The sequence below is a fragment of the Bubalus kerabau genome, chromosome X (assembly GCF_029407905.1).
Source record: "Bubalus kerabau isolate K-KA32 ecotype Philippines breed swamp buffalo chromosome X, PCC_UOA_SB_1v2, whole genome shotgun sequence".
NCBI classification, from domain to species: domain Eukaryota; kingdom Metazoa; phylum Chordata; class Mammalia; order Artiodactyla; family Bovidae; genus Bubalus; species Bubalus kerabau.
In genome coordinates this window covers 159,384,323-159,456,411 of record NC_073647.1, presented here as the reverse complement: position 1 = coordinate 159,456,411, position 72,089 = coordinate 159,384,323, and positions in this window count along the sequence as shown.

The window sequence follows — 72,089 nt, the reverse complement described above, 5'->3', positions numbered from 1 at the left end:
GCAAGGAAGTCGCTCGCCACACACGGGCAGAGTCCTTGGAGGATGTGGATCCAGGAGGCAGCATCCAGCCCAGACTCACAGAGCAGCACTTATCAACCGTGGTGCATACCAGGGTCACCTGGGGGCTCTGTTACCAGGCAGATCCCTGGGTCACCCCGAGATGCCCTAGCAGTGAGTGTGCAAAGAAGACCAAGCAGCTCTACTAACCCAGCATCAACAGAAAGTGAAAGTGAAGTCGTTCAGTTGTGTCTGACTCTTTGTGACCCCATGGACTGCATAGTCCATGGAATTCTCCAGGCCAGAACACTGGAGTGGGTAGCCTTTCCCTCCTCCAGGGGATCTTCCTGACCCAGGGATCGAACCCCAGTCTCCCGCATTGCAGGCAGATTCTTTACCAGCTGAGCCCCAAGGGAAGCATGAACTGAAGACACTTGTTAAGTCAGGACACATCTACAGAAGCTTCTCTTTGTCCCAACCAGCCTCCTTCATTTAAAAAAAAAAAAAAACTATTCATTTGGCTGTGTGGGCCTTCGCTGCATCATTTGGGATCTTTTCTGAGCTTAGCTGCCCCACAGCACGTGGGATCTTAGTTCTCCGGCCAGGGATCAAACCTGTTATTCTGCTGCATTGCAAAGAAGATTCTTAACTACCGGACCTCCAGAGAACTGCCCCACTTTAAAGTAGGCACTCCAGGCTCTGAACCACTTCCTCCTGATTCCAGTCTTTTTGCTATTGTGCGCCATGTGGAGTGAAAGGGGAATTCAGCGGGTGGGTGAAGTCAAGGGTAGGACAGGCAAAGAAAGGAGCCGGAGAAACTTACTTGTCTCTGGAGACACAGTTCTAGGCCTTGATGGCTGTCGGTTCGCCCCTTCCATGAGGCATCTCCCCGGGCATAGGCGACTTGATTCCAGGTGTGTTGAGCCCCCCATGTTCATGAACCTGGAGGCCCCCGGGTGTTGTCTATGTGTCTCTGAAGCACTACGCTGAAGAGACTTGACATTACTCTGCATTTGCAGAGAAAATATCTGCCAACCTCCAAGTAAACAGCACATGTGCCTATCACGTTTGGAGCAGGAGACTGAGGCCACCAGTGTGACCTGGAGGAAGCTGCAGGGGTAATGACTTCTCGGCAACAGCACACGTGTGTGTCTGTCAGTCACTCAGTCGTGTCTGACTCTGTGACCTCCTGTGGACTCTATCCCGCTAGGCTCCTCGGTCCATGGGATTCTCCAGGCAAGACTACTGCAGTGGGTTGCCAATTCCTCCTCCAGGGGCTCTTCCTGACCCATGGATCAAACCTGGGTTCTCCCACATTGCAGGCAGAGTCTTTACCTTCTGAGCCACCAGGGAAGCCCAGCATAGGTCCATTTTATGAGCAATGCTGCCTTTTAAACCAGCAACTACAGCAGAGATGGACACACCCACGACAGACAAGCTCAGAGCAAAATGGCACTTGGGCCAGGCTTGAATGTGGTAGCTCAGCGGAACATCTGAGGTCCATCTGAGCTCCAGACTTGCAGGGTTTATTATTCATACTCGCTTAGGTTGTCAAGGGGCATAATCTACCTAGGAGAACAACTGCATGACTGGGGTTTTCCTGGCTAACAGAACATGCCACACTTCTCAGCTCTATGTCAACTAGTCCATCCTCACAGACAGAATAGGAAAATTGGGTAAGTTAACATCTGCAGAGCAAAGAAGAGGTAAAACTCCAGCATAGACTGATCTGGAATGGGCTGGCACAGCCCTCACCTGGCCAGCCTGGTCACAGAGATTCACAGTGACACACGACAGGATTTAGAGAGTTAATATTGTAGCTATCCCTCCTTCAATGAGCTTATTATTGAAAAATCAACCATTTCTCCACGGTGCATCCTAAATGAGAGACGTGATGGCCCGTGGTTCCTTTAAGGAAGGTAGAACAGCCGACCCTTTCTAGGCGCTGAATGATTACTTGAGCTGCTCACTTCTAACAAAGGCCCTTTGTCCCTGGCTTGGGAGAGGAAAGCTTCTCAATCCCGGATGTGTAACCCACGATGCATCCTTTCTGGTAACTTGGGAGGCTGAAGACAACAGGGGAACGAATGCACGGAAGCACCATCTGAAGACCACCAACCACTGATCTGCTCAGCCGTGTGGACTCTCCATGGGGTGCTGGTTGTTTGTTCAGTCACTCAGTCGGGTCCAACTCTTTGCCACCCCATGGACCTCAGCGCGCCAGGCCTCCCTGTCCATCATCGACTCCCAGAGCTTGCTCAAACTCATGTCCATTGAGTCGGTGATGCCATCCAACCATCTCATCCTCTGTCGTCACACACAAATATCACAGACTGGAAGGGAGACCAGCGTTTTCAAAATACCAACTCCCAGTGACCTCCACATTAGGACCTCAAATACATTTAAAGTCTGTCACATGGTTCCCCTTTTATTGGACTAGTCTCCAGGAAAGCCACATTTGCCCTCATATGTCCCTTATATTATTAATGTTTCATCCCTGGCTGCCAAAATGCTGTCCAAATTTCAAACTCACCCCAAATCTTTCACCTTCAGTTCACTGTCCACTGATGCTTTGAACTGTGTAAGACACTCTCCCTCTCCTTTAAACCCATGTGGGGCTTCTCTCTGTCATGAGAAGTTCGCCTTACATTATGGTTGTTCAGTTCAGTTCAGTTGCTCAGTCGTGTCTGACTCTTTGTGACCCAATGGACTGCAGCATGCCAGGCCTCCCTGGCCATCACCAACTCCCAGAGCTTGCCCAAATGCATGTCCATCGAGTCGGAGATGCCATTCAACCATCTCATCCTCTGTCATCCCCTTCTCCTCCCGCCTTCAATCTTTCCCAGCATTAGGGTCTTTTCTAATGAGTCAGTTCTTTACATCAGATGGCCAAAGGATTGGAGCTTCAGCTTCAGCATCAGTCCTTCCAATGAATGTTCAAGACTGATTTCCTTTATGATGGACTGGTTGGATCTCCTTGCAGTCCAAGGAACTCTCAAGACTCTTCTCCAACACCACAGTTCAAAAGCATCAATTCTTCAGCACTCAGCTTTCTTTATAGTCCAACTCTCATACCCATACATGATTGCTGGAAAAACCATAGCCTTGACTAGACAGACCTTTGTTGGCAAAGCAATGTCTCTGCTCTTTAATATGCTGTCTAGGTCGGTCATAACTTTTCTTCCAAGGAGAAAGCCTCTTTTAATTTCAAGGCTACAGTCACCATCTGCATTTGGGAGGCCCCCAAAATAAAGTCTGTCACTGTTTCCACTGTTTCCTCATCTGTTTGCCATGAAATGATGGGACCAGATGCCATGATCCTAGTTTTCTGAATGTTGAGCTTTAAGCCAACTTTTCCCCTACGGTTGTTAGGAAGGTCATATTCCCCCTACTAAGCTACATCACAAGCTTAGGGACAGTTTCACATAAGTCTGTGCATCATGGACTGAAGGGACACTGTCTACACTGAATCAAATAAAACTGAAAGAAACGGACCTTTTTATCTTAAGACGGCTCTGCAAAATAGAAGAAAATATAAAGAAAAAGCCCAAGTTGCACAGTAGTTCGATTTGAGTAGTAACTAAGTGGTATTTCTGAGGAGTCCTGAGTGCTCTGGCTGTACCTTCCTGAAAGACAAGATTGCAGATCTTGTCTCTGCTCCACAGAGACACCTCAGCAGGTGATTCTGACCTGTGAGGGGTTTGGGTTGTTGCTGTTTTCTCAGAGTACAGGAACGGGTTCATAATTTGCATAACAGAGGTCGGCATCTTTCTGGACTGTGGGTAGAGGACACTAGTGTGTCTATGTTAGATGAGCCAATGTCTTTACTGAATCTCTCTGCGTATCCATAGAAAGTCCTTGGACAGCAAGCAGATCAAACCAGTCAGTCCTAAAGGAAATCAACCCTGAATATTCATTGGAAGGACTGATGCTGAAGCTCCAGTACTTTGGCCACTTGATGAGAAGCCCTGACTCGTCAGAAAAGATCCTGATGCTGGGAGGGATTGGGGGCAGGAGGAGAAGGGGATGACAGAGGATGAGATGGCTGGATGGCATCACTGACTCGATGGACCTGAGTTTGTGTAAGCTCTGGGAATTGGTGATGGACAGGGAGGCCTGGTGTGCTGCAGTCTGTGGGGTTGCAAAGAGTTGGAGACGACTGAGTGACTGAACAATAGTGTATCCATTATTATTTCCTAACTCCAAGGGCATTTCTGGGGCACTTGTCTCCCTGCACGGCTGCAGGTCACTACAGGGAATGGAATTCAGAACTCAAAAAGAGCTCTCTTTCAAGTGACTATAAAGTAATAGGAATTATATGAGATCATATAAAGAGCAGAGAAGGCAATGGCACCCCACTCCAGTACTCTTGCCTGGAAAATCCCATGGACGGAGGAGCCTGGTGGGCTACAGTCCATGGGGTCGCTAAAAGTCAGACATGACTGAGCGACTTCACTTTCACTTTTCACTTTCATGCATTGGAGAAGGAAATGGCAACCCACTCCAGTGTTCTTGCCTCGAGAATCCCAGGGACAGGGGAGCCTGGTGGGCTGCTGTCTATGGGGTTGCACAGAGTCGGACATGACTGAAGCGACTTAGCAGCATATAAAGAGCAACTCAGACACCATGAGTGACACCACTCTCGTCGATATGATTTCCCACAATGGTAAAACTCTCTTTTAAACTTATGAAGAAAACAATGTGCAAGTCTATCTTCAAATTACATAAGCATTCAGTCAGTTCAGTTCAGTCGCTCAGTCGTGTCCCACTCTTTGTGACCCCATGAATTGCAGCACGCCAGGCCTCCCTGTCCATCACCAACGCCCGGAGTTCACTCAAAACTCATGTCCATCGAGTCGGTGTTGCCATCCAGCCATCTCATCCTCTGTCGTCCCCTTCTCCTCCTGCCGTCAATCTTTCCAAGCCTCAGGGTCTTTTCCAATGAATCAGCTCTTCGCATCAGCTGGCCAAAGTATTGGAGTTTCAGCTTCAACATCAGTCCTTCCAATGAACACCCAGGACTGATCTCCTTTAGAATGGACTGGTTGGACCTCCTTGCAGTCCAAGGGACTCTCAAGAGTCTTCTCCAACAACACAGTTGAAAAGCATCAATTCTTCAGTGCTCAGCCTTCTTCACAGTCCAACTCTCACATCCATACATGACCACTGGAAAAACCATAGCCTTGACTAGACGGACCTTTGTTGGCAAAGCAATATCTCTGCTTTTTAATACGCTATCTAGGTTGGTCATAACTTTCCTTCCAAGGAGTAAGCATTATAATCTGGAAAAATCTAATATATACTAACATTGTTGGGGAAAATTTTCCTTTACATGTAAAACTGTGTAACTCTAGCTTTAGGCAATTCTTTCTTTTTTTACTTATTTGGATGTCAAAATGACATCTGGATGATCATGCTACATTGTTCAAGCTATTCGTCAGGCTCCCCCCTTCCCTACATGGGCTTAGCTGGTATAGAATCTGCCTGCAATGAAGGAGACCTCAGTCTGATTCCTGGGTTGGGAAGATCCCCTTGAGAAGGGATAGGGTATCCACTCCAGTATTCTTGGGCTTCGCTTGTGGCTCAGCTAGGAAATAATCTGCCTGAAATGCCAGAGACCTGGGTTCGATCCCTGGGTTGGGAAGATCCCCTAGAGAAGGGAAAGGCTACCCACTTCAGTATTCAGCCCTGGAGAATTCCATGGACTGTATAATCCGTGTGGTCGTCAAGAGTCAGACACAACTGAGCAACTTTCACTTGCCCCTTCCCCATCAAATGCAGTAAAACTCTCCAATCAATAAGCCTGTAAAAGACTCCTCTATAAAAATCCAGAAGTATCCTGGGGCAACCCACCAAGTGCAAAGACAGTTCTCTGCACTGCCACGTACTGTGTTAAATGTTTCAGTTTGTGTAAAAGCAGCCTCCCTGGGAGTCAGACACAAAGCATCTGACTGCAGTGCAGCAGATGGTTTGGGGAGAAAGGTGATCCCCGGTTCAGGAAGATCCCCTGGAGGAGGGCATGGCAACCCACTCCAGTACTCTTGCCTGGAGAATCCCATGGACAGAGGAGCCTGGTGGGCTACAGTCCATGGGGTCACAAAACGTCGAACACGACTGAACCCCTCTTGGCTGGAACAAACTCTTCAGTGAGCTGATCATGTATAAAGGTTAAATAGCAGGGACATGGTGATTATTTATTTCCAAAGTGTGAAATACACTGGGCTCTGATAAACATGCTCGACGTGTCACAGTCAATTAGAAAGCCTTCCAGAGTGAAGGCTTCTGACTTTGAGAAATGCCACTGGCATGAGATAAACAGAGAGCTGGACAATGTCCAGGACCTCCATCTTCCGTCAGATACCAAATGCAATTCCAACCGACTGCAAAGGCAAGCGTGCAAAGGAGCTGCTCATTCTTTGGGACTAAAAATATATTGTTTTTCTTCAGGCAGTGGGGTTTCTTGTGACTCCAGCACAACTTTGTGTAGCTCAAAGATAAAGAATGGGCATCATACATCACACGTTTCAACTGAGCTCTTTCTGTAAGGATGGGACAGTGGGTATATATGCATCAGGATGGACAGATGGGACTAAAAGTGTCTTCTTTACAGTGTGACCAAACCTTAGTCTGAGTCATGCCTAGGCAAAGGACCCCTTAGGGAAAGCACCCTGGTCATAAAGAGTCCGACTTGCTTTGTTGTTGTTCTCCCGCTAAGTTGTGTCCAACTCTTAGCTGCCCATGGGCTGCAGCACCCTAGTCCTCTTTCCTTCACTATCTCCTGGAGTTGCTCAAATGCACGTCCATTGAGCTACCGTGACGGAAAACTGGTATGTGTAAAGGGTTGATGCCAATTACATGCTGCAAAGTTATACAAAGGTCAACAAAGGTCCTTTTTGCCAACAGAGATCTGTCTAGTCAAGGCTATGGTTTTTCCAGTAATCATGTACAGACGTGTAAGTTGGACTACAAAGAAAGCTGAGCACCAAAGAATTGATGCTTTTGAACTGTGGTGTTGGAGAGTCCCTCGGACTGCAAGGAGATCCAACCAGTCCTTCCTAAAGGAGATCAGTCCTGAATGTTCATTGAAGGGACTGATGTTGAAGCTGAAACTCCAATCCTTTGGCCACCTGATGCAAGGAACAGACTAATTGGAAAAGACCCTGCTGCTGGGAAAGATGGAAGGCAGGAGGAGAAGGGGACGACAGAGGATGAGATGGTTGGATGGCATCACCGACTCGATGGACATGAGTTTGTGTAAGCTCTGGGAGTTGGTGATGGACAGGGAGGCCTGGTGTGCTGCAGTCCGTGGGGTCGCAGAGTCAGACACGACAACTAAGCGACTGAACTGAACTGAAAGTTATACAGTACAGAGTGAAGGAACCCAAGCTCTGTGCCTATTTCTAATGCTACAGCGCTGCTGTTGCTGCTGCTAAGTCGCTTCAGTCGTGTCCGACTCTGTGCGACCCCATAGACGGCAGCCCACCAGGCTCCCCCGTCCCTGGGATTCTCCAGGCAAGCACACTGGAGTGGGTTGCCATTTCCTTCTCCAATGCAGGAAAGTGAAAAGTGAAAGTGAAGTCGCTCAGTCGGGTCCGACTCTTAGCGACCCCATGGACTGCAGCCCACCAGGCTCCCCCGTCCATGGGATTTTTCCAGGCAAGAGTACTGGAGTGTGGTGCCATTGCCTTCCCCAATTGCTACAGCAGAGGACAGTAACTATGCAAATGAATGAGAAGGAAACAGCGTTTATCAAAGCGTTTGGTGAAATTTTAAAATTCAACTAAAACTGTTATTTGAAAAGATGGAGGCAAAAGTATGGATTGTTTTATCAGCAGTCTTAGGTCAGCATTAACAACACATATCTAGTGTTCTTGACTACTTCATACAATTGAAAGCTAGTAACATGTGTTATGTTACATCAGAGTATTGAAAACTGTGTCATATTCTACATGGTCCAGGAGCAGCCTATTACCTTTGAAGACTGCCTGAACATTCTACATTTTTCTCTATTAAGGTAAAATATTGAACAGCATTATTAACCAAACGGACTGAATTGACATTTATCAAAGACAAGTGCCAAAGACAACTGGATAATACATATTTCTTTCAAGAGCATTTCAAACATTCACCAGAATATGGCCACCCTGCACTGGGCCATAAAACAACTCGAAAGCAACTGGAATCACACAGGAGACGTTCTCAGACTACAATGCAGTTAAAACAGAGATCAATCACAAAAAAAGATAAATTCATCACTTTGTAGACAAAGGTCCATTTATTCAAAGCTGTGGTTTTTCCAGTAGTCATGTATGGATGTGAGAGTTGGACCATAAAGCTGACTGCTAAAGAATTGATGCTTTTGAACTGTGATGTTGGAGAAAACTCTTCAGAGTCCTGTGGACTGCAAGGAGATCCAACCAGTCCGTCCTAAAGGAAATCAATCTTGGGTGTTCATTGGAAGGACTGATGCTGAAGCTGAAGTTCCAATACTCTGGCCATCTGATGCGAAGAGCTGACTCATTGGAAAAGACCCTGATGCTGAGAAAGATTGAAGGCGGGAGAAGGGGCTGACAGAGGATGAGATGGTTGGATGGCATCACTGACTCAATGGACATGGGTTTGGATGAACTCCAGGAGTTGGTGATGGACAGGGAGGCCTGGCATGTTGCAGTCCATGGGGTTGCAAAGAGTCAGACACACCTGAGCAACTGAACTGAACTGAGCTTGAGCCTGAGAACCTGGGCCGTGTCACCTCTTACTCTGAGCTCTTACCCGCCTGCTTTCACAGTGTCTGGGGTCCTCCCCTGACTGCTATCATCGCTAAGCCCTTTTCCCCAACACCACCCCCAAGCCCTTCTTCTCCCTTCCTAAAGCACCACTAACCCAATCAACACACTTCACTTTGCCAAAGACTTGGGTAAAAGAAGGGAATAGTGGCAGAGGAAAAAAAATTACAAAATAATTGAGTGTCAGGTACCACATTAAAAGTCCATCAGCCATCTTATAGAGAAGTCCTTATTAAAAATTCCCATATTCCGGAGCCTGCCGTTCCTTACTCTAGAAAAAGATCTTCATTCATCCGGCAAGTACTTGTGAGAAGCTTCCTTATTTACCAGTCCTGCGGTATGCACCAGAGATTCGGCAATAAAGAAAACAAACTCGGCCATTGTGAAATTACATTCTCTGAATCCACCCACCCATTCTTTTCTTAGCCCTGGATTCCTGAAGTCCATGGATCAGAAAGAAACAACGGAAAATGCATTGTTAGCCCTCGTATGCGGAGCCGTTTTGCCTCCCATTGTTTTGATCTCCCCCTTTCAACCTAGGCAAGGGGCTTACATTTTAGAACCAAAAGAACAATCACACTGCTTTCCTAAGCTAATGAGCGGCATTCATCTTGATATGCATTCTGCCTCCTCTAGTCAATTTTTTAAATCAATGTTTCATTCTCTCTACATTTGCTGTTTCAAAATTCCCCTTAATTGAAGCTATTTCTCAGTTGTAATAGCACCAATATACAATGATAATAGTATAAAATGTACCTCTTTAGATGATGGGAACTGCATGCTAAGTCACTTCAGTCATGTCCGACTCTGTGCGACCCCGTGGACTGTAGCCCACCAGGCTCCTCTGTCCATGGGATTCTCCAAGAAAGAATACTGGAGTGGGTTCCCATGCCCTTCTCCAGATGAGAGCTAGTTGTCCCACCAAATATTTAAATGCAAGCTGTTAACAACCTGGATAGCATATTAAAAAGCAGAGATATTACTTTGCCAACAAAGGTCCGTCTAGTCAAGGCTATGGTTTTTCCTGTGGTCGTGTATGGATGTGAGAGTTGGACTGTGAAGAAGGCTGAGCACCGAAGAATTGATGCTTTTGAACTGTGTTGTTGGAGAAGATGCTTGAGAGTCCCTTGGACTGCAAGGAGATCCAACCAGTCCATTCTGAAGGAGATCAGTCCTGGGACTTCTTTGGAAGGAATGATGCCAAAGCTGAAACTCCAGTACTTTGGCCACCTCATGCGAAGAGTTGACTCATTGGAAAACACTCTGATGCTGGGAGGGACTGGGGACAGGAGGAGAAGGGGACGACAGAGGATGAGATGGCTGGATGGCATCACTGACTCGATGGACGTGAGTCTCAGTGAACTCCAGGAGTTGGTGATGGACAGGGAGGCCTGGCGTGCTGCGATTCACGGGGTTGCAAAGAGTAGGACACGACTGAGCGACTGAACTGAACTGAACTGAACAATATTTCTGGGAAACACCAGCTACATGCGTATGTGAATCTAGAAGATATAAATTCAGAAGTCTAACCTATGTGATTGAGGCAAGAATATGTTTAAATGGTGATCTCTGGCTTCCCTGGTGGTCCAGTGGTTAAGAACCCCATCTACCAATGCAGGTGACACAGGTTCAAACCCTGGTCCAGGAAGATTCCACATGCTGTGGAAAAACTAAGCCTGAGCGTCTCAACTACTGAGACTGTGGTCTGGGGCCTAAGAGCCGTAGCGACTGAGCCCACATACTGCAACCACGGAAGCCCCTACTCCTAGAGCCTCACAACAAGATGCTTCACAACAAGAGTCAAAGTCAAAGTGCTAGTTGCCCAGCTGTCTCTCACTCTTCGAAACCCCATGGACTGTAGCCCGCCAGGCTCCTCCGTCCATGGGATTCTCCAAGCAAAAATACTGGAGTGGGCCAATTGCCATTGCCTTCTCCAGGGGTCAAACCCAGGTCTCCTGCATGGCAGGCTGATTCTTTGCCATCTGAGCCACCAGGGAAGCCCACACACCACAGAGCCAAAATACAGAATTAAATAAATACATCTTTAAATAAAAGGCAATCTCACAGACATTATTCAGTAAAAACTGTTAAAATAAGCCAGCAAAGGGATCAGAAATAATGCATGTTTTACTCCAACACTCTCTTTGAGTCCTTGCTCTCTGTATGATAGTGTTACATGCTTCAGAACACAAAGACAGAAAAGTGTCCTAGACTCCTTTATGTCCATTCCCATTTCACTCCTCTTCAGAGACAAGCTTCTTGAAAGAGCAGTCACCATTAAGTTCATTTCTTCACCTCCCAGTTCTTCTTGATCTGTCTTCATCTGCTTTAACCTCAACCACACTCTTAGAAGTGGTTTTATCAAGACCTGACTTGCTTTTTGTTCCTCGTTTTACTTGACTCTTGGAGAAGGAAATGGCAACCCACTCCAGTATTCTTGCCTGGAAAATCCCCTGGACAGAGGAGCCTGGTTACAATCAACAGGCTACAGTCCATGGGGTCGCAAAGAGTCGGCCATGACTGAGCGACATCACTTTACTCGACTGTTCATAACTTCTGACGGTGTTGGCCGCCTCCATCTTTCTCAAGCTGTTTCCTCCCTTGGTTGTCAAGGCAACGCACATTTGAGCTCTAGTCTCTCTCTCGGGCTGACATTTAAAGGTTAGGTGCCATCCTCAACTCTCTTTTCTCTCATCCTTTCTGAGATGAGCAGGGCCTCATTCACACGTGTCCTTTCCGTTACCTCTAGAAAGTCTACCACTGCCAATGACATGTCTCTAGTCCATCTCTCTCTCTCAGCCTGCAGAATCGTATTTTTAACTCTCTGCTGGACTTTGTCCACCCAAATGCTGTAGTCAACCCCCACCGAAGTCCAAACTCGACACTTTATTTTTCCTTCCTCCCTGCTCTCATCACCCTCAAGATGCAATTCCCACTTATAGTACCTTTGTACCCTAACCATCCACAGCAAAAAGTTTCTGTCATCCATACCATCTTTCTTGTCCATCACCGTTTCAGTCACTGAAAGTGAAAGTGAAAGGCGCTCGGTCGTGTCCAACTCTTTGCCACCCAATGAGTCAGCTCTTTGTATCAGGTGGCCAAAGTATTGGAGTTTCAGCTTCAACACCAGTCCTTTCAATGAACACCCAGGACTGATCTCCTTTAGGATGGACTGGTTGACCTCCTTGCAGTCCAAGGGACTCCCAAGACTCTTCTCCAACACCACAGTTCAAAAGCATCAATTCTTCTTTGCTCAGCTTTCTTTATAGTCCAACTCTCACATCCATACATGACCACTGGAAAAACTGTAGCTTTGACTAGATGGACCTTTGTTGGTAATGTCTCTAGTTTTTAATATGCTGTCTAGGTTGGTCATAGCTTTTCTTCTTTTAATTTCATGGCTGCAGTCACCATCTGCAGTGATTTGGGAGCCCGAAAAACTAAAGTCTGTCACTGTTTCCATTGTTTCCCCATCTATTTGCCATGAAGTGATGGGACCGGGTCCCATGATCTTAGTTTCACCGTAGAACCCAACAATTCCATTTCTCGGAATACACTCATCAGATATGCTGAGGTAAGCTCACCAAGAAACATGCACGGTGTCTTCAGAGCAGCTGTATTCATTGTGACAAAGAGTAGAAACGATCCAAACGTCCATCAGTCCATGAATGGATGGGTAAGCTGTATTACATTTACACCATGGAATACTATCTGACCATGAGAATGAGCAACACGCCACGTGTAAAAGTGTGCATGACTCTCAAACCCAACGCCGAGTAAAAGACGTTGGTACAAAAGGGGGCATACTGTATGACACACCAAGTACCCAAAGGAGGACAGTCAGTCTCTGCGTTTTGAAACCAGGACGGCACTCAGGGACCGGAAAAGAGCGAAAGACGTGATTTGAGTGTATTAAGAGTCTCCAGCATTCATTTAGTTCCGAATTACTGGTTGTCTTCCATTTGTGAACGTTCAAGCTGCACACACAGGGTGTATGCGTTTTCTATCTCTCAAGCTGCAACAAAAGGTTTTTAAGTGTATACGGCTTAATGAACTTTTACTCAGTGAACATTCCCATATAACTAACATGCAGCCATGAAACAGCATATTGCCGGCAGCTCAGAAGCCCCTTCACACTCCAGCCCTTATCAATTCCCTCAAAACAATTTCTGTTTTGACTTTTAGCATGCTGGCAGAGATTCCCACCCATACTGCTCAGTGCTGTTTCCTCCATTTCAACAAAATACGTCGGCATGCTATAGGCTTTCTTATAGATACACGTCGAACTAATAAATCACGGGCAAAAATGGAGGAGTCAACAAAGATATCTGAAACCTTAAGTGTGGTTCAGTTCAGCTCAGTCGCGCAGTCGTGTCTGACTCTTTGTGACCCCATGAACCGCCAAGTCCATTAAATTAAAAGGATAAAGTGAGGGAAAGACGTTAAGAAGGAAAGTGTAGTTCCTTAGAGAATGTGTATATCTCGTAGAAAAAAGCAATAGTGAAGTGTAGTCTGAAAATCAAACCGTATTTTCACGTCGTAAATGCAATGTACTAGTTGCTTAGCAACCAACTGATAATAGTTCTGGTCTGTATGAATAGGGGCTTCCCTAGTGGCTCAGACAGTAAAGAGTCTGCCTGCAGTGTGGGAGACCCAGCTACAATCCCTGGGCCGGGAAGATCCCCTGAAGAAGGAAATGGCACCCCACTCCAGTATTCTTGCCTGGAAAATCCCATGGATGGAGGAACCTGGCGGGCTACAGTCTATGGGGTCACAGAGAATTGGACACGACTGAGCGACTTCACTTTCTTCCTTTCTTTGTATGACTGACCAACTATGGACCAGTCAAAAACACTTCACTTATGCATTCTTTTTGGTGACTTACAAGCATATTTGTACTCACAATACAAGGCTCTTAAACGTACGCCTTAGATCCGTGTTGTATACTTTTTAAAATCAACTTGAAAATAGAAAGAATTTCAGCTTCCAAACAACCTTTGGACCCGAGCAGTTAGTAATTGCACAAGGATCACCAAGTCCGAGGTTAAAAATTTACAGCATTTGAAAAGCCCACAAGCCACACAACTGATTTTTGCTCAACTTCTTGGTTCATTACCCCCGGTACTGGGCATTCATTGTATAGAATGGAAGAGGCTGGAGGACCCAGGGTGAGAGGTTAGCTTGCCCATTCATTCGGATCTGCACTAGCATAGTACCTCTCTTGTCTGAGCCCCAGGAGAGGAAGGGCGGATCTCCAGGCAGTGAACTGTAAATTATTATAAAATAAGAGCATACACATGGCAGTGGACTTTTGCCTGCCCTGAGTTTGTATGGTTGCGTATGTGGAGTCTCCCGAATCACAGCAGGCCCACATCCCACGTACAGCTCTTTCTTCCATTTACATTCTGTTCGAGTTTCACTCTGGGTTTGATCGCATTCCCTCCCTCTGGACTTGAATAGTGCCCAGGGTGCGAAATAAGCATTGAGATTCACTGGTGCGATTGACGCTCTGCTGCGTCATCTAAATTGGTCTGTCATCCCAGTTAAATTAAGTCCCTTGACTCGAGGTATAAAGACTCTGACATCCCATTTGGATCACAAAAAGATAGTATGGGGCAAAGAGAGAGGGGAAGACCTTGAAAAGGTGTTCGTTGTGGTTCTTTTTACATCTGGAAATATTGCAGAATCTCCCCAAACTGTTGGATTTCCGTGAATGATAACTGAACTTAAGAGTCATTTAGAGAAAATGATGGTTTAGGAAAAGATGCTTAGTAACTCATACAGATAGGTAATTTACACACCATCCGAGGACAGTGCTGACGTGACAAAGTGATTAGAAGGGGACGGCAGCTTCAGCTCATTAATCAGTAGAGACAGGGCAAGGAAGGCCCCACGCTTGGCAAAGCCCCAACACGCACAGCTCAATGCCAAGGACGCCGTATTAGCTTCCTCCTCTCGAGACAGAAAGACAATGTCAGGCCCCTCTCACAAGTCATGTGGCCAGAGATTCAGGCTTGCTCCTCAAGGGACTTATCATCTGGTATTTCCTTGGTGGTCTTTTATCACCTTTAACCAACTCATATTTATTTTTTAAAGTAGTGCAAGTTCATCAAAATCGAAAAATTTTCAAAATAGTAGAAAAACAGAGATCATAAACATTTACACTGTTTTTGCATGCACTTGATCTTTGCTATGGATATTTTTATGTAGGATGATGACATGGAATACACCAGGTGACATACACCTTATAAATCAGCAGGCACAATTTCATAAAGAATATTTATCAAAAATTTCATTTTAAAAAACTTGAAAAAAATGCTCCAAGTCAGTGCAGATTTTTCCTGCGTGTCTCTCGATCTGCTGACTCTTCCTGAATGCATCACAGTCAATCTTTTCGACGAAATCTCACAGAGAAGTCCGTCGGGACCCAGCGGAGAGTGCAGACTGTGGGCAGATGTTCTATTAAACCAAGCACAGAACATTCCAGTGGTGGAAAGACCTCCATCCTTGTTCCAAACAACTTTGACCTGGGTCTCACGACCACGTTATAACCAGGATGACCACTTGTGACCTTCTCAGCGGGGACTGTGGACACAGAAGTCCAGGGTCTGGCTTGCATCATGAGCTCAGCTCTGTTCAGAGGCTGGGTATCCTAGTCAATGAACCTGAACCCCAAACTCAGTTTTACACTGGGCAACATAGAGCTTCCAAATAAATGAGCTATGCCACCTAAAAATAAATGAAGAGCTGTGTGCATGCATGCTCTGCTGCTGCTAAGTCGCTTCAGTCGTGTCCGACTCTGTGTGACCCCATAGACGGCAGCCCACCAGGCTCCCCCATCCCTGGGATTCTCCAGGCAAGCACACTGGAGTGGGTTGCCATTTCCTTCTCCAATGCATGAAAGTGAAAAGTGAAAGTGAAGTCGCTTAGTCGAGTCCAACCCTTAGCGACCCCATGGACTGCAGCCTTCCAGGCTCCTCCGTCCATGGGATTTTCCAGGCAAGAGTACTGGAGTAGGGTGCCATTGCCTTCTCCAGCATGCGTGCTCAGTTATGTGCAATTCTTGGTACCCCATGCACTGCAGTCCAACAGGCTCCTCTGTTCATGGGATTCTCCAGGCAATAAGACTGGAATGGATTGCCATCTCCATTTCCAGGGGATATTCCAGGGATCGAACCCGAGTCTCCTGCATCGGCAGGCGGATTCTTTACCACGCGCCACCAGGGAAGGCCATATATAGATAGCTTCCAAAGAAAGAAAGAGCTATGTCATCTAAAAAAAGGAAGAAGAGATTCTGGAATTTCCAGGGGGAAATTCCACTGAATTTTTCATGCTTTGTAGACAAATCTTTTTCCTCTTTCTAGTGTGTACATTGTCAATACATTTTCTTAGGAGCACTCCTTAATAAACTAAAGCAATTTTTCCATTTGTCTCTTCTGCTTTCCGCCTCAAAGCCATCTCAACCGCCTTGAATGCCCATTTTAATTCTATCAGCACAGGCTTTATTTCCCTGCTTTCCTCTCCTATCTCAATTGTCTTGTTTCTTCATGTCATCCTTCGTGTTTTTTTTTTTTATCTCCACCCATCTACCCCTTAGGACTTCATTTTCTACCTTGTTGCCGTGCATGGTATTTTGAATCCCAAACAGTTTTCTAGGATTCCTTTCTCCTTCCTGCCTTGCTTAATATTATAGCAGAAATCCACTCTCCTGAGTTTTCAGGGCGGTATTGCTTTTAAGACTGCATCTTTTCCCACAGGCTCTGTGTGTTCTGGTTTGTCATTGTTTACTTGTCGCATGGAAAGGAGACTTCTCCGTCTGTGGCGTGTGTCTGAAGTCAGGCTGCATGTGACCCCATAGTCTATATGGGCTCCTCTGTCCATGGGACTCTCCAGGCAGGAATAATGGAGTGGGTTGCCATTTCCCAGAGAGGCGTGCCGCTATTAACATCCCAGTGGGAATGGAAATGAGCACCTCTGTCCTGAAGGGGGACCTGGGAGCACCTTACAGGGTCTTCTGCAAGGACAGAGTTTCCACAGCTTCGTACGTCAGACGACTGTCAGGCTATATAACAGATAACCCTGAAGTTCTAACCACTTCATAAAACGAGTTGCTGCTGACTCAAGCCCCTTGACCAACACAGAGTCAGCCCTACTCATCCACGTCACTTGAGGACCCTGGTTGGTTTACAAAGGCTCAAAAGCAGCGGGTATTCTCCTGATAACCTAGGTCGAAGGACAGAACCATCAGGAATCACGGCCTGCCTTAAAGAGACCCAGAAGCATGTCATGCTTCATCCAGTCAAATCTGTTGGCCAAACGCTGTCACATGGCCTAAAATCTACCCAGTGTCCAGACAAAAAAGAGAAGCAGAATATCCATGACTTGATAACCATCCCAGAGAAACAGCCTAGTCTGGGGTCTACAGATGTTAATTGGTGATCAAAACACTGACATACCTTTTGTTCATCTTTGCACATTTATTCTTTCATTACAACTGAAGGAGAAGCAGAAGAAAAAGGTACACTTGAGAAGCTGTAACTTCTAGATATTAAAAGTAAAAAAGCTGAATATTCCCATAAAGCCCTGCCACAAAGGAATCACAAGAAAACACAAAGAAAGCAAGCGTGGATGGCATTTAAGAAGAGACTGGAGGAATTCGCCCGCGGGCCAGTGGTTAGGACTCCATGCTTTCACTGCCAAGAGCACAGGTTTAAGCCCTGGTAGGGAAACCAAGATCCCACAAGCCATGTGGCACAACCCAAAAAGAGAGAGAGGCAGGAAACTCTGTACATTCTCTGATGCTTTTGTCCATCTTTTAAGTCCCTGAAGTTTTGAGCATAAAAATCCTCAGAACAAAAGTCTCTCTGTGTTTTGGACAGAGTGGCAAAGTGAAGAAATGAGACAGGGTTGACTTCTTCACTCCTTTACATAGTAAAGCTGAAGGAAGAAGAATCCTCAAACTTAAGGAATGATAGTATTAAAAAAAAAAAAAAAAAGAACGGGAACATGTGATCTTCTGAAAGGAAGAAAGAAAGTCTCAGTTCAGTTCAATCACTCAGTTGTGTTCAACTCTTTGCAACCCCATGGATTGCAACACATCAGGCCTCCCTGTCCATGTCCAAACTCCAACTCCTGGAGTTTGCTCAAACTCACGTCCATCAAGTCGATGATGCCATCCAACCATCTCCTAGTCTGTCATCCTCTTCTCCTCCTGCCTTCAATCTTTCCCAGCATCAGGGTCTTTTCAAATGAGTCCACTTTTCGAATCAGGTGGCCAAAGGATTGGAGTTTCAGCTTCAACATCAGTCCTTCCAATGAATATTCAGGACCCATTTCCTTTAGGATGGACTGGTTGGATCCCCTTGCAGTTCAAAAGACTCTCAAGAGTCTTCTCCAACACCATAGTTCCAAAGCATCCATTCTTCGGCGCTCAGCTTTCTTTATAGTCCAACTCTCATATCCATACACGACCACTGGAAAAACCATAACCTTGACTAGATGGACCTTTGTTGGCAAAGCAATGTCTCTGCTTTTGAATATGCTGTCTAGGTTGGTCATAGCTTTTCTTCCCAGGAGCGAGTGTCTTTTAATTTCGCTGCATCACCATCTGCAGTGATTTGAAGCACAGCACCTATAAGCACACATGATAGACGGCCCTGAGAGTGTGCATTGTGTTGTGTGTATGTGATGTGTCTTTGTGTGTTTGCGCATGCACACATGTGACCTGGGCTGCTCAACAAAGCACTCAGATTGCAACAGCAGAACACAATCAGTGCAGAGATGAGCTGAGCGTGTGGTGTTGTAACTCCCTCTACATAGCCACTTCGAAAACCTGAATTTCTTCAAGTAATAGTGCTGGAAAAGCCAGATATCTGCATGTAAATGAATGAAATCAGACCCCAATTTTATACCATTCAAAAAAAAATTAACTTTAAATGGATTAAGGCCTGACACTGTTAAACTCGTGGAAGGAAACGCAGGGTATAAGTTTCGTAGCATTGGTCCAGGTAATGGTTTCTTCGATAGGACACCAAAAAAAAAAACCTCACAAGCAACACAAGAAAAACACACAGAACTACATAAAACTAAAAGGCTTCTGCACAGCAAAGAAAAAACTCAACGAGTTAAAAAGGCAACTTAATGATTGGGAGAAAATATTTGTAAACCATGTGTCTGATAAGGGGCTAATATCTAAAACAGAAAAGAGAGCGCTACAACTTAATAGCAAAAAACAAACAACCTGATTTTAAAATGGGCAAAAAGCCTCAATAGACATTTTACCAAGAAGACATATAAATGGCCAAGAAGACACATGAAAAGATACTCAACGTCACCACTCATCAGGGAAATGCAAATCAAAATCACAAGGACACATCAACTCACATCTGCCAGAATTGCCATCCTCAAAAAGACAGGAAGTAAGTGTTGGCAAAGATGTAGAGGAAAGGGAACCTGTGCATCGTTGGTGAGCATTAAATTGGCACAGCCACAAGCGAAAAAAACACGGTGGAAGTTACTCAAAAAATTAAAAATAGAATTACCATATGAGGCAGCAATCCCACGTCTGGGTATCTACCCCAAAGAACTGCAAGCAGGATCTCAAACAGAGAGTTACACTCCCACGTTCATCCCAACATTATTCACAATAGCCAAGACATGGAAACAACGTAAGTGTCCACTGACCAACGAACAGAAAAACAAAACGTGATATACACGTACAATGCAACGTTCAGCCTTAAGAGCAAGAAACCCGGTCATTTGCAATAACACAGATGAATCGAAAAGACATTATGCTAAATGGAATAAACCAGTCACAAGATTCCAAACATTTCATGATTCCATTAAAAGGGGGAACCTAGAAGAACCAGACACGTAGAGCTAGAGTCAGATTTTATTTTGGAATGGAACTATCAAGAAATTATATGCTTCTCTAAGTAATAGGTCATCGGTTGTCTTTTCATTTTGTTTGTTTTTCTTTGTGGTACAAACATGTGCGGTGGTGGGGGTTTAGTCCCTAAGTCGTGTCCGACTCTTGTGACCACATGGACTGTACCTCACCAGGCTCCTCTGTCTGTGGGATTCTCCAGGCAAGAGTGCTGGAGTGGGTTGCCATTTCCTTCTCCAGGGGATTTTCCCGACCCAGGAATCAAACAATGCAGGTCTCTTGCATCGCAGGCCGATCCTTTACCGACTGAGCTATGAGGGAAGCCCATGTAAGTTTAATTAGATTCTACTTCTTATTATTATATTTTTGCTTTTATTTCTGTTGCTTTGGGAGACTGACCTGAGAAAAGGGTGCTACAATTTATGTCAGAGAATGTTTTGCCGATGTTTTCTTCTAGGAGTTTTATGATATTACATCTTATAAATTTAAGACATAATACGTAGAGAATTTTCTATTGTCAATAATCAAAACAAAATATGTATTTGAAAAACCCAAACAGAAACTGGAGCCTATTATACAGAGTGAAGCAAGTCAGAAAGAAAAACACCAATACAGTATACTAACGCATATATATGGAATTTAGAAAGATGGTAATGATAACCCTATATGCGAGATAGCAAAAGAGACACAGATGTACAGAACAGTCTTTTGGACTCTGTGGGAGAAGGCGAGGGTGGGATGATCTGAGAGAATAGCATTGAAACATATATACTATCATATGTGACACAGATCGCCAGTCCAGGTTTGATGCATGAGACAGGGTGCTCAGGGCTGATGCACTGGGATGACCCAGAGGGATGGGATGGGGAGGGAGGTGGGAGGAGGGTTAAGGATGGGGAACACATGTACACCCGTGGCAGATTCATGTCAAGTATGGCAAAAACCACTACAATATTGTAAAGTAGTTAGCCTCCAATTAAAATAAATAAATTAATTTAATAAAAAATAAAATAAATAAAATTTAAAAAAGAAATCCACTAATAAAAACCATTTCAGGGTTGCAAAGTCATGGACCGTGTACAATGGAACATGACAAATGATTCAGGTCTTACGGAGGCATGAACTGATGGAGCTCAAAGTCCGCGTGGGGCTTCATGCGTCTGCAGACCCTTACATGACTCTCTCTTCCCGGCGCACAGGCTCCGCAGAGACCCCCAGGTGCATCATCAGCTTCCATGTCTCCTTGGGCCTCTTATGACCGTCAGTTATTGGCTGGACTTCCTACTCATTGCTACGGGAGGGCCTCCAACATCCCCGAACCGTTTTCCCCATCTGGGATTCCTGGCCTTCTGTGATCCACTTCTGTTCTTCAGCACAGTTTACTTGCCTCGCGCTGATGAGGAGCACACACTTCCTGTAGGTCTGCTCCGCGCTATGCAAAAGAAACACTCCCTGTAGGTCACTTAGGGCAGCACATAATTGCTGACGGCCCCTTTCCAAAATAAAATAAACATGCAAATGAGTCTACGCAAACACCTTCCGGCAATTGCCTTTTTACCCAAAGCGTATCCTCTGATTCCTCAGTTTCTCCAGTAAAGGTGGAAAAGGGTGAAGAATAGATGTTTCTCTGCTGCTAAACTCCGTCACCAGTTTACTTTTTTTCTTGCTGTTTTACAGGAGAGACTAACTAGAATTACTGATCATCAACTTAACCTTTGCATCAAAGGAATGGTTTAAGGTAATAAGCAATAAAACCATAAATGAACGTTTTATTTCTAAGTCTCCCCCCTGCGTTTTCTAAATGGTGAAGTTCCAGAGTCAACTCTAGGCTGTGCTTCCCAGCCTCCAGCAATGAGAAATGGCAGATAGGAAAAAGACTAACAAATTATCAGACCACGCTGAGGACTTAAAGTTAATATTGCAGGTTTCCAGGCACTTTTAAGTTTAGCAGGTGAATCTCAGTTCCCTAGTTCTGTAATCTCAGAACAAGAAACCACTCACTCTGATTTTTTAAAAACACATTCCATCTCAAATATAGTTCCTTCAAAACTTGCTGTATTTAAATTGCCTTAACTCTGTCTGTGAATTGCGTTCACTTGAGGAGAGCACGTGAGGAGTTTAAAGGATAATGATTTTCTAAAAATACCAGTGATTTGCACATTCTTTCCATCTCAAAGCAACTGGATTTATTATGTATTTTTATCCACTTGTCAGGCATGGAGAAAGTGGTGAGCAAGAACTCTCAAGTCCTACTGTGCTTTTTAAAATTAAATGATCGGCCCAAAATCTAAATTTGTCGTGTGAATGACAATCCCTGTGTCCTCAGTGAGACAATGGCAGGCACTCTTCCTATAAACCAGAAGATCACTTTATATTCTCTAGGGTTATTCATGTGCTTGCATTTCAACTCTTTCAGCAAATGGGGTTGTGGCAAGCATCTTTGCCCAATTTCTTTAGAGAAGGGAATACATGCCACGGGTCTGAATATATGGATTACCTGTCCATCATTATTATAGCAGTTCCTCCCCTGGACATCTGATCAATACCACAAAGTCTTGCTCACTTATCTCCTCTCAAATCTTGTTAAATAGCTTCTAAATGTAACGACATGCAACAGAAGGGGCAAGAGAAATATACATATATTTCCCAGTAAATAGTCTGTGAGGTGCAGTCACGTAAAATTACAAAAACACCTTTGTCGTTAAAGGTTGGAGAAAGAGATTAAAGCTACATAAATTCTTTAGGCAATATGGCTCTCAAAAATGTCTAAGTTAATCACCATTGCTAACTGAATCTAAAAGGTGAATGTATACAGCTTAGCCATTTGTGAAAAGATAATGTTCCAGCTGAGTCTTTATCTATACATTTGGGGATTTCTTTAGATTCTATGAGAAGAGGGATAATAACAACTCTTTCGGCATGTGATATTAAAAATATTTCAGTACTAATATGATGTGCCTGGCAAATCCCATGGACGGAGGAGCCTGGTAGGCTGCAGTTCATGGGGTTGCTAGGAGTCGGACACGACTGGGCGACTTCACTTTCACTTTTCACTTTCATGCATTGGAGAAGGAAATGGCAACCCACTCCAGTGTTCTTGCCTGGAGAATACCAGGGATGGGGGAGCCTGGTGGGCTGCCGTCTATGGGGTCGCACAGAGTCGGACACGACTGAAGCGACTTAGCAGCAGCAGCAGCAGCAACAATATGACGTGGGCTCCAGCCAAAGAGAAGGGGCAGTGACAAGTCACACTGGCCATGGATTACCGTGAGCCATACCAAAAGGCACCAACCAGCCTGGCCTCACTCACAGGTGAGGGTATTAGAAGATAAGGGTCCTTAGCAGAGTCTGACACGTAGGATACACTTGGAAAATGTCACCATTCTCCAAAGCAGGTCTCCTGCCATGGTAGGTCTTTAATGCAACTGTATACACAGTTACAGGGGGCTTCCTGTAAATATTAAGTATGGACAGCAAGGAGATCACACCAGTCCATCTGAAAGGAAATCAGTCCTGAATATTGATTGGAAGAACTGATGCTGAAGCTGAAACTCCAATCCTTTGGCCACCTCATTGAAAGAACTGACTCATTGGAAAAGACCCTGATGCTGGGGGAGATTGAAGGCAGGAGGAGAAGGGGCTGACAGAGGATGAGATGGTTGGATGGCATCACCGACTCAATGGACATGAGTTTGGGTAGACTCCGGGAGTTGGTGATGGACAGGGAGGCCTGGCGTGCTGCAGTCCATGGGAGTCGCAAAGAGTCGGTCACGACTGAGCAACTGAACAGCAACAACACTAAGTATTAAAGAGTGACACCTAAGTATCTGACACATGGGTGTGAAAACCTCAGTAACTGACTCTGCATTTTTAATCCAAAGGTAGGAATGTATAGAAAGTTCAAGCCACAGTCAGAGAGGCAGGGAGAAGCATAAACTCTGGTAGACGTGAAGGCTTCTGGAGCCATGGGTCACTCACGACAAACAGGGAAAGGGCAGGGAGAACTAACTCCACAATTAAAAGGTGCTTCCTTAAACACTGAGGAGAACTGGATGAAATTTTCAGAGATGCATCTTGCTCACATTGAATGTGACTTCCGCTACAAAGAAATTCTTGGGAGAATAGAGGTAGCCAAATCATGAGATGATTCTTCGTTGAGCGCCTCCCCAATAGAAGGCCTCCTGGTATGCTGACATTTTATTGGATTTTCAGGGATTTCGGGGGCTTCCCTGATGGCTCAGTTGGTAACGAATCCACCTGCAATGCAGGAGACCTGGTTCAATTCCTGGGTCGGGAAGATCCCCTGGAGAAGGGATAGGCTACCCACTCCAGTCTTCTTGGGCTTCCCTTGTGGCTTAGCTGGTAAAGAATTCACCTGCAATGTGGGAGACCTGGGTTCAATCCCTGGGTTGGGAAGATTCCCCTGGAGAAGGGAAAGGCTACCCACTCCCGGATTCTGGCCTGGAGAATTCTCGTGGACTGTATAGTCCATGGGATTGCAAAGGAGTCGGACACAACTGAGTGACTTTCACTTTCATGGTGAATGTTTTCAGGAACACACGTGTCTATGATGCCAAGCACATACCCACAATTCTCATTTTTCGAAAGGAAACGCCGGGACCTGTGGCTGTCCTGGTTGCCATGGAGATGACAAAGCTCTTGGATGAAGTCCACAGCCCAGAGCTTGCGGGAATGCATGAAAAGCAGCCGCAGGAGTCAGAACCTTGCTGCCACGTGGATTCCACAGCTGCCAGACCAGAAGTTGTTTTTTTCCCCCCAAAGTTTCATATTGCCATAGAGCCAATTAACAATGTTGCGGTCATTTGAGATGAGTGGAGAAGGGACTCAGCCACACATACACACGAATCCTTTCTCCCCTAAACCCTACTCCCAACCAGGCAGACCAGCAATGGTACAGAGAGGAGGTCAGATTGAAGACGGAGAATTCTGCTTCCTGCTGAAAAAAAAAAGGGGAAAGAAAGACAAGCAATGGGCAAGTGGTTGCTCTAAATGCTCTTACCATACTTAATGAATCCACCACGGCCCACACTATTTGAAACCTATCTCAAATGGTTAGGAAATTAATTCCAGCGTGACTTTAGTCACAGAACATTTATGGGAGGAATTCACACAATCTGAGTAATTGCAGCTATCAGCTGAAATCACAGCAGGAAGATGAGAAAAATAGGTCAGCTATTCTAGGAGATGTACCCTCTGACGTCTTCTGCACAACCTTTGTAGAAAGCAGACAGGCCCATCTTTCTGTTTTCAAACCTGTGTGCAGGGGTTATACATCTGCAGTTCAAGGGCTGGCTGATGATAGTGTCCCGTGACCAGTTACTCTCCACTGCAAGACGAAGTAATTACCTTTCAGAGGTTTCTCTTTACGATTATGTAACATTCCAGAGAACAGGTGCATGAGTAGAAGTGGACCCTAATAGAGCTTATGACAATGGTAGACTTTCTACATACCGTAAGAGAGATTTTCTTTAAAAATCAACTGCAAAATGATTTATTAAATCACTCTCTATTTAGTATTTAGCAGTGCACATCCCGGAACTGAGAGCACAGGGTGTGTACCAGAAAGCTTCGCTTTGCTGTTGATTATCTTAGGGTTTTGTTTTGTTTTTGCCTGGAATAGTTATGAACTGGTGGAGAGACATGTCGTCCTATGCATTAGACCTTTTTTTTTTTTTTTTCCACTTCAGCTGGAGAGATCAAACTCAAACAAATGTCCTTCCAAGCATGAGGTCAGAGTTGAGTTATTAGCTGGCTAATGGCCAAGGCATTCAGTCATTCCTAGGAAGCACGCTGTTTCAGGGTCGTGTTAGTGGGTAAAAAAGGACAGGACAGCATGGCCCCTATGGTTCATCTGCCATAAGTTAGATAAGGCATCTATACATGCAAAGCAGTGACGTTCCGATCATACAGACCCATTCCAGCATCTTCTTCTCTAGTTAATGCTCAGTTACATACTCTGGTCTCTTTACAGTTTGTCATTATTAAGCTGTAATCTGTCATTATTAAGCCTCTCCACCCAGTGGAGAAGGCAGTGGCAACCCACTCCAGTACTCTTGCCCGGAAAATCCCATGGACGGAGGAGCCTGATGGGCTGCAGTCCATGGGGTCACGACTGAGCGACTTCACTTTCACTTTTCACTTTCAAACATTGGAGAAGGAAATGGCAACCCACTCCAGTGTTCTTGCCTGGAGAATCCCAGGAACGGAGGAGCCTGGTGGGCTGCCGTCTATGGGGTTACACAGAGTCAGACACCACTGAAGCGACTCAGCAGCAGCAGCAGCAATTTTCTAGTACTAAAGCAGATGTTAGGAAAGATGGACTAAAAAAGGAGTCAGTTTCCTTTTCTCAGAGAACCAAGAATCAAATGGGGTTTGGGTTGTCAAAATGGGTGTGTGGGGAGAAATTCCAACTTCCCTTGTGGCTCAGCTGGTAAAGAATCTGCTTGCAATGCAGGAGACCTGGGTTCTATCCCTGGGTTGGGAAGATGCCCTGGAGAAGGGAAAGGCTACTCACTCCAGTATTCTGGCCTGGAGAATTCCACGGGCTAGCAAATTCCATGGAATGGAGAATTCCACGGGGTCGTAAAGAGTTGGACAGGACTGAGCGACTTTCACTTTCCAACTCTTCTGATTCCAGCAGTGGAAATGCCTCGGAATCTCAGAATATTAGAACTGCGAGGCAACTCAGAGGCCAAAAGCATCAAACAGTACTGCTGCAGAGATGTCAAAACTCAAAGTTGGGAAATGCGACTAACTTTCTCTCTAACTGCTATTGCCTAGACAGCAATGCCAGCTGCCTTCGTATGGCAGAAGGAAGACCTGCTTCTCACGTGCTCAGAAGCTCACTGTCTATTCATGACAGATGAATATTCCATGGAGAACCTGCCTCTGTCATGCTTTGGGCATGAGCTCTGGTCCTCAGGATTCAGTAGAGCTGAACACAGAAGGGAGTAACAAAGTTTCTTACTGTTATTAGTAAGCAAAAGTGAAAGCGAAAGTCGCTCAGTCCTGTCAACTCTTTGTGACCCTCTAGGCCAGAATCCTGGAGTAGGTAGCCGTTCCCTTCTCCAGGGAATCTTCCCAACCCAGGCATCGAACCCAGGTCTCCAATTTTGCAGGCGGATTCTTTACCAGCTGAGCCACCAGTGAAGCCCATTAGTAAGCAAAATCTTATGGAAAAGATTACTGATGACTGGTCCATGTGAGTCAGAAATAATATGATTTACAGTTACTAAAAGGAGAAGAGGACAGCAGAAGATGAGATGGTTGGATGGCATCACGGACTCAGTGGACATGAGTTTGAGTAAGCTCTAGGAGTTGGTGAAGGACAGGGAATCCTGGCGTGCTGCAGTCCATGAAGTCACAAAGAATCGGACACAACTGAGTGACTGAACAACAGTTACTTATGATCTTCTTTATGTTCAGGCTATTTCATTAGTATGAGCTAAAAACTTGCTTCCAATAGAATGTTTAATTGAATGGCTTCACTGCAGCACGTCAGTGGAACCAAATCAAGAATTTTCATCACTCAATCAATTGGACAATATATATTGCATTCCACTCATATGGTCTTCTTATAATACTGTTTTTCCATTTACTGAGAAATTGCCCGAGGCAAAGCATCGTGTGAGTAGCGTTATTTACGTTATTTCTTGCAGCTGTTCTAAAAGGTAAGAATTATTATCCCCATTTTCTGGACGCATGACCATCTTCAGAGGGATTAAGCCATTGACCTAACATTACACTGTGAGGGCTTAGTGAAACCCATGGCCCCCAAGCTCCAAAGTAGGACTGTCAACCACGCATCACGGCTTCCATCACTTGTCAGCTCTCCCAGAGTCACAGAAAATTAACTATTCACTTGCTTTTAAGAGATTCCCCATATCATCAGAAAGGAAAAATACTAAAGATCCAAGTGCAAATCCTACAGGCATCAACGAATAATTGAGCCTTTCTACGGTAGCCAGAAATTGGAAGCAGACCTCCTGTACAGTTTGAATATAGTTCCAGTTTATTTAGCTAAAAAGGAAAATTGGTGATTGATCTTCACATAAGGTCTGGAGTCATTTCAAATCAGCCCACACAGAGGAATAAGAAATGAAAGCCTCTGTCAGGAGGCAAATATTAAGTATATTCCAGGGTGAGACCCAGGACTATGAAATTAAGAGAATTCAAAGGCATGACAAACCCTGAGACCTTTCCCTCAGCCAGCTGGATCAGTGATTTTTCAAAAGAGATAGCTGGAGCAACGCTGAGAGGTTTTGACATGAATTCAACAGGGTCCCTCCTTTCACATACCAGATGTTCTCTTTATTCCATTTTCTGTTCAATACTGATTTTTTTTTTTTTTTAATTCCTGGGAAGACTGCATAGTCAGCTTCAAACCTGTCCCCTTTGGGTTCTGCCTCATTCCTTCGGCAGAAAATATATGAAAAAATACTGTCACTGGGGAACAATGTTATGAACATGTGAACAATGACAGATTAATGAACTCACGCAGGGTCAGGGGGCTGTGAATCCACAGGGCACGACGTGAAGCGTGATGCGTCTACATTCGACACGTTCTCATCATATCTGTTTTAAATCATCGTGGCCCCAAACAAATAGCTGTAACCCTCTCTCATCCACATCCTTCTCCCTGAGTGGGGCTGGGCTGGGAAGATGTCAAAGATCTAGAAGGGGCTCAGCAAACCACAGCCCAGGGGCCAAATCTGGCCCACCACCTGGTTTTGTAAATAAAGTTTTATTGGAACACAGCCACAATCATTTGTTTACATCCTGCAGATGTGGTTGCCTTGGTGTTGTTACTATGGCCCAGTTGAGTCATTGTGACAGAGATCATACAGCTTACAAGTGGAAAATATGTGCTATCTGTCCTTTTACTGGAGGAAAAAAAAGGGGCCAATGCCTTCTTAGGACATGGAAAGAAAAGACCAAGGTCCAGAGAGAGTCAAATGTGACTCATCAGAAGAAATCTAAACTCCTAAATACAGAGCGGGAAAAACAGGAGAGAACCACGCAGGCAAAATGGCATGAGTTTTCTCCCACCTACTCCAGAAGAAACGTGGATTTTTAACCAGGATTTTAAACACGGATTTTAACTCACGGAAGACAGTACCTTTGTGGAAGTCCAGGAGTCCAGTGGAGAGGTTCCAAGATCTCCCTGGAGGAGAAAAAACATTTTTTAAAAATCAAAGGTTAGACCCAATAAAGAGGGTAAGAGGACCAGCTGGATTCTGCCATGCCATCCCTTCCCCCAGGGAGCACAAACCAGCTACTTCCTGCCCCATCCAGAAAACTGAGAGGAGTTGTGTGCCTGAGGGTAGCGGAGGGGTGGATAGCACAATAGCCACGGGCTCTTGGAGGATACGTCTGCCTATAATGTGGGACACCCGGGTTCGATCCCTGGGTTGGGAAGATCCTCTGGAGACGGAAATGGCAACCCACTCCAGTACTCTTGCCTGGAAAATCCCATGGACGGAGGAGCGTGGTGGGCTAAGCCCACAGGGTTGCAAAGAGTTGGACACGACTGAGCGACTTCACTTCACTTGGAGGATGACAAAGGGGCACAGACCCTCCTAACTGCTTCACAGGCTCCATCGGGAAGCCAGTGCTTGAGCTAGTGCTGCCTCCCCCGGGGATCCCCCAGCTGGCTCCTGGGCACCCACAATGGTCCATACACCTCACCCGCACACCCTCTCCCGAGCTCCAGCCGCCCGAGTGTGGGACTGGAAGACAGCACACAAATGTGAGTGTCCAGCAACACTCGAGGGAAAGGGAAGGGAGACTCTCCAACACTCAACCTGGCTCTGCAACATCAACAGAAGGCACCCACCCTTAAGCACTCTCCTTGAACGAGGGAACAAGAAGTGGGAGCAGCTGCAATTACAGAAAAGGTCAGAGAAAGCCTCAGAATCCCCAGTAGGGCTGGCAAAAGGTATTGCTCTTCCGAAGCCCATCGGTCAGATCTGGAGGAGGTGACTGCTTCTTCGAAAGTGAAGACAGCAGATGCAAGACTTCAGGGAGCACAGAACATCAAGGAAACATGACCACCAACGAACACGGTAGTTTTCCCATGCCCGACTCCAGGGAAATGAAGATCTGTGATTTGTTTGCCCAATCAGTTCAGTTCAGTCGCTCAGTCGTGTCCGACTCTTTGGGACCCCATGGACTGCAGCACGCTAGGCCTCCCTGTCCATCACCAACTCCCAGAGTTTACCCAAACTCATGTCCATTGAGTCAGTGATGCTATCCAACCATCTCATTCTCTGTTGTTCCATTCTCCTCCAGCCTTCAATCTTTCCCAGAACCAGGGTCATTTTCAAGGAGTCAGCTCTTTGCATCAGGTGGCCAAAGGATTGGAGTTTCCAGTCCTTCCAATGAATATTCAGGACTGATTTTCTTTAAGATGGACTGATTGGATCTCCTTGCAGTCCAAGGGACTCTCAAGAGTCTTCTCCAGCACCACCTTTCAAAAACATCAGTTCTTTGGTGCTCAGCCTTCTTTATGGTCCAACTCTCAAATCCTTACATAACTAGGGGAAAAAAAAATACTGTTGAGTATATGGATCTTTGTTAGCAAAGTGATGTCTCTGCTTTTTAATATGCTGTCTATGTTGGTCATAACTTTCCTTCCAAGGAGTAAGCGTCTTTTAATTTCATGGCAGCAGTCACCATCTGCAGTGATTTTGGAGCCCAAAAAAATAAAGTCTGTCACTGTTTCCGCTGTTTCCCCATCTATTTGCCAGGAGATTTGCCCAATAAATAACTCAAAATAGCTGTCTTGAGAAAGTTTAGGGAGCTACAAAGAAACACAAAAAGAGAAGTCAGTAAAATCAGGAAAACAACATACGAACAAAACATGAAATCAAACACACAGATAGAAACCATAAGCCTTGAGAAGGGAATGGCAACCCACTCCAGTATCCTTGCCTGGCGAATCCCACGGACAGAGGCGCCTGGTGGGCTACAATCCATGGGGTCACAAAGAGACATGACTGAAAGGACTTAGCAAGCAAGCAAGAAAACATAAGAAAGAATCAAACAAATTCTACAGCTGAAGAATACACTGAGTGAAATGGAAAATGCAATGGAGAGCTATCTCGTGGAAAAGCATTTAATACCCCAAGAAGGACAAGTCTGCACTGGGAAGGCCCTGCCTTTCGTGGGAAAGGGTTTACATGCAGTAATTGCGTTGACACTGGCAAGCTACTCTCTGGAAACTGATGCCATAATCACGTGGAACACAGCCATGGGGAGTGGAAATACCAACCAAATTCCTGACTAATGCCTGTGTTGCAAATGTTTCCTTGGGTACAAAGGGACATGTAGCCTGCAGGCTACAATCCATGGGGTTGCAGAGAGCTGGACATGACTGAGTGACGAACACTTTCAACTTTCACTTGTTCAACAAATACTTTCAACAAATGCTGCATGTCAAGCATGGCTATTTGTTGTTTTTGTTTAGTCGTTAAGTCACGCCTGAGTCTCTGCAGTCCCCATGGACTGCAGCAGGCCAGGCTCCTCTGTCTTCTGCTGTCTCCCGGAGTTTGCTCAAATTCATGTCCACTGAGTCCGTGATCACACTGAACCATCTCATCCTTTATCATCCCCTTCTCCTGCCTTCAATCTTTCCCAGCATCCGGGTCTTTTCCAGCGATCCAGCTACAGTCCATGGGGTCGCAAAGAGTCAGACATGACTGAGCGGCGAAACAATGGAAATGGACGTGACAACAGTTTATGAGATACACAGCAGCAACCACCAGCTGCGAGGGCTGACCCGGCGTTTACTTTGCTACCGCCCACATTGTTCCCATGAGACCACACCTTTCCTGTCTGGCAGACTAGGACAGTGGTGTTAACTTTCCAGCTTTCTGTGTCCCACCTGTCCTGATGCCACAGGCTTTTTTCCCCCAGTCATTCATCTCTCCCTGTACAACTCCTTTGCAGACCTTTCCTCCCATTCTTCTCTCCAACTACCTCTTTACTGCTGAGAACAGGTTCTCGCATTAGTCACGGCCCTCTCCTTCTCTTTTGCCAACAGAATCACTACTACACTATTAACTGTTGTTGCTGTTTAGTCACTCGGTTGTGTCCAACTCTCTGCAACCCCATGGACTGTAGCCCACCAGGCTCTTCTGTCCATGGGATTCTCCAGGCAAGAATCCTGGAGTGGGAGGCCATTGCCTTCTCTAGGGTATCTTGCCCACCCGGGGATTGAACCCACGTCTCCTGCACTGCAGAAGGATTCTTTATCACTGAGCCACCTGGGAAGCCCCATTAAATTATTCAGTATCATGGTAAGTGACTCTTTCATCCGATTCAGAGCAGGGGACACAGAGTTACCACAACTAAATTCACCTGCAAGGTTTTTCTCTGATTTTCCACCATATGCTAAGAATAGCTGAAGAGCTGGAGGGGACGTGTGTGTGCCTGTGGCTTGTTCATGTTGATGTATAGCAGAAACCAGCACAATAGTGTAAAGCAATTATCTTCCAATTAAAAAAGAAAAAGAACAGCTGAAGCTGAACATTGGTGACCATGAACAGTATCTAAGTCTTCAGCTCCACTCGCTCAAACTGCTGCGTTGCCGCGGGCCTTTCCAGTTCTTCACAGAGCCCAGCCTCTACCTTGCTACTCTTTCCCCATCCCCTTTATACTTGACTTCACGCCTCCCTTTCTCTATTACTTGCCACCCGATCTCCCAGAAAGCTGAGCCCACTAGCTAATAATTCTCCCCGTCACCATCAGTTTTCTCTATGAATCAATGCTTTCCCCATCCTGTCTGTCTTTTGAAAACCCTTCCAGGGACCCCCTTGCTCCCCGACCTCCACATCTGGACAGTCTCTTCTTTGCTGTCATGTAGATAAACTCACTGCAAAACTCATGGAGGGGTCTTCCATTTCTATACTGAGATCATATGAAAGTGATCAAGGATAGTGTCACGACAAGATGCATTTTAAAAGATGACTCGGTCGTAAAGGAGCATCTTTAAATATTTAAACAAATGAGACGTGACATCTTAGTTTCTTGAAGTGCTTTCAAGCCATTTGACCTTGGTGGCCACAAGACAAGATTTATTGAAGCAGAAGGAAAGAGTCGTTATGATGTACTTTCTTCACCAAGCGTTTTGCTGTTGGTATTTGGTGGGGGGCAGGGGTGGATGGAAACATGTTCTTAGAAATTGCTAAAAAACACTTTTGCAATACTTATTCCTCTCCTCATGATCAAAACAAGCATGGCAATGTCTACATTTGCCAGAAAAAAAGTACAATATTTTCCCACTGGTTTTGAAACCCCTTGAAAACCTCTGTAACCTGCTGCTATGTTTTCAAAGTAATTGAAGCTAAATTGGGGCTTAGAGAAAAATGAGGCATTCAATGCAACTGAAGGAATCCCATTGCAATGCTACACAGATTTTCCAAACGCTCAACTTTTCCCCCTGGTATAAATTTAGCCTTTATCATGAAATTGAACAAACATTTTTTCTAAATCTGTCTCTCAGGAGCAAGCCTCCTTTGCACATGATGGAACATTTTATCCTCCAAAGATAGGCTGAAAGCTCTAAATTACTCATTATATGGCTTAACAAAAGAAGCTCGTCGTTACTTAATTGGAGATAATACGGCCTTGTTCCCTGATGCAGATATATTAAAATTGCTGGTTATTTATGTAATTAATCTCTTCTGGGGGGAAAAAAAAAAGAAAAACTCTCAGTCATAAAATTTATCTTCTTGTGATAAGAAATGAGATAGCATGAAATAAATATTCGATTTGGAGCTAAGGGGTGGAGAGTACTAAAGAGGAGAGGACTCTTATTTCTGAAAAACTTGCAGAATGTCAAGTCTCCCAAATGGTATTCAACCCAGTCATCTCAAAGAAAAACATATTTCGGTCAAGGCCATGGCTAGGCTGAGAACAGTGCTTAGGATGCAAAATTTCACTTGCCTTGCCCTAGTCCTGGCCCCTGTTGGACACCTGATTCATACTCCCTGAATTTGCATCTTACCTAACTTTGAATGAGTCACTTAATCGCTCTCTTGGTTTTGGACTTCTCTCCTATGCTTTTATTCATTTTGCCCTCTGGACCTTTTATTCAGTCCACAACAGCTATGACACGGATACAGGGTTCCTAAGATAATGGACTGCTTGGCGATCACAGCACCCCTGGAAGACGTGGCTGCTGCTGCCAAGGGCCTACGCTCCAGAAGGGAGAGTCCAACAGGATGACGGTTTCTTCTTCCTCAGAAAACCCTCTGCCCTTCAAGCTGCGGTCCTAATTACTCATGCCTTGCCTTGCCAAATGTCACACGTTCCCGTGCCCAGCACTCTTCTTGGCGTGAACTTGAATGAAAGCCCTGTGAAACCGTGGGAGACCTCCTACATCATGGCCAACCCCGAACTGTGTAAGCATCACTGAATGTCATTGACCTGAGGCTCTTTGTGTCACTGAACACCCCTTCCGTCTCCAGCGTTTCTCCTCGCTGTCATGACGGCTTGCCTCCCGTAGCTGTGAGCCCTCTGCACCTCCTTCAACAGCGTCTCCATGCTTTCTTACCCCATCAGCTCCTTCCTAAAGGTTGACACTGTTTAGACTTAGAACCATCTTCTCTTCCTGCTAACAGTGACCTCCCTGGGACAATCCCATCCCTTGAGAGAGTCCACTGCATGCATACACATGACTGGCTTCACAATCGGGACCCAACACCAAACCCTGTCCACTGGGAACCATGTGCTTCTATCTCTTCAGATACACTTACTAAATAACTAACTTCCTAGGTATCCACAAGAGCTTCTCTTGTGGCTCAGCAGGTAAAGAATCCGCCGGCAATGCGGGAGATCTGGGTTTGATCCCTGGGGTTGGGAAGATCCCCTGGAGAAAGAGAAAGGCTACCCACTCCAGGATTCTGGCCTGGAGAATTCCATGGACCGTATAGGCTATGCGGTTGCAAAGAATCAGACACGACTGAACGACTTTCACTTTCACTACTTTCTTTGAGTTATCCTGAGCGCCTTGATGAACCAGATGGCCTGAGACTCAAACCCAGTGGACGATGCTAATCTGTTTGGAAAAGCTCACAACACAGTGAGTTATTGCTGTTGTTCAGTCGCTTCAGTGGAGTCCAGCTCCAGCTTCGCAACCCCATGGACTGTAGCCCGCCTGTCTCTTCTGTCCATAGGATTCTCTAGGCAATAATACTGGAGTGGGCTGCTGTGTCCTCTTCCGGGGGAATCTTCCCAACCCAGAGACTGAAATCAGGTCTTCTGCATTGGCACGCTGGTGTGTGTGTGTGTGTGTGTTTTTTGTTTTTTTTTACCACCATGCCACCAGAGAAGCCAATATGTGTTATAACTAAAGCATACATCTGTGCTCTGTGGCGGTACCGCTCAAACTCCAGTGTGCAACCCAACAAACCCCTTGTTAAAATGAAGATTCTCAGTAGGACTGGGGTCTTCAGAGAGCCTGAAGATTCTGCATCTCCGCCAGCCTCCCAGGTGGTGATGTTGCCGACCCAGGGATTGAACTCACATCTCTTGCATTGGCAGATGGATTCATTACCACTGAGCCATCAGGGAAGCTCTTAAAGGCTGTGTAAAGAAAGAAAGAAAGTGAAGTCTCTCAGTTGTGTCCAGCTCTTTGTGACCCTGTGGACTGTAGCCCACTAGGCTCCTCCGTCCATGGGATTCTCCAGGCAAGAATACTGGAGTGGGTCACCATTTCCTTCTGCAGGGGATCTTCCCAATGCAGGGATGGAACCCAGACTCCTGCACTGCAGGCAGACGATTTACCCTCTGAGCCACCAGGGAAGCCCTAAAGGGTGTGTAGTCAATTCCTTTTGTTGTTGTTCAGCCACTAAGTCGTGTCCAACTGTTTTGCTTCGACTCTGTGACCCACACCTACTTACTGACTCCTGTGAGCTTGGTCAGGCGAGTTTACCTTTCAAGTACCAGCCTGCCTCATCCGACACTGAATCAGCTCGACAAGATCCTCGACCCGCACATGGTACAGCACAGAGCCTGAAGACAACGTGCTTCAGTGAACAGCCGGAGTAAATCACAGGGTGGGGCAGGGGCAGGGGTGAGCAAACACAGACATTAGCATAGCTATCAGCCTGGACATTGCAACCTTAAAGCCTCCTCCCCCGCTCTGAAAGAGGGGGAAGCATGACACTTTTAAGATTGCTAAGGTCGGACTTACCTGGTAGTCCAGTGATGGAGACTCTGTGCTTCCAATGCAGAGGTCACAGGTTCGATCCCTGGTCAGCAAACTAAGATACCCACAGGCCATGTAGCATGGCCAAAAGATTAAAAAAAAAAAAAAGATTGCTAAAGAGATTAAACCAGTCCATCCTAAAGGAAATCAACCTTGAATATTCAGGGGAAGGACTGATACTAAAGCTGAAGCTCCAATACTTTGGCCACCTGATGCAAAGATCCGATTCATTGGAAAAGACCCTGATGCTGGGAAAGATTGAAAGCAGGAGGAGAAGGGGATGACAGAGGATGAGATGGTTGGATGGCATCACCAACTCGATGGACATGAGTTTGAGCAAGCTCCGGGAGTTGGTGATGGACGGGGAGGCCTGGCGTGCTGCAGTCCATGGGGTCGCAAAGAATCGGACACGACTGAGTGACTGAACAACAACAAGGTCACTCCAACTCAACACTTGGCTGCCTTTTGTGGGGGCTTGTAGGGATGCTTTCTGGTTTGGGAGTCTTTGTTTTTTAGGATCTTTTTATAATCCACAAATAGAGGCAAAAATAAAGCAGTAGCTTATGCATGATTCACTTGATTGGAACAGACATGTTTACTGCATTCAGATGGTAGAGAAATAAGTCTATAAACCCAGCACCTGCCTCCACACTATTTAAAGTTAACTGAGCTTCAATCAGGTCTTTAAGCCCCGAAGAATACACAGGTGAGAAACCGAACACTGCCTTCAGCTAAGGTCAACTGCAGGGCTTTAGAGAATGACACAGAAGAGTCCACGTTTCCTTTCTTTTTTTTCCAGAAGATCAGCAAAACGCACTTGACAGCTCAGTCTCTTAAGGAAACTCTTCTGTTTGCTTTTAATGTTCCAGTTTAAGGCTGAACAAATCAGTGAGCCGGTTGCAGGCCAGGGTTCCGTATTCAGTTCTGCGAGCCCCGTGTCGGCCAGGGCACCCAGCACCCAGCTGGCACTCAGTGGATGGTTATCAGGTTCAAGAGACAGAACTGCAGTCCTTGCCTCGGGCCCTCCAGCATACTGACTACACATGGCAAGCAGGACTTACACAGTGCCCGTGGGAGGGGGGGCAGTGAAGGCGGCATCCTCTGCCATTACCAGGTGTGAAGAGGCAGAAGGCAGGTGGCTGAGATTCAGAGGACATTGCCTTCCATGCCCACCACCTGGAAGGCAATGGGACGGCAGGGAGCCGCCTCATCTTTCTCACCCCCGCCCTGGGCCAAACCCTGCAGCACTTTTTTCCCCTACCTTAACAAAGGTCTTTCTTTTCAGTTTATTTGACTTGAAAATCTTTCTATACACAAACACAATTTTGAACTTTACCAGTGGCTCAGCGGTAAAGAATCTGCCTGCAATGTGGGAGACCCCGGTTCGATCCCTGGGTTGGGAAGATCCCCTGGAGAAGGGATAGGCTACCCTCTCCAGTGTTCTTGGGCTTCCCTGCTGGGTCAGATGGTAAAGAATCTGCCTGCCAGTGCAGGAGACGCAGGTTCGCTCCCTGGGTCGGGAAGATCCCCTGGAGAAGGGAATGGCAACCCACTCCAGCATTCTTGCCTGGAGAATCCCATGGACAGATGAGCCTGGAGGCCTACAGTCCATGGGGGTCACAAACAGTCAGACACAACAGAGCGACAAGGAGCAATATGTACCCACAGGCTGACCCCTTTGCTGGACACCAGGAAGTCCTACTCTAGGTAAGAGCAGGAAGAACCATGCTAGAAGATGCTCAGCTGATCTAGTATTGATTTCACACTCTGTACCCTGAGACTTTAATCCTTACTGAGCCTCTTTCTTCATTTGTTGAAAGGACTCGAATACACATATACATATGCATTTTAACATTAAAGGGGTGACAAGATTATGTGCATTGATCAGGCCAAGATCAAACTAAAGCCAAGAATCATGGAAGGATAGCAGAGGGCATCCCACATGCAACTAGTGGTAAAGAACCCTCCTGCCAATGCAAGCGACTCAAGAGATGTGAGTTTGATCCCTGGGTTAGGAAGATCCCCTGGAGAAGGGAATGGCAACCCACTCCAGTATCCTTGCCTGGAGAATTCCATGGACAGAGGAGCCTTGTGGGTTACAGTCCATGGGGTCACAAAGAGTCAGACATGAGTGAAATGACTTAGCATGCAATAAACTAAAGGAAGATCAATTCACAGAAAAGAAAGAAAGAAAGGAATGATAACAGGACATTAAAGCCATTTTTTTTCCCTAAGGGCATCTGGCCAACCTAGTGGATTTTTAGTTTTCATTTTTAATTTCTGATAGAGTACAACAGATGGAAGACAAAACCCAGGGCTCACCCAGGGTGGGAAATCTAATAGAGGACACTTCTCAAATTTGGGATCTCTAAAATGCTACACCTGGGATGTAAGTTGAAAGCGAAAAGGACTCTTACCAAACTGCACAGAAAAACACAACAGGGACACATCCTTAAATGCTGAGAAAAGCAGCAAAGGAGTAAATATGGAGACGCTGTAACAAAAACTAGCACTCACATGAATCTGCAACCTAACTTATCAATACACATTAAGTGGGAAGTCCAAAAAATGTTATCAATTTTGTTCAAAGCAGAAACTCTAAAACTACCCATGGTGAAGAACCGGACATTTCCAACCCATGAGAAGTTTTGTAAAATGCAATAAAAATGAACCACACAAAATCATGATATGGAAACAAAAGGACAAATGCAGAACAGTGATGCTATCTATAGCAATGTGAAGTTGCTATAAAAATTTCCAAATGTCACTCTCATTCTCCATACTTACTGCGCAAAAAGTTATGAGATTTTGTGGAACAAGACCTGGTCCCAAGAATAGAGCAGAAGAAATACAATTCCTCTCTGTGGAACACACTCGCCTCTTAGCCTTAGGGAATTCTCAAGATAATTTTCCAAGGGAAAAAGCACGTTTCAGAAGTAAGAGAAAAATCACCAAACGCACGAGGTACCTAAGCACCCTGAGGAGAAGTTAAATTAAAGAGACAGAAAACCTGACTTTCAAAACCTTCAGATACTGACATCATCAAAACCCGAATCTAAAACTTGCCGATGATATGAGAAAGAATGAAATATAAGAGACTGCTGCTGATTATATGAAAAAGAATGAAATATAAGAGACTGCTGCCGATTATATGAAAAAGAATGAAATATAAGAGACTGCTATAAAAGCGAGCTATGCTCAGTTGCTCAGTCATGTCCAACTCCGTGAGACCCCGTGGACTGTAGCCCACCAGGCTCCTCTGTCCCTGGAATTTTCCAGGCAAGAGTACTGGAGAGGATTGTCATTTGCTCCTTCAGAGGATCTTCCAATCCAAGGACTGAGCTCATATCTCTTGCCATCTCTTGCACTGGCAGGCAGATTCTTTACCACTGCACCAGCTGGGAAGCCCTAAAAATGACTTAGTAGACTAGAAAAGAACCAAATAGAAATATCAAGTAAAGCAATACACAGAAAGACAGATATCACATGACATTGTTTCCTTGTGGAATCTTCTAAAAAAAAAAAAAACAATACAAGTGAACCCATTTACAAAACAGAAATAGAGTCACAGGATGTAGAAAAAGCTGGGGGAAGGACAGGGATCAATCAGGAGACTGATCCTGACATATGCACACTATTGTATACTAATAACTAATAAGGACCTACTGGGTATCACAGGTAACTCCATTCAGTACTCCGTAACAACCTAAATGGAAAAGGAATTTGAAAAGGAATGGATATATGTATATGCATAACTAATTCACTGTGCTGTACAGCAGAAGCTAACACAACATTGTAAATCAATTATACTCCAATAAAAATTAATTTTTAAAAAAAGAAAATTCCATAAGAGAGTGTAGCAGCATATTAAGCAATTAGGTAACAGAAAGTCAGTAACAGAAAGATAGGGCAGAGGGCCCCTTGTATTGCAAGATCCAACCAGTGCATCCCAAAGGAAATCAACCCTGAATATTCACTGGAGGGACTGATGCTGAAGCTGAAGCTCCAATACTCTGGCCACCTGGTGAGAAGACCTGACTCATTGGAAAAGACCCTGATGCTGGGAAAGATTGAAGGCAGGAGGAGAAGGGGATGAATGACTGAGGATGAGATGGTTGGATGGCATCACCGACTCGATGGACATGAGTTTAAGCAAGCTCCCAGAGTTGATGATGGACAGGGAAGCCTGGCATGCAGGAGTCCATGGGGTCGAAAAGAATCAGTTCAGTTCAGTTCAGTTGCTCAGTTGTGTCCGACTCTTTTCGACTCCATGGACTGCAGCATGCCAGGACTTTCAGCTTCAGCATCAGTCCTTCCAATGAATATTCAGAACTGATTTCCTCTAGGATGGACTGGTTGGATCTCCTTGTTTCCCAAGGGACTCTCAAGAGTCTTCACCAACACCACAGTTCAAAAATATCAATTCTTCCACACTCAGCTTTCTTTGCAGTCCAACTCTCACATCCATACATGACTACTGGAAAAAACCATAGCTTTAACTAGACGGACCTTTGTTGGCAAAGTAATGTCTCTGCTTTTTAATATGCTGTCTAGGTGATTCATAACTTTTCTTCCAAGGAGCAAGTGTCTTTTAATTTCATGGCTGCAGTCACCATCTGTGGTGATTTTGGAGCCCCCCAAAAATAAAGCCTGTCACTGTTTCCATTGTTTCCCCATCTATTTGCCATGAAGTGATGGGACCAGATGCTATAATCTTCGTTTTTTCAACGTTGAGTTTTAAGCCAGGTTTTTCACTCTCCTCTTTCACTTTCATCAAGAGGCTCTTTTGTTCTTCTTTGCTTTCAGCTGTGCTTTAGTTCCTCTTTTCTTTCACAAAGAGTCAGACGGATATGACTGTCAGAGTGAATGACAACAGAAGACCAGAATGCAGTGCAAAAGATGAAAGAGAAATTTGGAAACACGCAGGGTGGAGCTGATGTACAGTGCTTTCTCAGAGTCCCAGAAAGCAAGCAAGGGATGTAACACAAGGAACATTTTCCCAGAATGGGTGATAGATGTCTATAAACTCAAGACTTCCCAGAAATCCTAAGGAAAATTCTTAAAAATACACACCTACCTAAGCCATTGCAACACCGAAGCATGCCAAAGAAAATCATAAAAAGAGAAAAAGAAAGACTGTCCTCCAAGGAGTGACAGACTGGCAGCTGATTTTCGACAAGAAAGACAGAAGCTGGGGCAGAAGGGACTGAATCCTGCTCTCAGCCACACTAAGGAACCGGGAAGCAAGGCCTCTTCCAGGTGAGCCTGGACACTCTGCAGGCCAACACTCTGACTGTATATATAGCCTGTGAGAGAGTCTGAGCTAGAGGACCCAGCTGACATGCACCTGCTTTCCTATGGAAATGGTGACAAAATAAATACATAAAAGTGAGATAATACTTGATTACAATGCTGCTTTGAATGTCTAAGCTTGTTCTGTAGCAATAGACCACTCATGCTGTTACGCTGTGCTAAGTTGCTTCAGTTGTATCCAACTCTTTGCAACTCTGTGGACTGTAGCCCGCCAGGCTCCTCTGTGCATGGGATTCTCCAGGCAAGATGACTGGAGTGAGTTGCCATTTCCTTCTCCAGGGGATCTTCCCAACTCGGAATGGAACCTGCATCTCTTTCGTCTCCTGTGTTGGCAGGCGGGTTCTTGACCACTAGAGGCACCTGGGAAGCCCCACCAATACCATTAGCATCCATAATTTCCAGGGCTTCCCAGGCGGCTCAGTGGTGAAGAATCTGCTTGCAATGCAGGAGAGCGGTGAATTGGGAAGACACTCTGGAGGAGGAAATGATCACCCACTCCACTACTCTTGCCTGGAGAAATCCCATGGACAGGAATGCCTGGTAGGCTACAGTTTGTGGGGTCACAAAGAGATGGACATGACTGAGCTACTAAGTACACACACACATCAGAATTTTTACTTGCCAGCAATTTCCACTACTCAGCAATTAAAAAATGAAGATACAGTGCAGGCTGGGGGATGGAAAACCCACATTCTAGTCGACTGTCCCTGGAGAGGGGAGAATGCACTGTGAAATATTATTAACAACTTACCAAGGCTGCCATAGGGAAGCCCCATAGTCTGGGAGAATAAGCAACAAGAATCTACTGTCTCACAGCTCCAGGGGCTGGAGTGGGTCCCTCCTGGGGGCTGAGAGGGAAGGGCTGTCCCAAGCTATTCTCTGTGGCTTGCAGATGACCGTCTTCCATCTCTCTTCACGTGGTCTTCCCTCTACGCATGTCTCTCTCTTTGTGCAAATTTTTCCTTTGAACAGGATACCAGTAATATTGGATTCAGTTCAGTTCAGTTCAGTCACTCAGTCGTGTCCAACTCTTTGCCACCCCATGAACCGCAGCACACCAGGCCTCCCTGTCCAGCATGGACTCCCGGAGTTTATCCAAATCCATGTCCATTGAGTTGGTGATGCCATCCAACCATCTCATTCTCTGTCATCCCCTTCTCCTCCTGCCTTCAATCTTTCCCAGCATCAGGGTCTTTTCCAATGAGTCAGCTCTTCACATCAGGTGGCCAAAGTATTGAAGTTTCAGCTTCAACATCAGTCCTTTGGGACCCATCAAATGACTTCACTTCAACTTGATTCTCTCGTAAAGACCCAATCTCTATAAAGGGTCACAATCTGAGAGCCGTGAGGTTTAGGACCTCAGTGTATGAATTTGAGAGGGGGCACAATTAACCCCATAACACACAGGGAGGGACATTTAGAAACAGACTGCATATTATTCAGAGACTCTGTGTTTGGAATCACAAGTTTATCCTAGCCCCAAATACTTCCGGCATATTGTTTCACTTTGATTCAGATGGAGGTTAGCACTGCAACATTTATTTAGCTTGCCTGTCATTTATACAACAGTCTATTTGGAATGAGATGTAACCAGGATAACGTGGCACTCCGCTAAGTTCAATCACCTCATTGTTTACGGATGAACTTTTCAGTTCATCCACATAAATCACATCTGAAGTAATGAAAATCTCAAGTGGAAATGTATGTTAGTTGTCCCATAGCCCAATTCTCCACTGAATCTATCCATAGTGAAATATGAAGAAACTAAAATTATTCAAGGGGTCACAGCCTACGACGTGCGTGCTCAGTCACTCCGTCGTGTCTGACTCTTTGCGACCCCATGGACTGTAGTCCGCCATGCTCCCCTGTCCATGGGATTTCCCAGGCAGGAATACTGGAGTGGGTTGCCAGTTTCCCCTCCAGGGGATCTTCCAGACCCTGGGATCAAATGCACGTCTCCCGCATCGCAGGTGGATTCTTGACCACTGAGCCACCGGGGAAGCCCACAGCCTATCTACACTTGCACAACTTATCAACCATCCCCTGCATGCCCACCACAGCTGACATGATAGCAGAAATGAAGCCAATGAAGCCAGGGGGTGTGTAAGATGTTCTGAGTGCAGCCTGCACTGTGAATTAAAGCTTCATCTCCCTGGGTGGAGGGTAGCAGCTAATTGCCAGAGGTGCAGGAATCAATCTCATGTTTCAGAAACAGATCTGTTTTTTTTTAAACACAGGAACTACATTTGCTCTAAGACTGCTCAGGTGTGAGTCTGTGTGTACCTCACTCTAGGCAGCCCTCAGTTCAGTTCAGTCGCTCAGTCGTGTCTGACTCTGCAACTTCATGGATTGCAGCACGCAAGGCCTCCCTGTCCATCACCAACTCCTGGAGTTTACTCAAACTCATGTCCATCGAGTCGGTGGTGCCATTCAACCATCTCGCCCTCTGTCATCCCCTTCTCCTCCTGCCCTCAATCTTTCCCAGCATCAGGGTCTTTTCCAGTGAGTCAGTTCTTTGCATCAGGTGGCCAAAGGATTGGAGTTTCAGCTTCAGTATCAGTCCTTCCAATGAATATTCAGGACTGGTCTCCTTTAGGATGGACTAGTTCAATCTCCTTGCATTTCAAGGGACTCTCAAGAGTCTTCTCCAAAACCACAATTCAAAAGCATCCATTCTTCAGCACTCAGCTTTCTTTAGAGTCCAACTCTCACATCCATACATGACTACTGGAAAAACCACAGCTTTGACTAGATGGACCTTTGTTGGCAAAGTAATGTCTCTGCTTTTCAATATGCTCTCTACGTTGGTCATAACTTTTCTTCATGCATCCCTGGTTCCCCTTAATAAGAACAAAGCCTTTAAACCAAAGACTTTGGGTTAAGGCTGCCCCAGAGGACATCTGGGAAACCAGGAACGAGCTGGGTGATCCTGTGGATGTCTTTGCTGCTGAGAGCAAGGATTACATCAAGGCGGTCCAATTTCTGCTACACTGGACTTTCTGGGATGAAAGCACAACAAAGCAATTCCCCCTGCAGAAAACGACATGAAAAGGATGAGTGTGAATAGAGTGAAACCAACTTGGGAAACACTATAGTATACTAAGTCCATTGAGTAATACTAAAAATTGCAACACTGGGGAATTCCCTGGTGGTCCAGTGGTTAAGACTCTACTCTTCCAATGTGGGGGCGGGTAGAGGGGTGGTGGTTCAAATCCCTGCTTGGGGTACTAGGATCCCACAAGCCATGATGCACAGCCAAAAAAAAAAGTTGCCACATTGTCTGAAGGCTATGAAACGATCCATATTCTGGAAGAAAAAAGCAATAGAAGAATAGCGTTATTTCAGGCAAGGCAACCTACTAAAGCAATGAATGTTCAAAGGCGGGATATATGTCCCAATAATTAAAGAGATATTGCAAGCAAAGATTCTTACCCAACGCCTGCCGAAGTCCAGGAGAGGGCCAGTGAAATAAACGATGAGGCAGAGACAAGAGAGTCCAGAAACAGACAAGGGTGCCTTGCCTGGCAAAGAACACTGCTTCTCAAAGGATCCGCCTGAAGTTTTGTTTTGTTTAACTGGGGGGGGGGGGGGGAGCTGTGCTTTCTTAGATCTCATGTGATAGCTTTCAAAGAGAGCTGGTTTTTCACACTGTGCAGAATGGGCTCCTGAAAAAGAAATTAATATGTTTATGAACTGTGCTCCATCAAAGTAAATGCTCAGATCCACCACGGTTTCAAAGAAAGAGGGATCCTCTCCATGAAGTCATCCACAAGACTGAAAACAGAAATGAGCCAGCGACGGATGTGCATGCCGCAAAACTTCTCTAAGCAAGACGGACACAGTTGTAACTGAAAAAGATATTTAAATAAGATTACTCCAAATTTTCCTTCTGTCCTTAAAATCTGTATCACTGTTCACAAATTTCAAAAACGCTGCTCTCTTTGGGGAGGAGAATCAGGTTTTTTTTTTTTAAATACCCATATGTATCTGTCAATCCCAAAGGAAATCAGTCCTGAATATTCATTGGAAGGACTGATGCTGAAGTTGAAACTCCAATCCTTTGGCCACCTGATGTGAAGAACCGACTCATTTCAAAAGACCCTGATACTGGGAAAGATTGAAGGCAGGAGGAGAAGGGGATGACAGAGGATGAGATGGTTGGATGGCATCACCAACTCAATGGACATGAGTATGAGTTGGAGTTGGAGATGGACAGGGAGGCCTGGCGTGCTGCAGTCCATGGGGTCGCAAAGAGCTGGACATGACTGAGCGACTGAACTGAACTGATACATATCTGAAATATAAACAGGAGAAACAACAGAAATTAACTTAGCCTACAGAATTAGCAGATGATTATCACAAAGAAGTTAAAGATCTATAACTCGCCCGCGGAAGCAGTAGTTCTTCAAGTTTACTGTGATCCTAATGCAAGTGAAGACACCTGAAACCTTCTGTATGGGCACATGAGCCAGCCTGTCACCATAACAACGACAGAACAAGTATTTACGGAAGACCTTCTTTGTGCAAAGCCGTGTTCAAACTATCGGGGCCATTGGTGTTACTGTTGTTGAGTTGCTCAGTCGTGTCCAACTCTTTTCAACCTCATGGACTGTAGCCCACCAGGCTCCTTTGTCCATGGGATTCTCCAGGCAAGAATACTGGAGTGGGTTGCTGTTTCCTTCTCTAGAGGGTCTTCCTGACCCAGGGATTGAACCTGTGTCTTCTGCACTGCAGGTAGATTCGTTACCATTGAGTAACCAGGGAAGCCCACTGGGGCCACAGTAAGAAATAAAATAGTTCAAGTTGCATGCCCTCCTAGCATCCACAGTCTAGCAAGGGAAGAGAGATAATAGACAGAATAAAGGAAATATATTTTAGATGTTAGTTATTGGTGTCCTATGACTACTGTTAGAAATTACAACAAACAGTGATTTAAAACAACACAAATGTGTTATCATATAGTTCTAGAAGTAAACAGTCCCAAAGCCTTCCTTGGAGTTGGACACTTGGTATTTCAGTGAGAGGCGATAAACTGTATTCCAAAGCAATAGAAACCACCGCAACAGAAGTAAGACCCTATGTGAAAAGAGTAAGGTTATATGAGAAAATCAGACAAGACAATTTCTAGAAAGGAGAAAATATAGTCAACCTATTAATGGAAAGAAGGTTGTAGGACAACCTCTCTGAAATAGGTAAAAATGGCATTGTGTTTGGAACTAGTGACTTTCTTCGTTATGTTAAATTACGTACCTCGAGGAATAACTTACTTCACCCTCTGCGGAGCTCCAGCACCAAGATTCGTTGTTGTTCAGGCGCTCAGTCGTGCCCGACTCTGCAACCCCACGAACTGCAACACACCAGGCTTCCCTGTCCTTCACCGTCTCCTGGAGTTTGCTCAGACTCACGTCCATTGAGTCAGTGACGCCATCCAAGTACCGCCAAAGTGATCAAACTGAATAACTGGGAAATCAAAGAGCAGAGGTGACTCTTTCAATTGTCACCAAAGCACAATGTCTCTATATTCTTTCCAGGCCCCTCTTTTGTATTCTATGATACGGGATACTATATCCAAAGTTACAGAAACATCAAGTCCATCTCCTTCAAATGTCTTTCAGCATCAGAGAGGAGATGAAAATATCTAAGTCCTGGAGCTCCTGAAGTTTTCAGGGATCCAGGTATTTGTACAGACAGCAGTCCTGACTCTCTCTGTTCTAAGATTATATATACATAAAAGCTTGTTAGGTAAAACGCAGTGAACAAATTTCCTATCTGCTCTAAATAGAACTTATATTTCTCTTACAATACAGAAATTACAATTACAATTGCATAATGGTGCAATTTTCTGTTGCCTGTGCCTTCCATACAAGAAAGGATATTTGTCAGCTGAGAAATAATATAACTTGGATGACTCATCAAAACAAAGCTGAACAGCTGCAGGTAGTCATAAAATTAAAAATACTTCTTGAGCACTAGGACATGCATCTTGAGATTACAAACTTGGTTTGCAATAAATATTTTGGTGAGCCACTAATAACTGAGTAGCATTTTATCTAAGCAAGAATATTAACTAGATAAACCTTCTACGTTCTAAAAAATAATACTTCCAAATGTTAAGCTATGATTTTCCCCTAGATAAAAGTGGGGGACTCAACTTTCTGAAACGGAAGGCTAAAATGGAACTCATCCTTCTGAAAATATAGCCTAGATGCTGGGAGTTCAGAAGTGATCTGTTTTTCCTATTATATCTTCCCCCTGTTTAATTTCAAGTCAGCCTAGGGAGTCCCAGTGAGTATGACCCGTGATTCTGAAGATGGTACTGCTGCTCTATCTACATGGATGAATGCGAATACGTGCGAGAGGGCACCTCCTGACGGGATCAGTCATCCAGTTCTCACCAGAAATGCCTCCTGCTAAAAGCAGGACAAGAATAGCAGTGAAGATCCCTAAGGACTCAGCTGTCACTTGTAATGAAAATGTCCTTCATGCAGAAGATGCTTTGGACAAAACCTGCGGAGGTGACTGCACTTATTTTTCTGTTTAGAAGTGGTGGGGGGAAAAGTCACTGTGTTCCAAACACAGAAGCTAACGCACCTGTGAGATCCACAAAACACAGGAAGTTTATATGAACTGTGGATGATAAGTGCTAAGTAACAATAAAATTAAAGTGTTCCTTTCTGATCAATGTGCCATCCTGAAACTACTAGATCAAATGTAAACACAAATCCTCTCACCTTTCACTGCATATCCAGCGGGTATACGTTTTAGGAAAAGGACTCATGATCCAGGTACGGAGACAGAAGAAACCTTCCACCCTCTACCTACCTACCTACTTTTTTATTAAAAGGGCACAAGTATTCACACTAGAGAAACATTCTTCTCTGTGCCTCTTCCATGAGAGGTTTAACTAACTTAGTGTAAGTGAAAAGTGAAAGTGTTACTCACTCAGTTGTGTCCAACTCTTTGCGACCCCATGGGCTGTAGCCCACCAGGCTCTTCTGCCCGCAGAATTTTCCAGGCAAGAATACTGGAGTGGGTTGCCATCTCCTCCTCCAGGACATCTTCCTGACCCAGGACTTGAACTTGGGTCTCCTGCATTATAGGCACATTTTTTACCATTTGAGCCTTCAGGGAAGCCCTTAACTAACCTGAAATGAAAGAAAGTAAAAGTGAAACTCGCTCAGTCATATCTGACTCTTTGCAGCCCCTTGGACTGTAGCCCACCAGGCTCCTCTGTCCATGGGATTCTCCAGGCAAGAATACTGGAGTGAGTTTCCATGCCCTCCTCCAGGGAATCTTCCTGACCCAGGACTTGAACTTGGGTCTCCTGCATTGTAGGCAGACACTTTACCATCTGAGCCATCAGGAGAGCCCTTAACTAACCTGAAATGAAAGAAAGTAAAAGTGAAACTCACTCAGTCATGTCTGACTCTTTGTGACCCCACGGACTAAACAGTCCATGGAATTCTGCAGGCAAGAATACTGGAGTGGGTTGCCATGCCCTCCTGCAGGGGATCTTTCCAACCCAGGGATTGAACCCCGGTTTTTGCATTGCATGAGGATTTTTTACCAGCTGAGCCACAAGGGAAGCTCTAACTAACTAAAGACCTTCTTAAATCTTTCCTCCAGGTGTTCCCAACAGCACCAGAGGCAGAGGGACATACCTTGGGAAGGCCACAGCAACACTCAGTTCAGTTCAGTCGCTCAGTCGTGTTGACTCTTTGTGACCCCATGAAAGGCAGCACGCACGCCAGGCCTCCCTGTCCATCACCAACTCCCGGAGTTCACTCAAACTCACATCCATCGAGTCGGTGATGCCATCCAGCCATCTCATCCTCTGTCGTCCCCTTCTCCTCCTGCCCCCAATCCCTACCAGTATGGAATTTCTTTCAAAGTAATTGTATTTTTTTAAACATGTGATTTCTCTCAAGCAATTAATGCAAATTTTGCCTTTGACAGCTTCTCCAAGTCATGCATAAAGGCAAGTTTTAATATGGCAAATTTTAAGTTTTAATATTGTCAGGACACTTTAGATTACTTGCTGTCATGTAAACCATAGACCGGGGTCTATGGATAGATAAGCTGTTTATCTTATAGCTTTTTAGATTCCCTGGCACACTTCCTCAAACCCCTGAGGATAACCCACACATCAGGTTGTGGCCATGAGGTTAACAGATCTTAAAGCCTACTGGACCACTGTGAAAACTCATAGCCCTGAAATTTACCTTTGACAACTTATCCAGGTAGAAAACTTTGAAAAATCCAAACATTTTTGCTAAAAGTGGTAGAGAGAGAGAGAGTACATGATCAAGCTCAATCAGAGACTTACTTTCCTACTGTGATCGTTATGCGCTTCACAAATCCTGGGCTGACGTCACAGCTTGTCTATATCACCATAGCTCTATGGAGCTAGCTAGCTATGTCTCATCTTTCAACTATACTGGGTCAACTGGTCAACTCATGAGAGGCAGGGACTGTGCCTTGTGATTTTCTGAATGCCCTACTACATTTAGCAAAATAGGTCATCAATATTATCATACGTGAAACAGATCGCCAGTCCAGGTTCAATGCATGAGAGACGGTGCTCAGGGCTGGTGCAGTGGGATGACCCAGAAGGATGAGATGGGGAGGGAGGTGGGAGGGGGGTTCAGGATGGTGAACACCTGGACATCCATGGCTGATTCATGTCAATGTATGGCACAAACCACTACAATATTGTAAAGTAATCAGCCTCCAATTAAAATAAATTAATTAAAAAAAAAAAGAATATGTGACTAGGACTTCCCTGGTGGTCCAATGGTTAAGAATCTGCCTGCCAATGCAGGGGACATGGGTTTGATTCCTGGTCCAGGTGGATCCCACAAGCCATGCAGCAAGTAAGCTTGTGCACCACAACTCCTGAGCCCACGAGTCGCAACTGCTGAAGCCCACACACCCTAGACCTGGTGCTCGGCAACAAGAGAAGCCACCGCACTCAGAAGCCTGCAACTAGAGAGTAATCACCACCCACCGCAACCAGAGAAAGCCCACACGCAGCAACAAAGATCCAGCGCAGCCCAAAATAAACAAAAATAAATTATAATTTTTTTTAACACTTGAAGAATATGTAGAATGTAATGGAATGTAGGAGGTACAAAGCGAAAACAAAAAACGAGAAGCCCTCTCTGTGGTGCGGGAATACAAGGAGTGTCTGAAGCTGAGGGTGGATGGGAACATTGAGAAAAATCCTCCAGGAAGACAGTGTCTATCCTGAGCAAAAGATGATGTGACAGGAACCTGAAGCTCCTAGTGCACTAAAGTTATACCACCACCACCACAATATCCACCAATATCCAACAGCAATATCCAGGAAAAACAAAAAATATCCAGCTCTCCTGACGGACTCAACCCACAAGCCAGTGTCCTAGCGTTAGAAGACATGTGTCCATTCCAGGCATAAATATTTTTTATCTCAGTCCATACTTATCTACACATTCCATATGTCTAGCGTTCAGTTAAAAGGAAAGTGAAGCGCACAGAAAAGCAAAGGAAAAATATGCACACACATGCTCAAGAGAAAGAGTAATCAACATAAGCAAATGAAGAGACAATGATAAGCTAGAAACCATGGCACAGTGAATAGTTATATGCATATATGTGTTTATATTCATATGAATATCTGAGCATAACTATAAATAATATGCTCAAAGTACTTGTGGACTGTGTGGAAAATATGCATGAAGAAATGGAGGACTTTCAATAACAAAAACAACAACAAAAAAACTACCCGAAGAAAACACAGCACAACATCTGAATAGACATTTCTCCAAAGAAGACATACAGACGGGCAACAAACACAGGAAAGGAGGCTTGTCACCGATAATTATTAGGGAAGTGCAAATCAAAACCACAGGAGGTACCAACTCACACGGGTCATAGTGGCCATCACTAAAAAGTGTGGAAATAAGAAACGCTAGAGAAGGTGTGCGGAGAAGGGAACCCTCTTAGACTGTCGGTGGGAATGTCAGTTGGCATAGCACTATCAAATACAGTATGGTGATTCCTCAAAAAACTAAAAACTGAACTATTAAATCCCATATAATTCAGCAACCTCACCCCTGAGTATATTTGGATAAAATGAAAACGCTAATTTGAAAAGATATGTCAATGTTCACAACAGGACTGTTTATGATAGCCAAGCCATGGAAGCAACACAAGTACCTGCCAATAGACAAATGGGTAAATAAGATATGCAGGGAGATCCACCCAGTCCATCCTAAAGGAGATCAGTCCTGGGTGTTCATTGGAAGGACTGATGCTGAAGCTGAAACTCCAATCCTTTGGCCACCTGATGGGAAGAGCTGACTTATTTGAAAAGACCCTGATTCTGGGAAAGATTGAGGGAAGAAGGAGAAGGGGATGACAGAGGATGAGATGGTTGGATGGCATCACTGACTCAATGGACATGGGTTTGGGTGGACTCTGGGAGCTGGTTATGGACAGGGAGGCCTGGTGTGCTGGGGTCCATGGGGTCGCAGAGTCGGACACAACAGAGCAGCTGAATTGAACTGAACATACATACAATGGAATATTATTCAGCCATAAAAATGAATGCAATAATGCCTTTCGGAGCAATGTGGATGGACCTAGAGAATGCTGTCCTTAGTGAAATAAGTCAGAGAAAAACAAATACTGTATGATATCACTTATGTGTGGAATCTAAAAAATAATACAAATGAATGAATATGCAAAAGAGAAACAGGCATACTGATGCAGAAAACAAACTTGTGGTTAGCAGAGGGGAGAGTGAAGGGGAAGGGACAAGCTAGGGGTATGCGGTTAACATGTAAAAATACAGAATCACTATGATATACACTAAAACCAATAAAATAAAACATTGTAAGTCAACTATACTTTAATTAAAATAAAAATAAACACAGATACCTGACTAAACTCAGTGTAATCAAACTATAAAAGCTAAAGATGAAGAGATCATCTTAACGGTAGCAGGCTGGGGTGGGGGGTTGGTTTGTGTTATATAATTACACAGATGAATAAAGATAAGCATTACAGCAGACTTCTCATCAGAAAACTATGAAAGCTGAAACATGATGGTGTGACATCTTTAAAATGCTAAAAGAAAGAGAAACTGTCAGTCCAAATTCTACATCCAGAGAAAACAGCTTCCAAAATGACAGAAACAAAAACTTTCAGACAAATAGAGGAAATCTTCATTACCAGAAGATGTGAGGTACAAGAAACATTAAAACGAGTGCTTTAGATAAAAAGGGTATGATAACAGAAACTTGATTCTAAACAAAGAAATGAGGATTTCCAGAATTGGAAAAAAATAAAAAATACCCTAAAAGACCAGATACTATAAGACTCTTAGAGGAAAACATAGGCAGAACACTCTCTGATATAAATCTCAGCAACTCCTTGTTTGACCAACTTCCTACAGTAATAAAAATTAAAACCAAAAATAAACAAATGGGACCTAATTAAACTTAAAATCTTTAGCACAGCAAAAGAAACAAAAAGACAACCCACAGAATGGGAGAAGATATCTGCAAATGAAGCAACCAACAAGGGGTTAATCTCTAAAATACAGAGACAGCTTGTGCAGTTGAATATCAAAAAAAAACAAGGGGTAAATCTCTAAAATACAGAGACAGCTTGTGCAGTTGAATATCAAAAAAAAAAAAAAAAAAAACAGTCCAATCAAAAAAATGGGTAGAAAACCTAAAAAGACGTGTCTTCAGAGAAGACATACAGATAGCCAGAACACATGAAAAGATGTTCAACATCACTAATTCGAGAAACACAAATCAAAACCACAGTGAACCATCACCTCATGCCAGCCAGAATGGCCATCATCAAAAAATCTAGAAAGAATAATTGTTGGAGAGGGTGTAGAGAAAAGGGACCTCTCCTAACACTGTTGGTGGGAATGTAAATTGGTACAACCATTATGGAGAACTGTATGGAGGTTTCTTTAAAAACTAGATACATAACTACCGTGTGATCCAGAAATTCCATTCCTGGGCACAAATCCAAAGAAAACTGTAATTTGAAAAGATAACGTGCACCCCAACTTTCTCTGCAGCTCTATACACAACAGCCAAGACATGCAAGCAACCTAAATGTTTGTCAACGGAGAAGTGAATAAAGATGTGGTACATACACACGATGAAATATTACTCAGCCATAAAGAAGGACAAAATAATGCTTTGTACAGCAACACGGATGGATCTAGAGATGGTCATACTGAGGGAAGTATGTCAGAGAAAGGCAAATATCGTATGATCATCACTTACATGTGGAATCTAAATAAAAAATGGTACAAGTGAACTTATTTATAAATTGGAAACAGAGTCACAGATGTGGAAAACAAGCTTATGGTTACAAGGGAGAATGACGGACGATAAATCGGGAGGTTGGGATTGACATATACACACCACTATATATAAAATAGATAACTAATAGGGACCTACTGTATAGCACAGGGAACTCTGCTCAATACTCGGCGATGACCTATAAGAGAAAAGAATCTAAAAGAGAAGGGATGATATGATTAACTGATTGACTTTGCTGTGCCTCTGAAACTAACACAACATTGCAAATCAACTATACTCCAATAAAAGACAGAAAAAAGAAACAGAGAAGATACGTTTTAAAATATTGCTCTGCTCTGCTAAGTCGCTTCAGTCGTGTCCAACTCTGTGTGACCCCACAGACAGCAGCCCATCAGGCTTCCGTGTCCCTGGGATTCTCCAGGCAAGAATACTAGAGTGGGTTGCCATTTCCTCCTCCAATGCATGAAACTAAAAAGCGAAAGTGAAGTTGCTCAGTCCGACTTGTAGCCACCCCATGGACTGCAGCCTACCAGGCTCCTCTGTCCATGGGATTTTCCAGGCAAGAGTACTATGACCACTAATTTTCTCAGGAAATAAAAATAGAAGCAACATAATGCGTGTCTATAGCAGATGTAAAAGTTAAATATATTCCAAAAAATAGCATAAATAGTGAGAGGGGAAAAGTGGGGATATTGCGATAAAGTCTTTATGCCACTTAAGTGTTACAATAGTGTTTGTAGGTAGATTTTAACTAATAAAAGGAGTATATTTTAAACCATAGGACAACCAATAAAAATTTTAAAAGGTATCTATAATAAGGGGCTTTCTTGATGTCTCAGATGGTAAAGAATCCACCTGAAATGTAGGAGACCTGGGCTCAATCCCAGGATTGGGATGATCCTCTGGAGAAGGGAATGGCAACCCACCCCAATATTCTTGCCTGGAGAATCCCATGGACAGTGGAGCCTGGCGGCTCCATGGGGTTGCAAAGAGTTGGGTTGGACACGACTGAATGACTAACACTCTTCCACAATAGTAACACTTTGATAATAAGGTAATAGTAGAGATAAAGTTGAATCGTAAAAGTTATTTATCAAGACTAGGAAAATAACTGATATATCATGAATTTAAAAAACTGGACCTTTGTAAGTGTTTTAAAATCTATACATTTAAATATATAGAAACAAGCATGGAAATCAAGGATCCAGCCAAGGTTCTAAGGATCTCCAGCAACAGTCATCAGTAAAATGCAAACAATAACCATCTATCTTTTAAAAATGAAGTTAAACTATGAAAACAGACACTAGTTACAAATATGACTGAAGATCTGAAAAAATAAGCTACGAGAGTACGCACCCCTTTCTCGTGAACACATTTTCTAATCAAGAAGGTCACATTAGCCATCGAGCAACTTAAGCTATGATTCAAATTCACTTTCACACGGAATCACTCATTCCTGACCTGCACTTTTTAATCCTCTATTCTCTTTGACCTTTCATTACTGATATACAAAGGGAAAGCTTCTCTAGCAAAAGCTCAGTAAAAGCCATTTCATTTGATTTTGGTCTTTGAACCTGAGTCAAATACATCAGAGCAAAACTAAATGGTCAGCCGGCTTCATCAGCATCACATGAACATTCCCCATGAGAGAAAAATCAGTCTTAAAGCTCCTTAGAAGGACCTGCAGTAGCTCAGTCTCCACTATGGAAACAAAGTTAAAGTCACTCCAACATAATTGGAGGTTTATAGAATAAGACTTGTTCATAATTCCACCTCTCGTAAAAAGAACATAATATTACCATCTTTCTCCATCTCTCCATCTCTCCAGTAATCAGTGATTATGTAACATATTCACCTTTGGGCTCCAGAGATATTTACAGATTTATGTAACACAAGTTCTAAAAATTAAATAAATAAAATCTAAATTAAATACAGTTCTAAATTAAACTATTTCCATTTCTAGTCATGATAAATTGAAGCAACAAAGTTAACAGGTCACAATATACTTGGTGGAAGAACAAGAGAATCATTAAATTTCCAAAATACGTTTCAATGTACTGATTTAGGACACAGCTACAAAAAAGGTCAACCTCAAAGGGTCATTTCCTACTTAATTTCCCCGCCCCCCAAACAAGTCATTTCTGAAACTGAACAGGTCATGGAAACAGTATTTAATTTGGAGACTTCTGAGTTGTCTGTTAATCCATCAGCAGATACTTATGATGGTGTTCATGCAAATACCTGAGACGACAAGATGTTTAATACACCCCACATGACATTCCCCTCCTGATTCTATCCCCATCCATTCATATACATTGATATGAAGTGAAGTGAACTGAAGTGAAAGTCGCTCAGTCGTGTCCAACTCTTTGCTACCCCATGAACTAGTCCATGGAATTCTCCAGGCCAGAGTACTGGAATGGGTAGCCTTTTCCCTTCTCCAGGGGATCTTCCCGACCCGGGGATTGAACCCAGGTCTCCCGCATTGCAGGCGGATTCTTTACCAGCTTCGTCACAAGGGAAGCCCAAGAATACTAGAGTAGGTAGCCTATCCCTTCTCCAGCGGATCTTCCCGTCCCAGGAATCGAATCGGGGTCTCCTGCATTGCAGGCAGATTCCTTACCAACTGAGCTATGTGGAACTGCCAATTGGACTTGCTTTGATTTGCAAAAGGGCAACTTCATAAGGCTCAGCTGACGGTCTTAGTGACCTGGACAAGCAGCAAGACATTCCTCCTCTTATTTCTTCCATCTCTACATTGTTGATTTACCAGATCATCTCTGAGATTTTTTTTTTTGGTCATAAAAATGCACATGTGTGATCCGAAAAAAATAAGAGATGAAGACAACAACCCAAGGAGCTGACAGTCTATTTCCAGAAGGTAAAACGTACACACACACACACACACGTACACACACACACACACACAAATCCCAAATACTATAGATTTGTTCAGAGAGTAAAGTGGCCCCAAGTGTTGGGGGTTTTTTTGGTTTTGGTTTTGGTTTTATTTCTTACAGAATTTGTGGTCAAAATTTTTGGTGAGATAAAGGACACAGGAAAAGTGATGAAACATATCTCACTCTCATGAGGCAATTTCTGTTAAGATAAAAGAAGTCACCTCCTCCTTTCAGTTATCGGCTTTGGGACGTACTCGGGATTATTTTTTCAAAGCTGGGCTATCTGCTTACCACATGCCTGAACAAATAGTAGAAACTGTCGGTAACACGTACATAACCAAGAGTTATAAGCCTTGGCTATAAATCTCCTGTCTTCCTCATATCACCAACACCACAGACTACACTTTCCCCAGAGTTGTCTAAGCCATCAGTTTTCCTAATAAATCCCAAACTCGAATATAGCTATCCAAGACTTATCTCTCTACCACCTTTTCCAAAAATTGATAATACATTATCTTTCCAGAACAACTGCCTCACTCCACCTTATTTCTGTTTTCATTTTCCTATCCTCCAACCCAAGATAGCTGGTTTCTGCTAATTGAAAATTCTTACAGCAAGCTCCTGAGGCCTGAGAGAAGCCAACCATTTTGATCCAGTGACTTCTCATCTGCTGAAAAGAGACTCAATGGTTTCCTCAAATAAGATTAAAAAAAAAAATGAAACGTTAATTGCTCAGTCGTTGTCTGACTCTTTTGTGACCCCATGGACTGTAGCCCACCAGACATATTTATCCATGGAATTCTCCAGACAAGAATACTGCAGCTGGTTGCCCTTCCCTTCTCCAGGGGATCTACCCCACCCAGGGATAGAACCCACATCTCCTGCATTGCAGGCAGATTCTTTACTGTCCCAAGTGCCAGGGAAGCCCCTTAAAATGTTAATTGCTCAGTCATACCGGACTCTTTGCAATCCCATGGATTGAATGATCTTCAAGGGGGCAGAGGAGAGGAACATGACCTCAGTGATATTTAGAAGAATGAACAGTAGTAGTATGCTTGAGCGGAGAAGGCAATGGCACCCCATTCCAGTACTCTTGCCTGGAAAAGCCCATGGACAGAGGAGCCTGGTGGGCTGCAGTCCATAGGATCGCTACGAGTCAGATACAACCGAGCAACTTCACCTTCCCTTTTCACTTTCATGCATTGGAGGAGGAAATGGCAACCCACTCCGGTATTCTTGCCTGGAGAATCTCAAGGATTGGGGAGCCTGGTGGGCTGCCGTCTATGGGGTCGCACAGAGTCGGACACGACTGAAGCGACTTAGCAGCAGCAGCAGCAGCAGTATACTTGAGAAGGTCACAGCTGAGAGCTGCTTCAATATTCACAGCGTTTTTCTCTCCCTTTATTATTCTTATTATTCATTTCAAAGTTTGACAAAGCTTATCACAGATAAACTCCTATGGGCACACACTTGCCTAGGACATCTTGCTCCAGTAATAAGTTTGTGTATGCATACTAAGTTGCTTCAGTTGTGTCTCACTCTTTGCAACCCCATGGACTGTAGCCCACCAGGCTCCTCTGTCCATTGTATTCTCCAGGAGAGAATACTAGAGTAGGTTGTCATGCCCTCCTCCAGAGGATCTTCCCAACCCAGGGATCAAACCCACATCTCTTAAGTGCCCTGCGTTGCAGGTAGATTCTCTACCACTAGCGCCACTTGGGAAGCCCTCGAATAATAAGTGAAAGTGAAGTCGCTCGGTCGTGTCCAACTCTTTGCGACCCCGTGGACTGGAGCCCACCAGGCTCCTCCGTCCACGGGATTCTCCAGGTAAGAATACTGGAGTGAGTTGCCATTTCCTTGTCCAGGGGATCTTCCTGACCCAGGGATCGAACCCAGGCCTCCCGCATTGCAGGCAGATGCTTTAACCTCTGAGCCACCTGGGAAGTTCCCCAATAATAAGTAACTTCATCTAATTTACTCGAGTGCCTTTCACAGCCACGATGACTCTGTATGGCAGCCATGGTCTCAAAACCTGAGGAACATACTGAAGTATTTATTCTGAGGGTGGTGCGTTGTATTGCCTATGAGGAAATCTACTTTTAAAACTGTTGAGTAGATCACAGTGCACTGAATATACATAAGTGCCTCAGTTAAACTCATATACCAGCAGTGATTTACTCAGCGTAACCAGGAACTGACACCTCAGAGGTAATTTTCAGGCACGTCTACTGTTGTTATTGAAATAGACACCAGAAGGCATATTAATTAAGACACAAGTGCTGTTGGATATATGTGTTTGTGAACAAGGAAGTATAAGATTCAGGAAACTGGGCTTCGCTGGTGCTTCAGACAGCAAAGAATCTGCCTGCAATACCGGAGACCTGGATTCCATCCCTGGTTTGGGAAGATCCTCCTGGAGAAGGGAATAGCAACTCACTCTGGTATTGTTACCTGGGAAATCCCAAGGACAGAGGAGCCTGGCAGGCTGCAGTTCATGGGGTCGCAAAGAGTTGGACACGACAGAACACATGTGCATGCACGCAAGCTACTTTATCAAAATCCCTGCTATCTACCGTTTTCAGTCCCCCTTCAGCATTTCTGGGTTGCCCAGAAGATTAATAACATGTTGATTTCCTCTGGAGAAATCTGAACCTTCTAACAGCCTATGTGTGATTGGTTCTCGTGTTACATATCAGCCTGGTGGCGGCACCAAAAACTGCAAACTGACCGAAGCCGACTTGGTTCGTCAGAATGGCGAGGACCTTTCAGTAAACACAGGTAGCCTCTGAGACTAAGAGCTTTACTTTTATCGGTCCTAACTCCTGGCCACTGCTTGCAGGCGAGCCTCAGTCTTCCCTGTCCTCCGGGAGACAGGTATGCCAAGCGGAGTCCCTGAAATCATGATGAAAAGGAAGTTGAAAGAAGTTAGTAAATTCTCTTCCACAAGATCAAGCTTTGAACCTCTTCTCAGGTTTTCTCCTACCTTGGGGCAACACGCTTTCTAGTTCATGGGTGTGTTTGAGGTTGGATGATAGAGAGAATATGAAAAGGAAATGACATGCAAGGGGAGATATTTGTAAAAAAGAAAAGAATGGTCCCCTTAGACTAGTAAGATGAGATGATGCACCCGGAATGGCTCAAATCGGTGGTTAAACCCACAAATGGTCTAGAACTCAGAGAGGTAGAAGTTCAACCCTGGAAACTTTGTGGGAACCCTGATCACACAGGTAATGACTTAACAAAATTCGTAATTTTGTTTATAACTGACAACAGTCAACATTAGTAACAGTATAAGTTGTTCGGTTACATGATTTCTGTTGATAGATGTACATGAATAGGTATTAGAGGGCTTATGCGATATGGGTGTAAAGCATTTTATGTGCTAAAGAGAGTTCCATGTCAGTTGAGTTTAAGCCAAGTCGGGGTCAACATCAAACAAGCATACTGGGGATTCTCATATGCTCATATTCGATGGAAATCCTCAGTGGCAACAGAAGAGCAAAATACAGAAAGGAAGCACTTTCCTAAATATACTTGACCAGAGCAGCCATGTGGGCAGTTACAATTTGTTCTGTTTCGGTGAGGTGGAACACACTTTGGGCAGAGCTGATTTTAGGTACGGATAGTACATATTATTATTGGGGAAGGCAATGGTAACCCGCTCCAGTGTTCTTGCCTGGAGAATCCCGGGGACGGAGGAGCCTGGTGGGCTGCCGCCTATGGGGTCGCAGAGTCCGACCTTTGTGACTTAGCACATTATTATTACTCCTCCTGGTAGACAGACTCTTCAACATCAGGGAAACTGAGATATGAAGTATGTGAGGCCCTGTTATAAGGGAATGGAAGGAAAGAGTCGGTGAAAAGTTGTTCTGAAATATCTGCAGGCCACTGGTGTCAAAGACATTAGAGAGAGTTGCAAACATTCAGCCTCGGGCAGCCAGGGAGACGAGCTCCCCTCTTCCCACCTTATTGTGACATCTATGCCAGGGAAGAAAGAGACAGGCTCAGGGTGTGGTTCTATCCTCATCACCACACCCTCCAGGCCCCCAGGACCCCAAGTGCAGCCAGCTCCGGGGTTTGGCAGGAGGAAAGAGTTTTTACATCAGTCAGAAATTTAAGTTCAAGATGGACAGCACCAAGGCTTAACAACCAAATAAGAGTGTTTCAGGAATAAAAACTAAATGTTTAGTCACTAAGTCATGTCCGACTCTCTGCGACCCCATGGACTGTAGCCCGCCAGACCTCTTGTCCAAGGGATTTTCCAGGCAAGGATACAGAAGTGGGTTGCCATTTCCTCCTCCAGGGGATCTTCCCAACCCAGGGATGGAACTCATGTCTCCTGCATTGGCAGGCGGATTCCTTATCACTGAGCCACCAGGGAGGCCCAACCTCAGATATGCAGATGATAGCAGAAAGTGAAGAGGAAATAAAAACCTCTTGATGAAGGTTAAAAAAGTAAGATGTCATAAAAGACATCCCCAAGAGATTTCACATCGAATAGGAAAGAGGGGCAGAGATCCCCATGATGGCTGTTACTAGAGGAAATAAAAGTACTTTCCTGCTTCAGACTCATTTGAAAAGACCCTGACTCTGGGAAAGATTGAAGGCGGGAGGAGAAGGGGACGACAGAGGATGAGATGGTTGGGTGTCATCATTGACTCCATGGACATGAGTTTGAGTCAACTCCGGGAGGCCTGGCATGCTGCAGTCCATGGGGTTGCAAAGAGTCGGACGTGACTGAACGACTGAACTGAACCAAACTGAGACTCCTCAGCCCTGCCTAGGACCCTTCCTAAATAAACCAGGTTAACACCTCTGAAGTCCTCTCCAACTCAAAGTCTATGAATTTCTCATTCCTCCTCTCTAAACAAAATGCTTTAAAGTGCTTAGCTTGCTCTAAGCTGACCTTGCCAACAAAAGCAAACAGTGGTGTACGTGGCCCAAAAATTTTCCACGATTTGACTTCTCATGTCAAGCTGTTCCCTTGCTGCAGAATCCTAGCATCCGCGCTTAACTTTTCCTTTCAAGGACAGTCTCCCTTACACTCCATCTCAGTTAGGGAAGGCAGAGAAGGACCTTTAGGCTTCTTCAGCAGGAGTCATCTGTGACTGAAACAAATTCACAAGTTGTATCTCTCTTGGGAAGCAACAGAGCTAGGCAACACAGTGAACCAGGGGGGAGAAAGAGTTTGCCTATCTCCTGGTACTCTGCAAGCTTCCTTCAGTAACGCATGGCTGATAATTGGAAAGGTTCTTTTTTCCAAGACTCTTGTCCCTTTTTAAAATCTGGCAGAAGTAGGTGTTTGCTGGTTTTGCCGTTGCTATGATACAACTGACTTAGAATCACAAATAAGGCGTCTCCCATCCTCTGACACTGTCTGCTGATACAAAGTATTAATACATATGGTAATGTACCTACAGATCAACAGGATTTCCCCAAGCTCAGGGCTGTCCTTCACTGCTTGCTTTTTTTTTTTTTTTTTTAATGGAGATTGGTTTAGTGCAGAAATGTTACACAGCCAGCTTTCATTTATTCAAACTCCTAAGAGTGTCATCCCAAGATCTCCAGACCTCCGTGCTACTTAGGTAATTTTTAATTGTCTACGTTCACCCTCATCTACTCTTACCAATTTATCCTGTCTTCAGTGTGCGTGTGAGACTGCTCCTTACCCTGCCAATTAAGCTTGTAACTTCCGGATGTGACAAATTCACCTTTATCTGTGTCTCTGTCTATCTCTCCTATGCCTTCATTTTCAAAAGAGGCTTATATCCCAAGTGGTTTACAACAGGGTCCCTCAAACCTGTCAGTCTGGGCTTCTGAAACTAGATAATTCTTTTTCTTCTTTTAACTTTTAATTTTATATTGGAGTATAGCCAAGATGTCTGGATGGCATCACTGACTCGATGGACGTGAATCTGAGTGAACTCCGGTGCAGGATATCAAAGCATGAAACAGGACCCCCAAGCTGAGAGCTTCAGTTCCGTTCAGTTCAGTTGCTTAGTCGTGTCTGACTCTTTGCGACCCCATGGACCGCAGCATGCCAGGCTTCCCTGTCCATCACCAACTCGTGGAGTTTACCCAAATTCATGTCCATTGAGTTGGTGATGCCATCCAACCATCTCATCCCCTGTCATCCCCTTCTCCTCCCACCTTCAGTCTTTCCCAGCATCAGGATTTTTTCCAATGAGTCAGCAATTCACATCAGGTGGCCAAAGTATTGGCATTTCAGCTTTAGCATCAGTCCTTCCAATGAATATTCAGGACTGATTCTCTTTAGGATGGACTGGTTGGATCTCCTTGCAGTGCAAGGGACTCTGAAGAGTCTTCTCCAACACCACAGTTCAAAAGCATCAATTCTTCATCACTCAGCTTTCTTTATAGTCCAACTCTCACATCCATACATGACTACTAATAAAACCATAGCCTCAACTAGATGGACATTTGTTGGCAAAGCAATGAAGGCGATGGCACCCCACTCCAGTAATTTTGCCTAGAAAATCCCATGGACAGAGGAGCCTGGTAGGCTGCAGTCCATGGGGTCGCTGAGAGTCGGACACGACTGAGTGACTTCCCTTTCACTTTTCACTTTCATGCAATGGAGAAGGAAATGGCAACCCACTCCAGTGTTCTTGCCTGGAGAATCCCAGGGACGGGAAGCCTGATGGGCTGCCGTCTATGGGGTCACACAGAGTTGGACACGACTGAAGTGACGCAGCAGCTTGGTCATAGCTTTTCTTCCAAGGAGCAAACGTCTTTTAATTTCATGGCTGCAGTCACCATCTGTGGTGATTTTGGAGCCCCCCCAAAATAAAGTCTACCGCTGTTTCCACTGAGGCAAACATGCCTCTCTACAAAAATCGTTCCTTCACCCAACCTGCCTGTGATTTATTATCCCTAACAGTTGCTATGCACAGCTTTTCTTTTCTTTCCTCCTAACCCCCATTTCTGCCCGACTTTCCTCCTTGCCTGAAAAACCTCCAGGCATGAAGTCCCATTTCTCTCACTGATGCCAGCTAGCTCCATGAGCCCATCAGAGGGGCCAGACCCCGTGGCCTGCCTCTTTTAGCCTGCCTGGGCCTGCCTGGTATTGGCCAGGCACCACGGCTGTGATAAGTCAGGGAACTACTGGAGTCTGAGCGGAATTCATCCAGGTTGAACAAAGATGTCCACGTGCACAGGCGTCCCAGCCCTTCAGCTTTGGAGAAATGGCAGAAACAACAGCCAAGATCAGCAAGAGCTGTGGGTACTGTCACCGGTGACCCTCCCACCATGCCTCCCCTGAGTCACAAAGTCATGCGTGGGCACAGTTAAGTAGGAGGAGAAACTTCCAGAAGGATCTCTGCTCCCACCTAATCTCTGCCTCCCCACCATGGCCTTGCCTGGTCATCAGAGCTGACCCTTTCCCACCTGTTTCCCCTACCAGTAGCCTTGAAAGGGACGATCATAACTCCAAGCTTCTCTAGCTCTGCCATACACTTTTCAAGCTCTAAATCTGCCCCGTCTAGTTCTGGATCAATAAATGCTGAAGGAGGATATAAATCTCTGGGAAAGATCCTGCAGCTGTAATGAGAGCAACGTTGCAAGGATTAAAGATTCATAAATAAGAACAAACTCAAGTGCTGATCTCAAAAAGAGTTCTTGATGTACACGAGCGCATTCATTCAAGTCGCTCAGTCGTGTCCGACTCTTAGCGACCCCATGGACTGCAGCCTACCAGGCTCCTCCGTCCATACGATTTTCCAGGCAAGAGTACTGGAGTGGGATGCCATTGCCTTCTCCGATATTGGAAGGTAGACATATACAAATGCCCTTCACAACACCGATCCATCTTTCTATCAAATTTCCTAACAGGGCACTGAACCAAAGCTTGGAGACTGCTGTTTTCAGCTGCCCAGATCAGCTTCTGCCATCGGATTACCCGAAAGTGAAAGTTGCTCGGTCATGTCTGACTCTTTGTGACCCCATGGACTATATAGTCCATGGAATTCTCTAGGTCAGAATACTGGAGTGGGTAGCCTTTCCCTTCTCCAGGGGATCTTCCCAGCCCAGGGACTGAACCCAGGCCTCCTGCCTTGCAGGCAGATTCTTTACTAGATGAGTCACCAGGGAAGCACAAGAAGACAGGAGTGGACAGCCTATCCCTTCTCCAGCGGATCTCCCCAACTCAGGAATCAAACCGGGGTCTCCTGCATTGCAGGCAGAGTCTTTACCAACTGAGCTGTCAGGGAAAACCACCAATTCTACCTCCTAAGAGTAGATCGTACACAGGATTCTACTGCTTCTTAATTCTACATCCTAAGAATTTAATAAATTGTTGGTAAATAAAATATTCTAAAAGTGGGGACAAAGCTGAACAGGCTGGGTCTGTTCTCTAAGTCCCTTGCTTTGTTACATTGCCATCCCTTATGGCCCTGGAGAGGGTGTCTGCTGTAATCAATATGCAGATAGGCAGAGTTCCTGACTCACTGTCATATATTTAAATCATGTGCCACCTAATATTTCAATTATTTTTGCATAAGGTAAGCATTTGGGTTCCTCAGTATAAGGGACTATAGTCGTGATCAGTTCAGTTCAGTTGCTCAGTTGTATCTGACTCTTTGTGACCCCATGGACTGCAGCACGCCAGGCCTCTCTGTCCATCACCAACTCCCAGAGTCAACTCATGTCCATAGAGCCAGTGATGCCATCCAACCATCTCATCCTCTGTTATCCCCTTCTCCTTCTGCCTTCAATCTTTCCCAGCATCAGGGTCTTTTCCAATGAGTCAGTTCTTCCCAACAGCTGGCCAAAGGATTGGAGCTTCAGCATCAGTCCTTCCAATGAATATTCAGGACTGATTTCCTTTAAGGTGGACTGGGTTGATCTCCCTGCAGTCCAAGGGACTCTCAAGAGTCTTCTCCAACACCACAATTCAAAAGCATCAATTCTTCAGAGATCGGTTTTCCATAAAAAAAGTTTTCACAGTGGTGATCAGTTTTCCGTAAACACTCCCAAGGAAAAGTGTCCTGTGAATGTAAATTTCTTAGCATGCTACACTTCAGCAAATCAGAGCACGCAGCTATTTAAAAGAAAAAAAGATAAAACTGAATGCTTATTATTTTAAAATATAGAAGTTAAGTATTTGTTCTCAACTCCTCCTAAATTACCAAAGCACAATGGAAAGCATTAAAAAAAAAAAATAGCCTCAAGAGAAGGCTCAGAAAAACAAACACTCTGCAGGGAAGCTTTGGGGAGCATGCTTGGTGCACCTAAAGATTCACTCTTGTTTGGTTCTCCTAAGGATGACAGATGAAAGCTGGGACTCAAATCCAAGTCTTCTGGCTTTAAGACCAGCAAATCTCTCTGACAATCAAAACCATCTGTATCACAACACACACACGCTGGGCTGGAACCCATCACGTTTCTTGTCCATGATTAGCACCGTAAAGAATGAAGATGAGGGCATGCTGAGAGGCAAACAGTGGGCAGTTCACAAGGGCTTGTTCCTTGCTGGTCTTAAGAGCCCTCCTTAGCGAGTTTCAGGTCACTAAAACAGATTGGTGGGGTCCCACAGCAGAGAAAGGTCACAGTTCATTCATGAGATGGAAAAGTAGGGATATCAAGATACACAGAATTCTCCGCAGGCTCAGTAGATCCTCCACAGGACTGCTCACAAATAATAATTAATTAAGATTGATACCTGGTGGCTCAGATGGTAAAGAACAACCTGCCTGCAATGTGGGAGACCCAGGTTTGATCCCTGTGTCGGGAAGATCCCCTGGAGAAGGGAATGGCTACCCACTGCAGTGTTCTAGCCGGGGAAATCCCACAGACAGAGGAGTCTGGTGGGCTACAGTCCACGGGGTCGAGAAATCAATCAAGTCTTCTCTCTCCATGTTAAACACATATTTAAGAAAATGCTATTGGAGCAAGAACTGGTTGAGGTGCTGCGGCTGCTGTGCTGGACAAGTGAGACCCACAATATGCCCTGGAAAGAGATTGTATTATGGTGAGAAACCTGCCCGCCTCCGAGAAAAGTAACCCAATAAACAAAAGGGTTACAAGTCCTGCTCTACAAAAGAAATGATGTTCAGAATCTCCGGACTTCAGAAAAAAACAAGTTAATCTTTTCCTTGCACAGGCAACTGTACTTCATTTAACAGGCATCATCTCTTAGCCTTATCTGTGGGCTTTATGTTTGATGGAATGAGGCTCTGCATGTGTGCTTGCTAAATAACTTCTTTTCGACGCTTTGCAACCCCATGGACTGTAACCTGCCAGGCTTCTCTGTCCATGGGATTGCCCAGGCAAGGATACTGGGTGGGTTGCCATGACCTCCTCCAAGGAGTCTTCCCAACCCAGGGATCAAACTCACATCTCCTGCGTTGGCAGGTGGGTTCTTTACCACTAGTGACACCTGGGAAGCCCACTAAACTACTCTGAAAGTGAAAGAGAAAGTCGCTCAGTCGTGTCTGACTCTTTGCGACCCCATGGACTATACAGTCCATGGAATTCTCCAGGCCAGAATCCTGGAGTGGGCAGCCTTTCCCTTCTCCAGGGGATCTTCCCAACCCAGAGATCGAACCCAGGTCTCCCACATGGCAGGTGGATTCTTTACCAGCTGTGCCACCAGGGAAGCCCAAGAATACTGGAGTGGGTAGCCTATCCCTTCTCCAGGGGATCTTCCCGACCCAGGAATCGAACCGGGGTCTCCTGCATCGCAGATGGATTCTTTACCAAATGAGCTATCAGGAAAGCTGCTCTACTTTATGTCCCTGCGTGGGAGGGAGCTTTCTGTACCTCTATGCAAGCTCCAGGAGTTGGTGATGGACAGGGAAACCTGGCGTGCTGCAGTCCATGGGGTCTCAAAGCATCGGACACGACTTGAGCAACTGAACTGAACTGAATGGATGCCCCTCCATACCCCCACTGGGAGTTTCTCGCTGAGATTCTCTTTTATGCCATGGCCTTCTGCTCATGAAGATCTCTGCATGAGTCCTGACAACCCAGGGACTCATCCACGTCTTCTTTTTCTTTTCTGTTCTTCCCTCTTAAGGCGGGTATCCTCCCTGGGTAGGGAAACCGCATTCTTACTTACAAACCAGAACCGATTTCCCTTCTCCTCTAGCAAGGAGACCAGCCGCACATACAGCAACCTGATTTCAAAGCCATCACCGTGAAGAAGTGGACAGAAGGCAGGGACACGTGGCAGGCATCTTGCTGGTTGACATTTTCTCAGTGGAGGGCACGTCAATCGTCAGTACCCAGTCTTTGGAGAAAATTCACATTTACCGAGGCTACACCTCTGTTGTATTTTAGGCTCCCCGTGTGCTAGCTTTACACAGATCTTTGAGTTTTTACGAATGGAATTCTGGAGTTCAGAGGTAGTGGTTGTATATGTGTGGGATCCCAGTCCTTTGGACCTCACAGGTGACCATCCTACAGGTCTTGGGATTCCTATTGGAAGTGTTAGTCGTGTCCAGCTCTTTGCAACCCCATGGACTATATTGCCCGTCAGGCTCCTCTGTCCATGGGGTTCTCAGAATCCTGGAGTGGGTTGCCATTCACTTCTTCAATGGATCTTCCTGACCCAGGGATCGAACCCACGTTTCCTGAATCGGCAGGCGGACTCTTTACCGTCTGAGCCACCGGGGAAGTCCTCCCCTTGGAAGTGCGTGACAGTTAGTTACTCAGTCATGCCTGACTCTTTGCAACCTCATGGACTGTAGCCCATTGAGCTCCTCTGTCCATGGATTTCCCAGGCAAGAACACTGGAGTGGGTTGCCATTTCCTTCTTCGGGGGACGATCTTCCCGACCCAGGGATTGAACCCACGTGTCCTGCATTGCAGGCAGATGCTCCACCTGATGCTAATTTATTTTTTAATTGGAGGAAAATTGCTTTACAATGTTGTGTTGCTTTCTGCCATACAACAACATGAAGCAGCCATAATTATATATATATATATATTATATATATATATATATATGATATATATATACCTCTTGAGCTTCCCTCCAACCCCCAACCCACCCCTCTAGGCCATCACAGAGCACCAAGCTGAGCCCCCTGTGGCATACAGCAGTTTCCCACTTGCCATCTATTTCACACAGGACAGTGTATATATCGGAGAAGGCAATGGCACCCCACTCCAGTACTCTTGCCTGGAAAATCCCATGGACAGAGGAGCCTGGAAGGCTGCAGTCCATGGGGTCGTGACGAGTCAGCCACGACTGAGGGACTTCACTTTCACTTTTCACTTTCATGCATTGGGAAAGGAAATGGCAACCCACTCCAGTGTTCTTGCCTGGAGAATCCCAGGGATGGGGGAGCCTGGTGGGCTGCCGTCTATGGGATCACACAGAGTCGGACACCACTGACTCGACTTAGCAGCCGCAGCAGCAGCAGTGTATATATATCAATGCTACTCTCTCAACTGATCCCACCTTCTCCTTCCCCTGCCGTATTCACAAGTCTGTTATCTACGTCCGCATCTCCATTCCTTCCCTGCAAGGAGGCTCATTGGTACCAGTTTTCTAGATTTCACATATATGCGTTAATATATATATTTTTCTCTTTCTGTCTTCCTTCACCCTCTATAACAGGCTCTAGGTTGATCCACCCGACTACCGTTTCTATAAAATACAAAACCTCCCCTTCCAAGCACACCCTGTCTCTGCTGCAAAGTGATTTTTCCTGGCTGGAAATTTCTTGGACACAGACTCACTGAGCTTCAGAATCGTATGATAGCATTTATGTGTAGGTGACCTTTAGAGGTGGGCTTCCCAGGTGGTGCTAGCCGTCAAGAACTCGCCTGCCAATGCAGGAGATGTAAGAGACATGTGTTTGATCCCAGGGTCAAGAAGATCCCCTGGAGGAGGGCATGGCAACCCACTCCAGTATTCTTGCCTGGAGAATTCTATGGACAGAGGAGCCTGGCGGGCTACAGTCCGTGGGGTTGCAAAGAGTCGGAACTTTGTGACTTAGCAGACATGTATACATGATCTTCAGAGAAATTTCTTTTAAACCACTTTTCAGAAAAAAAGAAAAATGTTTACTCTCCTCATACTCACATTTCTGTAAAAGTTTTTACAGATTTGCATTTATTTTGTTCATCTTTTGTTACGTCCCAAATTTTAGTACACAGTTTCAGTACACAGTTTCTTATATAGGTGAGGAATTCTCACTTTTGCTATTTTGGGAGTTTTATTGCATTGCATTGTATTTTTCTCACATATTTAAACTGAACCTTATCCAGCTGATACTAACTTACATTTCCAATTGCCCGCTATGTTGTAATATTGGGCTAACTTTTAGGTATTCACCACTGATGTGCATATTTTTAGATCCCCAAATGCCATGTGAGCTCAGCCGCTGTACCTACTTCATAATCCACCATTTGGATCTTGAAGTATGCCTGTTCCTGGCACCTTTAATCTCCTTTAATCTCATTTTCACTAGGTTTACTACCTTTCTTGACCTGAGAGACTTACTACAGTTTTTAAAGTCCTGAACTTATTACCAGAGACTTTTTTTTTCTTTGTAGCAAAGTAAAATTGGTTCTACTTTTTGGAGGCGCTAACGCACATGAACTTCATTTCATCCAAGGTTCTTCTTTATCACCCTTGGAGGAAATAAAATTTATGTGAAAATGTTCTCAGCTGTAGATAAAGACTGATCTGATAGGAAATGAACAGAGACAGAATACCCTAAAAAGATAATAGTGAGAAAAACATCAAGAGGTCTTTTCTAGGCTCCCATATTTGAAGGCTGACCGAGGTCATGCTTTAAACTAGCTTTGGACATCTCCATCTGCTGTTTAAGGGACATCATTTGCAATTCACTCCCATACACCCACATGCTCAAGTGGTCCACAGTGTGACTGATGCTCTGTGAGCTCACGTACATTGTAACAGAGCTCATCTGATGTGGCCGTAATACAGAACACGTTTTTAGAAAGCAGTTAATCAAAGTTAAGAACGCATAATTTGAAAGATGGTTACATTCATTTGTTTTTCCTAGCTGATGGGTTCAAGGGCTCCTAGGCTTATTAAACCATTCCTGCAACACCGTCCATTTAAATTCAGATTATTATCTGGATTTCTCCCTCTCTCTCATATCTGTTCTCGTTCATATCTAGTGTTTGCTAAGAACATAGAAAAACAGAAGGACAAATTGGCTCTTTTTACACACACACATGCACACGTACTAACACACACACACTCAAGCACCACTTTTTCCTCTTGGAAAATCTTCTCAGGGTTGAGAACAAGCTTCTCCTGACTCATCAAACTCGAGTGTCAAGTTCTCAGTGACCCTAAACCAAAGCGTCATGGTGAGGAACAGCCTTCCACAAAGATCAGACTCTTCTGGGTCTGAGAGTCCACACTGTGCTTAACTACGGTAGGAAATCGCGAGAGACTCTGTGCTATTCTCTTTTATGTGTTTCTTCCCTTAATGCTTATCGGTGCTTCCCTGGTGGCTCAGACAGTAAAGCATCTGCCTGCAATGCAGGAGACCTGGGTTTGATTCCTGGATTGGGACGATCCCCTGGAGAAGAAAATGGCAACCCACTCCAGTATTCTTGCCTAGAAAGTTCCATGGATGGAGGAGCCTGGTAGGCTACAGTCCATATGGGGTCACAAAGAGTCAGACACGACTGAGCGACGTCACTTCACTTCTTCCCTTCATGCTTTTGTCCATTCACATCTGAAAAGTACTGAAAAAGAATTCTGGGTTTTCCTTATAGTGATTGTCTCCCCTTCATGAGGGCACAGCAACCAAAGTTGCTGTTGGTAACACGGGCATTCTAGGAACTCTTTACATCTCCTGCTCAAATTCACAAGGCCAGCCTTGTCACCTCTGTGACCTTCTTGTAGCCTTCTTCATCTTAACCTCAGCTCCTGCAAGTCTCCTGTAACGATCACAGCTTCCACCAAAGCCGTTCCCCAAGAAGGTCCCCCACAGCGGGAACAGAAAGAGAATGTAGAAATTTGTTAAACCTCGAGTTCTACTCATGTCTATTTTTAGGGTTTAGTATGCAGACACCACCTACTCAAGTCCAGCCAAATGATACTTGGGGAAATGATGTCTCCATGAAACCCAGATTCTGAGAACCAGAGTAGAAGGAACATAAGCATCCCCTTACCCCCATCCCAAGCAAACTTCCAGTAGGTCAGTAGAAAAGCCTTGTCCTGGTTAAACTCTGCAAGCTTTTATTTTTACGTGTTCAAGTCCCTGTCCTACTTGTAACGATATCGCCTAATAACACAGGCTCGGAAACTCACCAGAGCTGACAGACTTTGTTTTTCATACAGATTCTTCCTTTTTGGCTCTGAAAAAGTACACCCAACGAACACGAGGTATTGTCTTCCGAGAAGCTTTGTGTTGCTTGATTTGAGCAATAATACAATGTAACAGTGAAAAGCAGCTTAAAATCTCTGCTCTACAACATACTGACTGTGTGATCCTGGGCAAGCTACATAGTGTCTCTGTTCCTCAACTCCATCCTATGGGCATGTCATTTTTAAAAAACAAATGATGTACTTATTTGGCTTCGCTGGGTCCTCAGTTCAGTTCAGTTGCTCAGTCGTGCCCGACTCTCTGCGACCCCATGGACTGCAGCACGCCAGGCTTCCCTGTCCATCACCAACTTCCAGAGCTT